Source organism: Solea solea, chromosome 1, assembly GCF_958295425.1.
Source record: "Solea solea chromosome 1, fSolSol10.1, whole genome shotgun sequence".
NCBI classification, from domain to species: Eukaryota; Metazoa; Chordata; class Actinopteri; order Pleuronectiformes; family Soleidae; genus Solea; species Solea solea.
Window position 1 is genome coordinate 7,812,961 of NC_081134.1, and position 72,089 is coordinate 7,885,049.

At 41.0% G+C, this 72,089-nt stretch overlaps 1 protein-coding gene and 1 long non-coding RNA gene across 4 annotated transcripts; both read left to right on the forward strand.

Annotated features, from left to right (window-relative positions):
- Positions 1-793: 793 nt before the first annotated feature.
- LOC131466227 (uncharacterized) lies at positions 794-3,849 on the forward strand. Its single transcript, XR_009241401.1, has 3 exons — positions 794-3,015; positions 3,094-3,274; positions 3,368-3,849. It is a non-coding gene; the product is annotated as an uncharacterized LOC131466227 (long non-coding RNA).
- A 6,726-nt stretch (positions 3,850-10,575) lies between these two features.
- Positions 10,576-48,160, forward strand: ephb3a (eph receptor B3a). 3 transcript variants are annotated; one of them, XM_058627028.1, is made up of 16 exons: positions 10,576-10,746; positions 10,858-11,094; positions 20,320-20,384; positions 22,752-23,424; positions 25,357-25,512; positions 27,849-28,184; positions 29,514-29,638; positions 30,520-30,679; positions 30,896-31,004; positions 31,272-31,324; positions 32,227-32,349; positions 33,063-33,310; positions 38,381-38,596; positions 39,878-40,027; positions 41,949-42,142; positions 46,387-48,160. In XM_058627028.1, the coding sequence occupies exons 2-16, from the start codon at positions 11,031-11,033 to the stop codon at positions 46,496-46,498; spliced, it is 2,784 nt and encodes a 927-aa protein (XP_058483011.1). In that variant the 5' UTR covers positions 10,576-10,746; positions 10,858-11,030; the 3' UTR covers positions 46,499-48,160. The 3 variants fall into 3 exon arrangements, with proteins under 3 accessions (XP_058483011.1, XP_058483021.1, XP_058483030.1); XM_058627038.1 differs by having other exon boundaries at positions 10,862-11,094; XM_058627047.1 differs by having other exon boundaries at positions 10,576-11,094; positions 41,949-42,153; positions 46,387-46,473.
- The last annotated feature ends 23,929 nt before the right edge of the window (positions 48,161-72,089 follow it).

The window sequence follows — 72,089 nt, forward strand, 5'->3', positions numbered from 1 at the left end:
TGTTGCAATGGCCGTCCTCTAACCCTGTATGTGTTTTCATGTTCATATGACTTGTAGTTTTTCTTTAAATCACCTCAAAGCGCAGAGAGTTATGGTCACAGTCTCCATCCACCTCAATGTTAAAATGTCTGCTTTGGAGTTGTGGAAAAATCAACCCGAGGGTGATTTTAAAACTGTGATTTCTCAGTCAATTCAAGCCCGTTTGTCACAAATTTAAATTTGGGAGTTGCTGAAAGCCTCCTGACGCTCACAAACCAAAAATTGTATCTCTATCATCAACCGTTCTTGAAATATGACAACTTTAAAACATGCTGTTTTCTCTGTTGTCAGAGGTTTAGGAGAGATAGGGACAGGTGCGTGTGTGTGCGTGTGCGTGCGTGTGTGTGCGTGAAAGGAGAGGGGACTTAGGGAGGGGCGTGTAAGTCTCTCTGTATTGAATTGCTATTCTTCCACACAAAACTTTGACGTGTAACTCCTCCCACAGTTTTGAGAAAAACCCCCACACATGTTATATCAAAACGTGCGTCTTGACCGGGACTTGTGTGCTATGACTATTTCCAAGTGTTTCAAGTAACCATGGCGACAAAAATCGCAAAAAACTGCGATATAACTTCCACATACAGATGAATGGGAAACTTTATTTTATTATTAAATAAAGGGTGACTCCACCAAAAAGTCCTTCCAAGGTGGATTGGATCCAAATAATGTTTCCCAATGACGACACATGCCGCAAGAACTGCAGGCACCCTCGAAATTTCGGCCACGGAATTGCCACTCTAGTTGATTATGATGAGCTAGACCAGGTCTTCCTTTATTCTCAACTGGTAATTGCTTTGATTAGATAACTGGTTCCTGATTTGATTATGAAGCTAAACTTTTGATTGATATGCAAATGTAGTCACATTAGATTGTAGGTGTTATTCAGACCATGGATAATGTTATGATATACTTTAAATCTGGCATTTGTTGGCACACTTTTGATATCCATTTAAGTCTTAAACTTTACGCACTGCCATCAGCCTTTGTAGTCGCTAACTGAAATCAAATTCAATATTAATGCTGACTTGTCTCACGCTGCCAAGTTTATTTCCCTCTAAAGGAGTTGAACCTTTTTGTGTTCATAGTCTTTTTGCGCGTCATGTTGGGAGGCCTCCCAGCAGGGGATTTTTATCTTCCCCTGCAAAACTATGCGTTAGTCGCCTTAGGGATGCAGGGCTATCCTGCATAGTTTCTTTCATAAATTAGATTGTAGGTTGCAGGATTAGAGCGCGTTTCTTTTCTTTAGGAGGACACAAACCTGGCAGAGAGACAACTCGGATTATTTAAGTGAAAGTTGCGCCAAATGATCGAACTTTTATCTTTCGATACGATGACTTGAAATAAAACTTTTATTCTGTGGGCTGAATTAAGACAGAAATCAGACAGAATTTGGCTTTATGTTAAAGACTGTTGTGCAAGTACCCTCTTATAGCAGGAGTGAGCAGCTGCAGCTTTTTAATGTATTTTTCGTTATTTGATTTGTTTCTTGGATTGACCTGGTGTCTTTGTGGTTAACAGCGATCATGTAAACGTGGTCTTTTGCCTCTTATTTGCGAAGCTGGCAGCTGGTTGAATTGATAGGGCTTTATGGCTTGCCCAAAGTGGGATTTTTGATGGAGCATAGGGTTAACACCTCACCATACACTAGCTATTTCAGCGAACAAGTGTCTGTAGTCTGTTATTACCCATGACTTTCTTTCAAATTTCACAATTTAGGCAGCTTGTAGAGTCATTAGGAAGATGCTTAATCCCAATGTCTTGGTTGGTTGCATGAGAAACTGCTATCTCATAGATGTGTTGGTGAAGTTCCTCCTCTGATTTTTGTAGACTTGCCCTAAAGTTTCTCTCCGCTTTAACTCTTGCTGAGCTATGCATTAAATGATTCCTCCAACTTGTCTCCATATCAATTTTTTTCTCCCTGCAGCCTTCCACCACTCACTGCTGCTGTTGCATCTGCTAAAGGTAGCCGTATCCTGATTCACTGCGTCTTCATGTGTTGGGTAAGAAGTGTCATTAGACTACTAACAATGTAAACACCTTTTAAATGCTTGATCTAATTTACCCAAATGGTTCATCAGTTTAGGACAGAAAATCATTGAATTTGACATTCTTGGGGTCAGTAACCTGACCTCTAAATGTTTGGGAAACCATGCAAAAGATCGCACCTTCTCTGCATGACCCAACAGCATCGATGTTTGAGTTATTTAATTGCTCAATTTTTAAATCAGTCAAGATTTTATGAGCTGGGTCTTCTTCACACAACAGAGAACAAGGTAACTTGAGTCGACTCGTAACATGGTAAGGCATATCGTCTTTCCCCTTCTTCTCTGTGTGTGAGGAAATCTGGCCACGGATCCTGACTGAGTGGCATACCATGGCTGTGCAGTTTCCAAAATCAGATAAGGATCCATCTGATTTTGTGACTCGGCCTGTTGTGATATACATGTATCTTCCTCCGAAACAAAGGATTAGAATGGACAGGTTTGTAGTGTAAATCACATCACATCACTTGTAGATGGTGAAGCATTTGTTTAAATTGGGGTCAAGCATTTTAAGGTGTCTGCTTTGTCAATACTCTGGTGCCACCTCTTGCTAAACACACGAGAAGCTCTGAATTGTGAAACTGCTGCCTCTTGCAGATGTTACAACAGCAATGGTTGTTGAAAGGCTGCAGGGAGAGAAAATGAGATCTGAGGACAGGAAAGTGGAATTGATTTCATGCTTAGCAAAATGAGGGTTTCAGCAGAGGACCTTTTTGTGGCGAGGCTACAGAATCAGAAGGAACGTTTGTCTGGGCAACTGGAAGATTTACAGTTTTTCATGCATCCAACAAGACATTGGGGTTAGCATCATCCCAGATGGTTGGCAAAGATTGCTTGTAACTGTCAGTGTAGGACAGGAAAGGCAGGTATAGGTTAGGGAGGGCATCCATCGGTGAGCTCTGACTGGATGTGAGGACCTGTCACACTTGACCTGGTGAGCTACCTGAAGATTTGTCATTTGTTTACTTTTTTTTTTTTCTTATGACTTATCAAATTCTTCCTTGTTTTAAAGAGATGAAGGCTGCAGCACGTTCCTGGATCAGAGGACTCCATGTTGGACACCACGACCTGGAGAATTCCCGTCCTGGATGGCTGCGGTGAAGACCTAGCCCAAGATGAACCGACCCTTCTACGACGAGGACCTCGCCCAAGATGAACCGACCTTTTCCACCTCTTCCACGGGATGTCTTCAGGTACGTTCTTTCACATGGTACTCAATATGTTTAATCCATATTTACTTAATACTAAAGTGTACTGACTCTTATTTATTTTATATTTTTTGTTAGATGTTGGACCTTGGACACTGCTACTTTCAGCCTGTTTCAGTCTGTTAAAGATGACCCAACAGCATCGATGTTTGAGTTATTTAATTGCTCAATTTTTAAATCAGTCAAGATTTAATGAGCTGGGTCTTCTTCACACACAGAGAACAAGGTAAATTGAGTCGACTCGTAACATGGCAAGGTATTTCTTCCTTCCCCTTCTTCTCTGTGTGTGAGGAAATCTGGCCACAGATCCTGACTGAGTGGCATACCATGGCTGTGCAGTTTCCAAAATCAGACAAGGATCCATCTGATTTTGTGACTCTGCCTGTCATGATATGCATGTATCTTCCTCCGAAACAAAGGATTGGAATGGACAGGTTTTTAGTGTAAATCACATCACTTATAGATGGTGTACAGACACTGCTACTTTCAGCCTGTAATGTTTGACATTGAAAACTTGTAATTATTGCCTTCTTTATATCAAGTAAAACTTTTGTTCTTAACTTTATGGTTGACTTGTATTTTTTCAGTGATTCTGTGATGAGTGTTATTTTGACAAGTTAATGCTTTGAACTTAAAGATGTGGAATTATTTTAAAACGAATTGCACTGATCTATTACTGTAGACTTGGCACCTTTTGACACTGCTCCAAGTGTTCGGTTGATCTTAACCAGAAAACGCAAACTCTATATGGATTTGTACAAGGTTTTAAAGGGAATATAATAAATTGGACTCTAAAGCAGGGAATGCTACAGTGGATGGTGATGCTGTTACTTGCCCCCATCTCACAACTTCCTTACTTCTAGCCACTAACACTAAATATGGCTCATAAACACTAATAAAAATATTTGCTTTAAAATGCCTTCTTTTAACTACAGATGTATTTTTACTATTTTATTTCATCGGACTTTTCATTTTATCTTTAAATTCTGTCTTTACCATTTTACCCTTAAAGGTTTTATTTTTTCTAATATGGAAAGCACTTTGTAGAGTTGTTTTGAAAAGTGCTATTGAAATAGTTATTTGAACAGTGTTGCAGTACCATTAACACCAGCAGCAATATGAGCAGCCACACATGCAATGCTAATATTTCTGAGTTCTTGTCTCAGCCTCAGGTAAGTGATGTGATGAATCACAGCCAGATAACGCTCCACACATTAGTGCAGGAAAATATTCAGCAGTTAAATAAAACACTAAAGTGTGAGGCACAGATGTACAAGATGTTTTCTAAAGAAAATGCTTCGCTTTGGATAAAAGCGTCTGCTTAATGACATGTAATGTAAAGAAAAGATCAGACTTGGAACAACCTGGGGTCTCACATATCAAGTTTCAGGTGGATATAACAATCCCTGTTAGAGCAGCATCTAAAACTGTAAGTGTAATTATGTCTGCCGTCACCAGGGGGCACAGTTTCAATAGGGTTCTACGCGCTCGAACCCTAATATACTCACTCACATTTAGTCACAGGTATCTGCAACTGAAAAATGTACTAGAAATTCATCCTGTGGGCCGGATTGAACCCAGTTTGACACCCCTGCTGTAGATGATTGAGGAAGACTGGACTCACACTAAAATTAGTGGGTATCACTGGGATTTTCTGAACCCGGGTGAACCCACTAGAACATCTGCATCCCGTGCGCATGAATCATGACGTCACAAATGTGCTGTAAACAAGAGTCTACATACAACAACATGGTGGATCTCAGTGATATCGTTACAAGGGTCGCTATTTTAATTGTTTAATCCTTAATACATCATTCAATGAATGAGACTGATAAAAGAGTGCTGACCCACGTTGTGAAAGGGACGTTAATGCGCTTTGCCAGAAATGACGCCACAAGTTTCATCGCTGCCAAAAATCAAGCAGGCGAGGAAGGAATTATCCTGTTCACCCTGGTTTTAATGCCAATCGCGGGCAAAGCCGACAGAAACCTGCATGACCCAGGAGTGAATACTAATTAAACATATTCCCACTGGTCAAAAACCCACTTAAATATGGATTTAAATAGATTTTTGAAGAGTGGGAATGGAGTGTCAGAATTTAAAGATCCAACGCATAACATCTAGGAGCATTTATTGAATATACACTATGGATGTGTGTGGAATTACGTGTGTGTCTTCTCATTCACCAAATAACGTTTTTTCTTTTTCTGGACCCCAGGAAGAATGTGCAGCATGGAGGAGCTAATGGTGGATTTTACAGAACTAAACTAAAGATGTTGTGTTGTAAATGTTTAAAACCAACATGCAGCATGAGCCCAACCACTAGTGCAGACCTGGAACATTCATGTAAAATTAATAGAAAACATTATTTCACATTCCAAATTCTGTTTGCACATGCATGTTTGTCAGACTCCATAACTCTTACACAGGTTGCAGCAGACAGTCTGGCTCTGTGGAGAAATGTTCTGTCATCCCCTCCTGTCAGCTTAACACTGCTGTCCCACTGAGCTATTTCTCATTTCTCATTCCCTCCACCTCATCCTTGACTCTTCATGTCTCCTCTCCATACTCCCAAGAGTCCGGGAACTCTGATTTCTCATCTGCAGCAGGAGTGTAAGACTCTCCAGAGCAGCAATCCCTTATTCTACCTGTCGCAACAACAGCTGAAGCCCAAACAATCCCACAACTCTACTCTGTACGGTCAACATCTGTCAGTCCTGGGATTTGACTGGCTCTTCATCACATGGCACGAGGTGAAAAAGCTGCAGTGGAACAACAACAACAACACCTGAGGGCGCACATGAACTCCATGGAATCACTGCAGGGCATCTTTCAGCTGATTGGCATCCCATCCGTCAAATGTAGATTTTAGAGGAGAGGGTGAAGTCTGAACATGGCAGTTATCTGTGTTTTTGTCAAGGCGTGCAGCTTCAGCTAAAATTTACCGTGCAGCTAAACTCAAAATGTAACAGAATATTCTTGGTATGAAGGTTATGGCCCAAGGAAGAAATAATTCTTCCAGCTTCATATTGTATTTATTTATTTATTTATTTAGACAATTGTTAACCTTGGGAGATGCGCCTGTGTATCGACTCTGCGCACAACTGATTGGCCTTTGCAAAAGATGTGTGGTCTCTGGGAGCTTTTTCTACACCCAAAAATAAAGAAATTAATTCATAAGTTAAAATGTTTTCCACTGTGGATGTGGTTAGTGAGAGAATTCAGTGACTGTTGCAAAGCTGAATTCACTTGTCATTTTTCTCAAACGCTCAGAGTCTCCGAGGAGCTTCTTGGAAACACACAAACAAGTGAGCTGTTAGGGATGTGTTACAAATAAACGCCTCGCAGCAGCAGCAGCAGCAGCAGCAGCAGCAGCAGAGTCCTGTCGCATGTTGTGTTGATAATGACTATACGGTGCCTGTCCCTGTATTTTTGTTTTTTGTTTTTTTTTGGTTGCAGGTAGCAGGAGCTGCCCAACAGTGGTTTCACTAGTGGAGGTTGACCCGAGCCTGCTGGGAACTGAACTGTAGTTAATTAGTGCACAAAAGGCCTGCGGGACAAAAGAAACTTTGAGGGTGGGGGAGTTGCTTGGGGGGTTTGAAGACTTCTGAGAGGAGGGCAGTTTGTGGCACAGTGTGCCTTTTGGGGGGGGAATAATTGTGTGTGTGTTTCTGTCGTGGAGGGGGGTTGGGGGTGAGTAGTGGAGGTAGAGCCACACACACACACACACACACACACACACACACACACACACACACACACACACACAGACTGGTTCTGCATGCTTTGTGTGGACACTCAGGCATAATGCATTCCCTAGCCCCTGATCAACTACTAAATGCCTAACTCTAAAACCAATACTTAATCCTCAAAAAGCCGGTTAAAGTTGTGTGGATCGGCCAAAATGTCCTCACAAAGACAGGTTTGTTTGATAATTGGTGCTGACAGCTTATTTAAGACATGTACACACACACACACACACACACACACACACACACACACATACACACACATACACACACATACACACACACACACACACACACACACACAGAGGCCACATTCAGACCTGGTACTAACATCCAGCTTCATGTCCACATGTGGCATCGTCCATGTGTCTTGGATGCAACATCAAGAAGAAGGAACATGAGAAGCTTGAGAGATACCGAGGGCGGAGACAGAGCAAGGAGCTGGAGAAGATGTGGAGGAGTGAAGGCACCTGTGGTGCCAGCGGTGACAGGAACACCTGGAGCTGTAAACCCCCAAACTGGGAGAGTGGTGCCAACTGATTCAAGGAACATCTGAGATCTCGGTCCATAAAAGTGCAGCGTTCCTAGAGGAACAGCTAAAGACACACGTTCACTCAAGTAGGTGAGTGGGGATTTATAACGACAACAAAAAAGTGAATCTGCTCAGTGTTTACAACAAGGTCCTGTGATGTATGTGTGCAGGTGTGTTCGTATGGACATAGATTATCTCTGATGTGAAACTCTGGTTTCTGTCTTTTATCTATAATGTTTGTTTTTGAATGAAAAAGTTCAGGTTTCCATTCAAACCTTACCTGGATTTTCAAGGATTGGGTAAAATGAACAAACAGTGCATTTACTGTGTTTTTCATCAGCTAATGTCAAGTGAATATCATAACTTAGTTCCACAGAAGAATAACAACTTCATCATGACATATTTGATAAGTGGCAGTAGCTGCTGACGTTGCTGCTTAAATGAAGTATTGTAGTAATATTTGCATCTGTCACTGACACATTCTGCACAAGTGTAGTCACATGATCACTAGACTCCAGCTCTTATTTGCTGAAACAGTTTCCATTGTACTCATTCACACCATGCCAACTTTTCCACCTCTTTTTTTTTTTTGCAATATTTCCAGAAGAATAAGTTTCTGTGTCAATGTGCAACTTGTAAATGCGCATAAAAAAACAGGCTGATGGAAATCACACCTACAGACAGAAGAGTGTGTGAATGAGGCCCTTGTCCTTGAGCTGTGACACACAGGCACACACACACACACACAGTGACACACAGAGAGAGAGAGTGACAGAGAGCATCTGATACAATAAGATTGTGAGACAAGAGACTCCAAACGGTCAAAGCATGATGAACTAATGAGGACAGGCAGTCTGTGGAGACATTGAAGATACAGCTTTGATTAGTAGTAAACTGTATCCTCTCTCTCTCACACACACACACACACACACTCACTGCAGCAGTCATGGTGCCTCACATGTCTGTGTGATATATTATCTCCACCAGGTAACTCCACAATGATAAAGTTGTCTTTTTTAACGACTAACATGGTTTTAATGACGGTGTTATATCTAATGTGGTTGATTTTTTTTTTTTTTTTTTTTTTGCAGCAGCATCTGGGCCCTCCCTCCCTCCTGTCCCTCCCTCCTGTCCCTCCCTAACCCGCAGGGAGGCGCTGTCTCTGGACTCTGGATCACAGCTTCTATTGACGTCCTCCGCCAATGCGACCACAGTCCATTTAATGCCCACATAGATCTGTGTTCAGCGGCCGTGAGAGCCGCGTCCACGCCGCTGCTACCCGCTGCCAGCACGGACACAATGCAGGCTCAGTCTGCTGGACAACCAGCCAACCTACACACACACACATGTTCGACATTCATGACTTGAGGGGACATTGCATTGACTTACATTCATTTCCTGGAGACTTAGTCTAAACTTAACCACAATTACAACTGGCCTACCCTGACCCTACCCTTACCCTAACCTCAACCTAACCGTAAAGCATATCTTCACCTTAAAATGTAGTAATTTACGTTATGGGGACTTGCTATTTGTCCCCACAAGGAAGACAAGTCCCCTAAATGTGACTGTGTAAACAGGTTTAGGACCCCACAACATTAGTAATACCTGGACACACATTACACACACACACACACACACACACACACACAGCTGCGTCGAACAAAACCTCCAGCAGAGAGATGGCGCTTTGGATGATGTGATTTCAAAATAAAAGCATAAATTGCTTTTTATTTTATTTTATCCAAATTCAGTTTTTAAACATGTAAATTGATTAGACCACCTGCCATAAAAACAAGAAAACATAAATATATTTTTTTAGAAATCTTTCAAAAAACGTGTTTAAAACTTTCATTGTTGTTTATTTGGTAAATAACAGACTGAATTCACTTTTTTATACCCAAATTTAGCCGGCTCACTGACCTTCTTCTCTGAGAAGTCGGAAATTAATCAAGCATTACATCAAACTACCACAATTAATTTTTCTGTTCAGGAATTACATTTTAATCCAGAAAGACTCTACTTTTTTTGTAAAACTGTACATTTTAAAATTCATAGATAACAATATAATTATAATTTAGCATTAAAAATATCATTTTGGTTAAAGAACTTCTCCATACTGGTGTATAAATCATTACAGGAACATAACAAAATGATTTTGATAATTACCAATGCTGTTCATTTAGGGCAGCTGTGACATACACTTTACATTAGGTGGTGGTCTAATACTTTTATTATACACTGTATATTTCTCCTGTATAAATAAACACTGAATATTGACACTGGACTGGTAAAGATTTCATCAGACTAACTGGTGATGTCAGAACCAGGAATTTTTACTGGTGACATAAGGATGAGGTCATCACCTCTGACCTGGTGTGACTCACCTCGTTCTTTACCATACATACATCCACACAAAGTCTAGGCTGTAGCAGTTTATGATATATGTGAACGTATGTGATGATGTAGGCCGTATGATTATATGATATCATATTGTGCTGTGAAAAGTGCTTTGTGACTCAATTTAGAGTTGACTTTATTGAGTCCACACGGAGGAAATTCACTGGTTACGCGACACACACAAATAGTAATAATACAATTAAAATAATCCATACATTATTACAAAGTATTAGTGAGGTAAATGTGCTATCTGATATGAAGAAAATGTACATATAATAAATTAAACTATAATTCTAATCTGGCCTAAAATCAAATATTGTCAGTGACACACCACTGCTGAATTAAAATAACGGATTTCATGGATCCAATGTTGGAAAAACAATCTATCGATTGAACGAAATGAAATGAAATAAGGAACAGATACAATAATAGATGGTTGCAGCCTCAGTAAAAATAGCAGCAAAATGACAAAAACATAAGGATTCAAACAAATACTGTGGGCTATTAGTTTGAAAGTCTGTCCCGGAAGCGCGGTGCAGAGTGTGCGTGCGTTGACGCAGCCTCGGCTCTCAGCCCCTCTGTGTGTCTCTGTCCCAGTCTTGCCATTCCGACGCACGTCCCTCGCAGAGGAGCAACAGCCGCGCGGAGTTGTTGAAAGTGGACTCGAGTGATTCTCCTCCGGACTCAGCGCCGGTGTCCTCTGCACCAGCACCCTGTCCCTCCCCCTCCGTGCAGGACGGACATGCTCTCTCTCTCTGCGTGGACACGGGCTCGCTGTGGGTATAAAGTCTGATAGAGAGAGAATGAGAGTGAGAGAAGACGCGGTTTAGCGCGCGCCTGGAGCAGGAATAACGGGACTGTGTGTGTGTGTGTGTGTGTGTGTGAAGGCAGAACCCAGACGCCCTCGGTTTGTGCGGAGGACTGTGGTGGAGGAATGGGGCGGTGAGAGCCTCACTCACTCATCAGTGAAGACATGAGAACTGGCAGAGGAACAATTTGAATCTCCATCCAGCAGACGCGTCCAGTCTCCTCCTTTATTCATGTTGCAAAAGCCTGGTTTATGACAATGGATTACTTGCTGTGGATGTGCAGCCTCATTGTCCCCGTGGTGCTGGCTGTAGAAGGTACGTCGATTTACATTTTTTATTTTTACCACTGTACTTTCTGTGGGTGAACAATGGGGCTGCTGCATGGGATGGAATTTAAACATACTATTGTTTGGATTAAAAAAAGCCAGTGACTCAAGCGTTAACACAAAGAAACCAGTGTGCAGAGAGAGAGACTAAGAGAGAGACTGAGAGAGAGAGAGAGAGTGGGCTACACTACACACTGGCTATTATTTAATGTGATGATTAAAACCCTGCTGGGATCAGCGCGTCACATCATCTCCAGCAGCACAGCAGTGACTGAACCTGTTCTCCATGTAAAAAAAAAAATCTGATTCTTAAATAGGACTCGCGTTCATGTTTGTCTTAATTAAAGCTGGTAATAATAGTAATGATGAGGATGAGGAGGCACCGCTCTGTTAAACAGGCAAATCCACTGAGCATCAAATTGCTCTGTGGATGTAATCTATGTATGTACTAGTGTGTGTGTGTGTGTGTTTGTGTGTGTGCATGTGTGATGACATCCCAGTGCTTCCAATGCGGCTGAAGGACTGCCCTGTTGCTATTGTCCCTGTTGTTGTCACACCCACAAGCTGAGTGAGGATGCCCACTGATCCACTGATCCTCCTCAGAGGTTAGATCCACAGCAGCAGAGCAGAGCAGTGAGGGGCGTCCCCTCGTCCTCCTACTCTTTCACCTCCTCCTCCTCCTCCTCTACTCTCACTGTAAAACACAAATACACTGGCTCGCCCTCGTATCATGCATGTCAAAGCGTTTAAACCTGCTCTTGGGTTCAGCCACACCAGAGCTGTGTGGCTCATACGCACACAGACCAGACCAGACCAGAGTCTGGGATCACTCCCGGCTCCTGAGGCGCCACAGGGACACGCATGTGGAATATATTAAAACGACAAGTGTGAATTAAAGGTCAATGGCTTAACAAGTATGCAGCAGTCCCCAAAGCTCTCTCCATCAATCTGAGGGAGAGAGAGAGCTGCTCCAGGGGAAAAAAGCCCACCCTCATCCACCACTGCTGCTCCCCACCCAGAGGCTCCTCTCTGAGCTGTAGCTACATGTCTGTAGCCGTCCCTCCCTCCTTCTCTCCCTCCCTCCCTGTCCAATCTGCCTCTCCTGGACTGTGGCCAGTCTGATCCCTCATCAATTCTGGTGTCAGCAAGTAAATCAATGCAGCGGCAGCAGCAGCCCTTCAAGTCCCACTGGGCTCTGAAGGCGACATGATCGTGCCCGTTTCCCCCAGGCCTCACGAACTGTTACTCAAATCTCAGGGGTTAACTAATGTTTGTCCTCTGAGGATAAACATGAAGGGCACATCATCAGATGAGTTTAAATGGAAAAGTGCGGCCTTGTTTTTTTTTCACATGTCATTATTTAGCTGCTTACTCAGTGGATTTCAACACATGGCTTGCATCTGAATGTCTTCTCGCGCTGGCAACCGTCAGCGCATGTATGATGCGAGCTGCTGGACTCTGCAGCTGAATTGTGTGCTTATTTACAAAAAGCTACAGTGATGACTTATCTCCAGTTCACACCAACACGCTGCAGTAAAAGCCTCAGCGGGCGGTGACACTTTTATGCTAAATTACTTCCATTTACAGCCAGTGTTTACTGTACTCTTATTTTAAAAGCTCATAAAGTAGACGGATGACCACTCGGATAGCGTTTTATAAAATAATCTACAGGATGTTTCTGCGTGATAGTGGAACAGAGAGCTTCATTTACATTTTGGCCGCTTTCTCCACATCGTGAATATCTACATGAATAATGATTCGTCGCAGCCTGGAGTGAGATGGAATCAGTTCATTGTGAGGCCGTGTCTACACCGTGTCACCTATAGGAATCTGAACTGCCATGTTTGAAGCCTCCAGAATGGTGAGATTCTGTGACCCGAAATTCACAGACGTCACCTGCAGCCAAGATCATCTAATTCTCTCTAAAGTGGAACATATTTTAAAACGTGGACATCATGTTCTTTTGACAAAGTAGCCACTGAGAACATTGTAAATCAAGTGAAAAGTAGGCTCATTTTCCCGTGGACTTCCATTTAAACTTCTTTTTTTACAACTAGCTATTTTGGTTGTTATTTCAACTTTGGCATTGGCATCTTCAGCAGAACCGGAAGACTATGTCCAGGGAGACAAACAACCATCCACTCTCAAACTCACACCTACGGTCAATGTTGAGCCGGCCTATTCAAATGGCGGTCCGTGGGCCACATGCGGCCCATAACTGACTTCTTTGTGGCCCATTCTGGAGAAGAGGGTTTTCTTTTCCACCACAAACATTGAGAGAGTTGACGAGAGAGACACTTTTCACTGTCCCTCAAAGATTCCTACTTAAATTCCTACAGTAGCACTGACCGTGAATGCAACACTCTGATAGCATCTAACAGCCTGTGTTTTTAGATGTTTTTGAGTCGTATATATATATATATATATATATATAGAGAGAGAGCAGAAACAATAATTACTCGATCGTCAACTATTTTGAAAACCAATTAATCAGTTTGAAGCTCTTTTCATGATTAAAACAAGATTTCGGATTGATAGCTTTTTAAATGTGAATATGTTCTGGTTTCTTTGCTCCGTATTACAGAGAAGGTTTATTAACGTTTTCTGGCATTTTATGGACCAAACAATTACTCGATTAATCGTGAAAATAATCAACTGTGAAAATAATCGTTAGTTGCAACTCTAGTCCTATACATGACATACTATGTTAATATTATTTAGAGAAACAAATGCTGTTCCTAACTGTGTGAACCTTTTTTTCATTTGATGCCCTTAGAGTTGCAAATGAGTCAAAAGTGCGACCAAGGTATGACCAAGATATATTTATGACGAGTTCTTTTATTATTTTTTAAATGCACATTTTGATTCACTGTACATGAATTTGCGCTGGTTTTAAATTTGTCATCACAAGCTAAAATGTTTGGTTAGAATAGTCCTGTAGCGTGTCCGATGTGCCGAATCCCCAAATCTTCACGTTTTTGGACTGTGGGAGGAGAAATCCCACGCACACACGGGGAGAACATGCAAACTCCATGCAGAAAGGTCCTTGTTCTGACCGGATCACGAACCCAGGTGCTAACATTTGGCCATACGTATGTCTCCACTAATAAATGTAATGCTATCCCTGCTGGTGTCACCCATGTGCATTATGGGCAGCCCGTGGCCAAGTGGAAAGGGAACTTGACTTGTAACCGGAAGGTCGCTGGTTCAAATCCCCACCCGGCCAAAAAAGGGCTGGGGTACCCCTGAGCAAGGTACCCAACTCCCAATGCTCCCCGGGCGCTACTCATTGCAGCAGCCCACTGCTCCTAATTCTAGGATGGGTCAAATGCAGAGAATATCAGTCAGTCTGAGACTGAGAGTAATTTCCCTAAGGGGATTAATAAAGTATCTAAAATTAAAAAAAAAAAAAAAAAAAAAAAAAAAAAAAAAAAAATGCGTGGCGGCGCTGCACTCAAATCACCTGCATTTTAAAGTTCCGTTCCCTCTTGAACTTCTGGTTGTAGACAGCAGAGTGACGTGAAGCGTACGTTTTCTTCGTAGTACTCCACCACATGTCATGGTGTAATACAGCACTGATAGTCAGTGTAGGAAACCCATGAATCCTGCTCTGGTTACGCCTGTCATCCACCTCACTCCAGCGTTTTCAAGCCCAACTCTGTTTTCATTTGAAAACTCCAGGGTTGTGTTGAGTGTGGAAGAGCAGAAACGGAGATATTTGGAAACAATCGCGCAAATTAAAGGACTCGACTGTGAGCTGTGAAACGAAGCGATTTGTTAACACTTCACAAACAACCACAGAGCAGAGAATCGGCGTCCTGAGTGGAGGTCACATGCTGTGCGGTTTCATCGCAAAACACTACTTTCAAACATAGATGTGCGTGATTCAAACTGAGCGTCACCCTTGACTTTGTTATCACTTTGCTTCTATGAAGAGGAACAGGCATTAAAATATAAATGAACTTTGGCTTCTCACATGAGCTCAGAAGTAAAGTTCTTAGGTTGTTTTATCGTCCTTCGATCACTGATGAGGATGTTTGCCTGTTAATATTTCATGTGTTTGCTTGTTGGCAGAGAGTGTCGGTGTAGTAGAAGGCGAGGCTTTGCTTTCATCGTACAGTCTCTCTCTCTCTCTCGTGCTCACAAAGTGAATAAAACATTAGCATGTGTGAGCTCCCAAAGAGCATTGACGATTCGGAGTTGTGTGGCATTTAGGCTCTGGCGGGTGATCAAAAAAAACCAAAAAAAAAACAGTAAATGCCATGGGTGGTGATGCTCTAAAGTTCTCTCTGCAGCATTGTTTTTTACCCCAGGGGCAAATATCTCCACTGTTGCTGTAGTTTTATGGCAAAGGGTGGGGGGGGGGGGGGGGATTTTTCTGAATTTGAGTTATAGGCGATCTCAAAGGCGTTGTAAATCCACTGTGGAACAAATGGGATCTTTTTTCGTCTTAACTGGTTTCTGGGATTTAGTGAGTTGATGATAAAACACTCTGGTGAAGATAGTCCTCGTCAAACAGCAGCAAAACCCCTTTTTTCTCATTGTGTAACTTTAGTGTCTCAGAGCCTGGATGGTGACATCCCCCCACTGCTGTGCTGGATATTAATGAACACTATAGACTCTTTCACACTGAAATTTAAGCCTGGGTGAACCTACTGAAAAAGGCTTAACACCATTTCCATAACCAGTGGTTATTCTGTTCTGTTGCTTTGTGCTGTGTTGTGTTCCTTTTTTTTTTTATTCTCCTCACTTTTGTGTGCTGTCTGTGTGTGAAGTATGACGTCACGTTATGCAATGGAAACAAAATGAATCGAAGGCAGAAAAAAAACAGCAGCAGCAGCAGCAGCAGCACAGTGGAGCCCAGTGACAATGCAGTCGGTACAACAGTAGTTTGTGTGTTTTACTTTGGTCCCTCATTCTAGGGGAAAAATTAAGTTTGCATTGGAAATGATGCTGGGATTTGAATTTGTCGGTCGCAATCTCGATTAAACTTAAACCCGGGACGTTTTTCACCAGTGGGAATCTTCATAATCTGCACTCTAGGATCACAGGTGTCAAACTCAAGGCCCGCGGGCCACACCCAGCCCGCCATGCAATTGTAGTCAGCCCCGCCAGAGATAATACAGTATGTTATGTCTTTCATGCTTTTTGAAAACACAGAGCCAAACCAGGGGGCGGGCAGACAGGGACGGTAATGTTTGTATTCGGCTCCCTCTCTTTTAGCTTTGTGACTACAGGCCAGTATGTGCTGTTCCACTGAAATACAGCAGAGGAGATCAGATAAACACAGATGGAAATGGACAATGGAAAATCATTTCTTCTGAACTTTTTGTTCATCTGGTCCAGGATTTGGACACAGTTTTATACGCCCCCCCCCCCCTCACTGACATTGAGTTTGACAGCCCTGCTCTAGGTCAAAGGTTCGTGGCGTGTTGCACAAGAAGTCTCGCTCGCTTGAACTTGCAGATACTGGATGGCCACACTGTTGCCACTGCATGTGCATGGTGTGAGGAGCCCGTCTGTTAAAAGGAGCATCAGCGCAAACCTGTGGTTAGTTGTGACTGAGTGATTCTGCCTCTGTTGGCTCGGGGCGTCAGGAGAGGCGAGGGATTAGGAGACCAACTAGATCCGACTCCCACGGGAAGGACAGGCTGGATCCATGGATCACTGGCAGCGAGTAGTCCGGGAGTGTTCACTCAGCTGTGCGCCTCCCAGAGCACAGTGTAGCTGAGCAGAGACAACAGCCGCTGATTTCACTGATTAGTTCCTTCTCTCCGGTTCAAGTCGTGTTAATCAGTGAAACAACCTTGCTCGCAGACGAACATTTGGACTCGACAATAGACGTTATTCACTGCTGTCGCCCGCGTGCCTCTGCGCACAAGTCTAAGACAGAGAACACTACGTGCCAGTAATTGTGCCTGCGTTCATGTTCAAAGGTCTGTCAGTTAATGCACATTTTCTTTCAGAAAATTCTTGCATAAAAGATACTAATTAAATGAAAATGACATTTCCTTTGTCAACAGAGATTGAGGCACCACACACTTCTCCCCATTTAAATTAAAGTGATTTATACTTTGTGCAGCACTATTCATCTGTTTATTCCAACCCACCAACCACTCTTTATTTCTTAAAAGGCTTATTTGTGTATAGAATATTTCTCTTCCACACTATAAAGACCAATGCACAAATTCCTGCTGCTCCTCCTGAAGGAATGATGAAGTGACTATGAGTTAAATATGATTAATTAATGCTTAATGAGTCGTCTCTTAATGACTGTTAATTTAAATACTTCATAAGCTAATATGCTGCCAAATTAGTGAGGATGAAGTTACATGGAAAAGTACTTTGATCGGCTCAAAATCATCCCTCAAAAGCGGTTTTCACTTCGGAAAATCAGTTCCTGACATTTTAAGGAGTATGTTGTCGTGTCTGGTTTATGTCTGCAGCAGGCGGACAATTCTCATATGGACTTAAAATAGGGCCGGGAACTGCTTTTGTGTCTGAAAGTAAATAAATTCAAACATCTACACGTTCAGAAATAGAATCCGTTCAATTGCCAAGTAGATATTAACATACAGGGAATATGCTTTTGTGTTTGGTGTGAACATTGAAAAAAAAAAAGCAGTAACTGCACAAGAATGAACAAAAGCACACAATACAATATAAAATAGAGGCTTTAATATATATATATAGAGAGAGAGTGTATAAGAGAAGAATACAGCATAGTATAACATTTGTGCATCTGTGTATACGATGTTGTTGGTATTTAACTCCGTCCAGTGAGATCAGGTCACTAGTGCCTTGAGATAATGTACGTTGTGATTTGGCGTCATACTAATAAAATTGAGTCCAATTGAAAGTGGCGAGCGTTAAATATGACTCTTTTTAAAAATAAATAAATAAATAAATTTACCGGTGGTATTTTAAATGCGTTGTGAATGTAGAGCTGAACCAAATTTAAAATCAGCAAAAGGCTTCAATTTAATCATTCTGGGTTTTTTGTTGTTGTCAGAGCTGCAACAATTAGTCGATTGTTAATTGGTCAATTAAAGACTAAATTAACTGTCAACTATTTAGACAGTTGATTAAGCTTTTTTTATTAATTAAAAAACTAAATAAATAAAAAAAAGGCAGATTCTTAAATATGAAACGACCATAAGTGCAATTATTTTGACTGAAATTATAAATGAGATGTACTTATTCTCATTTTTACTTGAATAGCATATATTTAAGATGATGACTGTGTGATATCGGTGCAGATCTGTGAGAAACAAAGAGGTTTTCTTCGGTCTGTAGAATAAGACGTGTACAGGTCAGAATAACATTTATTCTGAAATGGTAAAATGCTCATTTTCCCACACATTTTAGTGCGATTTTGATAAAATATCGATTCATTGTTCAGCCCTAATTGATAATGCAAATCACTGTTTGTACATGTTGGAAACAACGGTTATTATTAATTTGATGTTGTCATACAGTGATGGTTCACTTTGTTTGAAATCCATGACTGACGCTTGCCTTAAAAAAAAACCTACGAATTATAATTACTATAGACTGAATCCCTGTCTTCACCAGTGTTCAAATACACGTCATATCTATTCACAAGAACCTGCGCAAATCCCTCAAGACAAATTGTGAACAACCGATCATGTCATGTCAGAGTGACTCCATCATTTCTTGATGATGAGAATCAGGAATTAGTGATACACCCTGCTCTATTTCTTGATTAATAGTCACACAAATCACGCCGCTGCCGCCGTTGCTGCTGTTGTTGTTGTTGTTCATCATGTTTACTTGCTTTCTTGCCAAAAGTTAGATGAGAAAATTGAAACCATGATTCTCAAGTACAAAGCCACAGGCATCAGCTGGTTAGCTGAGTGTAAAAGCTTCAGGGGGGAAAACATCTAGTCTTGTTTTTGCGTGAAAGCATGAAGTAGGAAGAGCCGCTACTTTATTTTGCTTTTAATGAGAACCGTAGTGTGGATGTGACCACATGAAACCGTATCATGATGAGCGCTTAAGTCTAGTATGATCGCTGCCTCTTTGCAGCCTTAAATTTAGATTCTCTCGCCTCTCTGTGGCACACAGTTGAAAACCACAGATGCATTTCATCCTGTGGGATGTACAGATCACACTTCATTATCTGTCATCCTCTCAGAAGAAGAAAAGCCATTGTGGTTTCACTAATGAACACAAAGCACAGATTGTAAACACGGCAGCACAGCTCCAGCTCAGCCGCCACAGATGGACCAGTGATCTCGTCACTCAATCAAACAACTTTTATTATTCACACACTAAAGCCGAGGACGGGCTGTACTGTAACTGCGCTATTTCCCGTCTTTAAAAAAGGGGAAACATCAACTGTTGACATCACGGGACCAGAACAAAGCCACGAGTGCCACTGCTGCTCTTCACAGGACATATTTGTTTTCCCTCTCGCACCCTCCTTTAGCACCGCCATCAACGACTTGTGAGCAAATGGTGCACAGCAGGCGTCGTGTCATTGAGCCTTCGTGAGGAAAGTGTAACTGTTCCAGTAATTATGCGCTAACAACAGTGGAGCAGTGAGAGCCAAACACGCCCACAGGAGGAGTGGCTTTACCCGAGGTGTTATTGAAGCCACTGCCTTGGACAGGCAGCCACTCAGGTGACAGCTGACCGACAGTCTGGCACAACAATGTCCATCGATCCCACTGTTTATTCTGAGGTCCCTCTGATTGTGTGTCTGGCTCGCACCTCCGCGCGAAGTCGTAAACGTGGAGCTGGGTGAAGAAAACACAACGCGTGTCACGTGCGAACTGGTGTCACATTGCTGTCACTTCTCGGTGTTCAAGCTTTCCCCCAGATTTCCATGTGCAAATATGATCTCTGTGAACCAGTTTCCTGCTGATGAAGTATTTCCCACTCTTGGAGGATGCTTTGTTCTTTGTTCCACAAATGAATTTTGAAAGAAGTGCTGTTGAGAGTGCCAGACACACAAGGAGAGAGAGCGAGAGCGCTTTAATTAGGCATCATCACCGATATATGCCGTGATTGTCAGAGCTTTCACCGACTGAATATATGTAGGTGGAGGTTATGAATGATGAGAGCTTTATTTTTTTATCAAGCAGCGAGAGCTTGTGTGTGGTCTTTAACCATTTGCAATCATTTCGTTTTTCTTCCACACACCATTTAATTCGCATTTATTAACCTTCCTCCTGCTTCTCATTTGCAGAAACCCTTATGGACAGTCGGTGGGCAACCACAGAGCTGGCATGGACCACGTTCCCAGAAAGTGGGGTGAGTTCATGTGTATTTGTGCGTCTTATTCGTTTTGTAGTCCTTTTCTTTTTTCTTTTTTTTTTACATTTTGTTCCACTGGGTTGTTAATAGAGCCCAGTCTGCCTTAAACAACACACCTCCTACTGTTTTATATCTTTATTTGTGCAGTGTGTGTGTTAGCTTTCTTGGATACTAAAAAGCAAATGAGAAACACAATGTGTGATATTTTGTAAAAAAGAAAACGCAGTTTGTTTGTTTTTCCACAGTGAAGACAATGACTGAGGTTTAACAAAAGTGTGTACAGCAGAATCTGTGCACATTGTACTTCAGACAAAAGAGCAAAGATGCAGATGCGCGACACAAATCCCTGCAGTGTGTCAGGACTATGAGGTTGGCTCGAGCAAGCATGCCTCCCCAGGAGAGAGCCGGATAATTGAAAGCATGTGTCTGTGTCTTTTATAATATGGGCCCAAGAGTACATTACAGGCAGAAATTAAGGTATTCAGTTGATACCCCCTATAGGAATGGTGAGAAAATAAAACAACATGAATTTGACCCCAGGGCTAACTGCCTGACAGACCTCCCCCACTCCCGGCCAGTGTAATTTGTCTTCGCTACATGAGCGCAAAGTCAGTCAATGGAAATGGTGGGTTTCCATGGAAACGATCTTCGGCAGCAACAGCTCCTTCCTTTCCCCCCAGAATGGCCGGCTTTGAATGTCCCAGCAACCATGAAGTCATATGTCAGGACTGGTGAGGCAGCCCCTCTCAGCCCACACAATTATCATATTTGTCAGGTAGTGCATCAACGTGTTGCCGGTGATTTACGACACCTAATGCTGACTCCTGGGCTCATCGTTTGGGAATAAATTGCACAGGAACTCCGCGACGTGAGATGAGTTATGCATTATTTTCGTCCAGTTGAAATAATCAATTTGTGCAAAGCTCATTTGTTATGGAAATGAAGCATTCAGTCCAGGAGGGAATTAGGATAAAAAAAAAAAAGATTGACTTCTCACAAGGTTATTTCCAAATGGATTAAATGTATTGACCAATGAAGCCATTAATCACAACCTGTAATGTTAGTTAGTTACCACATACAAAGGCCAGTGGAATCAACAGATGAAGTCAAAGGCTGAAATCACGTTTGACTTCGAGTATCTATTTTTAACGTTGCACGATATCAACAGTCGTGGCAACAAATGCAAATCTCCGCTCTCAGGCTATATCCGTCAACACGAGGGAATACGTGTCATATCTATACGGAGGCTGAAGTGGACGGATGAGCTTCCGCAGAGCAATCACCCTGACAGCTGCACATTTAGATTGTCATTTTAATAAGTAACTCACTGTTTGCATTATACATGTATGAGCAATGTTTGCATTAAAAATGTACAGTCTGACATGCTCGCGTTCTCCCGGCAAATATTACAAATTCACATGTTACAGAAGCAGGAACTCTCCTCTGCCTAAGGGCACGTTTGCAGTTTTTGTCTAATTTCTACATGGATGACGTCCGACAACCTCCAACCTGCAAACGCGTGTGTTTTAAAGATGCAATAAGCAACATTCTGCTATCTGCAAACAAATATTACATTAGCATTAACTTCTTAAGCAGAGAGTGAAGGTTTTTCTTTCTTTGTTTTGGTAGCCAGTGCAGCATTTGAGCACTGCAGGTAACGCCAGACACTGTGTACATATGCCGGGTTCAAATTAGAGAGAATAAACAAAAACAAATAGTAGATTTTGGTGACTTTCCGTTTTTTGGGATGTTCATGAGGGAAAAACATTAATACTGTGCCACTAGGGGGACTCAGCATCTCCCTAGTCATTATGTCCCCATTTTCTTATAAATCCCTGCTACTGTCTCTTCCTTTGTAACAGTCCAATTAAAACAGGGCTTTAAAATACAGGTAAACACATTAGACTGACCGAAATTGGACTACAAAGTGGGACTAACACAGACAGATAATGCAGGTTCGAGCCAATTTACTATTGCATGTGTAGGTTCAGTTGGACCCAAACTAGCTCTGTGGATGCTCCACAGTTCCTGTCCCTGGGCTTTGACTCCTGGGACGTAATTGAGCCGAATCTGACACGCAGAAGAAGAAAACTGCAAGGAAAAAACGGACTGGGGCATTTTTGGACAGAAGGAGACAAAATAAATGCTCTGTCTGCTTAAAAAATGTAATATTTTTAGTTTAGTAAAATAGACGCTGACACTTTTAGACAATCGAGTGGACGACACACTTGATGAATCAATTCTCCACTAGTGCTTGTAAACTGGGACAAGAACAGTAGTCCAACCTCAGCTCGATATAATATGTGTGTATAAAAACCGTACCAGAGTGTCCGTAACCAGAGTGTCTCTCTGTTGTTTCCACAGTGGGAGGAGGTCAGTGGCTATGACGACTCCATGAGCCCAATCAGAACCTACCAGGTGTGTAACGTCCGACAGCCCAATCAGAACAACTGGCTGAGGACGGACTTTATCCCCCGGCGGGGCGTGCTGCGCGTCTACGTGGAGCTCAAGTTCTCCGTGCGTGACTGCGCCAGCATTCCCAACATCCCCGGCTCCTGCAAAGAGACCTTCAATCTGTTTTACTATGAGTCCGAGGGCGACACAGCGACAGACACCAGCCCTCTGTGGAGGGAGAACCCCTATGTGAAGGTGGATACTATTGCCCCAGATGAGAGCTTCTCTCTGCTCGAGGCGGGCAGGATCAACACCAAAGTGCGCAGCTTTGGCCCTCTCTCAAAGCAAGGCTTCTACCTGGCCTTCCAGGACCTGGGCGCCTGCATGTCTCTCATCTCTGTCAGGGTTTTCTTTAAGAAGTGCTCCACCACCATTGCCAATTTTGCTGTCTTCCCAGAGACTGCCACTGGGGCAGAAGCCACTTCTTTAGTCATCGCTCCAGGCGCCTGTGTGACGAATGCTATGGAGGTGTCCGTCCCTCTCAAGTTGTACTGCAACGGGGATGGCGAGTGGATGGTTCCTGTGGGCTCCTGCACCTGCGTCGCTGGATTCGAACCCTCGTCAGACGGCACCCAGTGCCAGGGTATGTGTGTGCGGAACAGGCATTTGGAACTTTATTTAACCGAGCCTTCTTTATATGCTCAGTGCAAGTCACCTCAGTCTGTGCCCTCTTCTCTGCATTTATTGTGTGGCTCCTGAGGGGGGTGAAGGAGGGTGGAGGAGAGTATGAATTAATGAGGTGTTGCAGCGAGGAGCAGCATACAAATATTGTGAGAGCAGAAGAAGAGGGAAAGAAAGATAGCAGGAAGCCACTGAACAGAAAGCCAGTAGATGTGCGCGAGGAAAATGCAGATAATAGACGTCCAGAGCAGTGAGATATTAAGAGAGATTGTGTGAGTTAAGAGGTGTGAATAGCCAAAGATGGGAGGGAAATAGCAGCACGACAAGAATTAAAGAGGTGGGGGTGACACTGGGAGTCAGAGACAGACAAGCGAAGCCTCTCCTCACCTCAGTGTGAGCAATAGTGTCTCACGTGAGCTCATTCGTTGTCATTCGGCAGCTCAAGGTTAAAGGTTGTCTGATAAAAACCTCTGTAGGGCTTCAGCCAGTGGTTTCAATGAGGAAGTGCAATTTCCTCCGTGGCCTCCTGTTAGTTAATCTACAGATGGCCATGCTCATTAACACCATTCAGACCAACGTGAGCCAACACTGCTACACCAGCATTAATCACTCAGACATTTCATTTCTTACCTCGGCCGCGCCACACGCTCACTCGCTCGCAGCCAAACGCTGCACGCGTCGGAGAAAAGGGGGAAACATTAGTGGATCAAAAACGGCAAAATCATTGCGGCCTCCAAAGAGGTTAATGGATTGGTGCGAGACAGTGGCTTGATTCAGCGCCCTCGCCAAGAAGAAGCAAGGAAAACAAACAAATAAAAGAAAATCACGATGCACTGTGTAATAGAGAACAAATAAATCAGCTGAGAGAGTGTAGAGCCTAAAGGTCTTTGTGAATTATGAGAAGGGGGGAAAAAAGAAACGCACACTTCCATCTTCTTTGTTGTGTCTTTAGAGCTACAGTGTGGGGCCCGGAGCTCTGCTGATTTTCCTAGAAGTGCCATTGTTGGGAATAAGGGTGTAACTTGAGTTCAAAGCGAAAGACCACTTAGCCTAACTAGTTAATCACACTCTCTCCCTCACTGACTGGCTTTTTACGAGGCCTCACGCTGACGGGACAGATGTTTGCCAGAGACCCCACTTTTACACCACCCGGTAGGAATGTGGGAAACAGTAAAACATGGTCCTCTGGAGGCTGATAGATCCAGACCTTTTGCTGCTAATCCCCTTTATCTGAATCCGTCTTTATGTCGAGGCTTATGTTAGTTTATCCTTAAGACGTGATATCAGCAGATCTTCGGTGCGATGCTGTGGAATGCAAATGGCTCGCTCGGACGCGACGTGGAAGGTTGCGCTAACTTTGTGTATTTGTCTAATTACTCTGTGCTAATTTATGTCTCGTCTGATGCCCGTTCATTTGCATTGATTTATTAACTCATTATGGCGCCGCTCTGCATGCATGCGAAGGGTTTGTTTGTATTCAGCGGTGCGGTTTTGGAGAGCTGAGGACTGGACCGACACTGATGGATGGCTTTTGGGTGTATCCCTCCTCTCAGAAGTTCTCCATCCCTGTTTGCCTGACAACACCAATCTCCTGTCAGCAGTCCATCTTCATCGCGCTCCTCCTTTTCCTACCTCTCCAACATGAAACTTAGCCGTCGTCCAGACTGTTTTTGGGGGGAGATTAATGAAATTCAATTATGAATGAACGAATGCAAACGTACAGATAAAACCCTGACGCTCAAGCGTTCACCATTTGTCAGACGTGCAGTTCCTTATCAGGTGCAGTTATTGTGGTATGACAGAAGGGACTCCCACTTGTCTTTTTCGATAAGTAACACAGAATCCTGTCTTTGTTTTTCTCTACTTATTGTTTCTTTCTCCCTATCTCATCCAGCTTGCTTCCCCGGAACATTCAAATCCAAATTTGGGGAGGGAAACTGTACCCCCTGCCCGGCCAACAGTCGCACCAGTGCTCGAGGAGCCAGCATTTGTCCCTGTCAGAACGGTTTCTACCGCGCTGACAGTGATCCTCCTGACTCTACCTGCACCAGTAAGTCATCGTCTACTGCACAAACAAGACAAAGTAAACCTTGTTTGAGGTTGGAGTGTGTTTGGGTGAGTGTGCAGCTGAAGATTTACCTGTTTCTTCCCCCTTTTTTTTTTTATTCATTTAGACATTACACTTGGCATCTTGGTCATAGCTTCGTTATCAAATCCTCCCACACCGCGGAGTGTCTCTGCGAACCGGACTGCGTTGTCACTCAGTGTTAACGCAGCGCGACACCACTGGTTTCCACTTAAATTGCTCATGCTGCTGCATGCACTCTTACTGCAGGCAGACAGAACTCAGAACACACCTGACACCAGGAGATGTAAAAGAAACTATTGTCGGCTGATCGCTGCTGTTGATACCGAATCATTTAAAATAGCAACAGCCAGTTGGAAAACGGGTGTAACGTTCTCCCTCTGATAGCCGTGGAGATTTTTCAGCTGAATTAGATTCAATTTAAAACACTGTTATCTTTCCCCCAAAGGGCCGGGTCACGACAAGTGTGAGAGAAAATTTATTTAGAACTAGAAAAACTAGGAACAATGAAAATGTAGTATAAATAAAAACATAATGATAAAAAAAAGTGCTCTATGTGTAACATTAGAAAAGCGTACTCAGTATTGGATGAGGTGAAAGTGCAAATGCATTCATAAAGTTGCATGAGCAGTGCCCCTCACATGACATGACCTTAATTATCAGATAAATCTACATATATCTTTGGTATTTATTTATTTTATATATAGCCTTTTCCATGTTGGTAAATAAGTATTTCACAATGCACAGGAGTATTATATGTTATAAAAGATGAAAAACGCTGGTGTTTATCCCCTCAAATGTGAGTCTAAGGCGATTTTTATCCTTGTTTGAAATAAACATAACTGAACTAAGTTGTTCGGTTCATTGTTGCAGCGGCTTTGCCAATATTTTAAATGTAAATTGTGTGTGTTTGGGTGAATGTAGTCTGTAGTCTAATCTCGTGTGGCTGAGTGCAACATCCATGCACATTCTGCATGGACAGGCCTGTGATAGAAGCCCCAGCAGTTGTGCTGATGGAGAGGGACATGTGCTGTCTTGACTGCGTAAAATTACCCCCCCGAGGGCTTTTTTCACCATGCTAAATGACACACACACACACACACACACACACACACACACACACACACACACACGGCCCGCAACTGTCTTCCCGCAGATCCTCGTCACAGGAACACTGTGGACTCTGACATTGACCAGTGCTCAAAGACATGCGGGCAGGGACTCAAGCATCACCTCTGAATAAACATGCAAAAACACTCTCTCACACACACACACACACACACACACACACACATAGAAAAACGCGGGCCTGACAGTTCTGTCCCTGAGGTCTGTCAGAGCTTGTGCCAGGCAGTCTGTGCTTTGTGTAAGAAGTGGTCGTGTTGCTCAAGAGAAGCTCAGCCAGTCAATGGCCAGCAGCTTGGACTCAGCGTGTGTTTTAGGTTGGTATCCAATTAGAAGAGCTTCCACTCTGAATTGTGTCTGCCCAATTAGAACGGACAGGGCGAGTGAAGCGCTGCTCCGGGCAAGTGAACCGGCTGAGAAGCTGAAGTCTCCGGCCGGACCCGGCAGTTTCAGCTGACAGACCTTCCCCTCTTCTCACTCCCCCCTCCTCCTCCTCCTCCTCCTCCTCCTCCTCGCTCCCCCATCCCTGCTTTGAGGGAGAGCCTCTCTCTTCTCTCACTGTAATAGGATGAAATGCTGAACCAGTCTTTGTCGCCTCCCTCTGTGGTTATCTCACTTTATCCAGGCTTCAAATACACTTCAGTCAAAATGCAGCACAGGTCATTGAGACGAGGTGGCCTTGGGTTATACTGATACTATAACGTGAATTTCTATCATGAGTGGATTAGCCGAGCTCCACGAGCGCTGAGTGGAGTTATGTGTAGGAAAGGACATGGGCCACAACTGTAGTGCTGCATAGGACTGAGTGTTATACTAAGGAACATTACATAGTAATGAACAGTTGTCAGGGTTTTTTTTTTTCTCCTGCTACTGCATTTATTCATTTAGAACCAGGAAGGTTTTTTTTTCTCCAAGTTGTTATGTTGTCAACACATTTCCATGTTTTGTTAGGGGCATGAAAAACAAATAACACGTTTATTTGTACATATGGTACAGAAAAAAATAAAAGTAAAAAGAGACTTTGGGGCCTCCAGGCAAAAGGGACCTACAGGGGCAGACCAAACTGAACCAAAAACAAGATGGGGGGGGGGTTCCAACAATGGTGCTTGATGCATTCTTAAATAGATATTTTATGAGGGACGACAATGTAAACATGTTTTTTTGCATCTGTGCAGCCATCCCCTCAGCGCCTCGCAACGTTATATCCAGCGTGAACGAGACCTCACTGTCCCTGGAGTGGGAGGAGCCCGAGGACACGGGTGGGAGGAGCGACCTGGTCTATAACGTGGTGTGCAAGAAGTGCCTGCGAGACCGCAGTCCGTGCACGCGCTGCGACGACAACGTGGACATCGCTCCTCGCCGGCTGGGGCTGAGGCTGAGGAAGGTGGTGGTGAGGAACCTGCAGGCTCACACGCGCTACAGCTTCGAGGTGCAGGGTGTCAACGGTGTTTCTGGGAAAAACCCCACGTCACCCAGCTACTCCACAGTCAACATCACCACCAACCAAGCCGGTAAGCAGAAAAACATCTATCAATGACAGTGAGTGTGTCCACAGACCAAGTTAATTCATAGAGCTGCTCCAATCAATACCTGTTACCATCACAATGAATCAGACTGGTTAGTGGACCCTACGTCCAGTCAATGTCCATGAGTGTAATGAGCTCCCAGTGTCCAGAGCAGTGTTAACACCAATATCATTAAAGTCACAGTCAGTGATGTCATCTTTTGCCTCATGTTTGGCTAACTTCCTGTCTGTATGTTCCCCTTCCTCCTCCATATAGACTAGTTCATAGTCAAATTTTTTTTTTTAAACCCAGGTGAACCTACTTAAATGCTAATGGCATACAACGTGTGGGAACCCTGTGTTTTGCTCATCTTTTACCTTGGTCCCTCTCTCACTTGATTATTCAATTGAGCCAAATGAAATGTAAGAGTTCTAAAAATCAAGGTTTTGTGGCTTACAGCTAGACTAATGGCTATGCTCATGGCTGGAATAAATAAATAAATAAATGGAAATGATGCTGTAATTTGCATCGCTGTCAGAAAAAAAGCAGATTAAGGAGAAATTGGCGTGTTCACTCGGGGTCTTACATTCTCACTAATGCTGGTGGAAGTGGAATGCCGATGAAGCACAAACCCAGTGGTAAAAACACTTTTAAATCCAGGTTTTTAATTGTTTTAACCTTCAAAGGTCTGCAGAACACACACTGAGTGGAGAAGAGATTACTGTCAGGAGTCTTTGTTGACACTGACAACATCATGCCTGAATCACTTGTAAGAACACGTGGGTCAGTTAATGCATTCAGCAGCTTTAATTAACACGGTTAAACAAACTCAGCGAGAGCAACAGATGGAAAGAACACTCTCCTTTTCCCGATCAAGTGTAAGAAAGACAGATGACAAGTGAAGTACACGTGATGTGTTCAATGTCAACCAGGAGTCCAGGAGTCACTGACAATGTCACCTTTCAACGTTCGCCACTTAATATTTGCAGCATCATCATCATCAACCAAACTGCTCTGCCCCTTTCACACACTGTGATTACTCTCCCAGTTAACCTGCATTTAATCCACAGCACTGCACTTTATGGACCCAGGACAATGACTCTCGATTGAGTCACTTTCAGGCCTCACAAATCAATAAAGTGCAGAGCGGTGAAGGTGAACCACGTGCTGCTTTTCTTAAACCACTCTGGTTGGAGCATTTTGAATAATAATGATCTCACGGTGATGGTTTGTCTTTAAAAGAGGGAAAATCCTGGCAAACTCGGGAAGTTGAAGTGATGCTGTATTAACTTGCCGACCTTTCCAACGTAGTCTGTACTCCTTCTCTATCTCCAGCTCCGTCAGCGGTGCCCACTGTCCATCTGATGCGCTCAACCTCAGACACACTCAGCCTGTCCTGGTTACCGCCCGAGAAACCCAACGGAGTCATCCTCGACTACGAGATTAGATACCACGAGAGGGTAAGCGCGTAACTTTTTTTTTTTAGCTGTTGCTTTCATGTAGGTCACTGTAACTTATTGACTGTGCAAATCTATTCGTCCCACATTTTTATGGAAAAAATCAGTATGACAATGTGACATGTGTGTGGGCTGTAGAGTCTCGACAACTCAACTGTTGGAGAGTATGGGCCCGTTAGACTCAGCAACTGGTGATGCGATGTGTCATCTGTGGTTTCAGGCATTTTTGCCATATGACAGTGTAAGCGGAGTGTCAGACTGGACAGCTCGGGGAAAAATGGGGGATGACATGGACCTAATCAGAGCCTGGGCTGCAGGCTGAATGCAACACAGTCTAGCAGGTTTTCATAGACTTTAGGGTCTGTTCAGAAATCCACAGAAGACGCCAGGTGTTTTTAACCAAGGCGCTTAGCAATCGAGAACCTGGGCGCTGCCCAAATGACTGAAGTAATTTACACTTTAAACCAAGAAAACAAATCAAAACAAAGACATTGTATTATCAGCACTGCATTTCCCTGAAGGCGGCTTTGCTGCTCGATGGCTTTTGTGTAATAAGGAAAACACTCGCCATGTCTGTGTGTATCCTCTCCACCAGCTGGTTCAGACGCTTTGTCTGGATGATGGAGGTTCTAAACTTATTTCAGAGTGAACAAAGACCAGGTTGACCTGCTTCTCTGGCCCGAATATTAAAAGACACATTGAAAGCACTCCCAAAAAAATGTGTGTGTGTGATGTGGACGGGTCCAGAAGAACAGATTTGTCCGTCACAAATAATAATGTATTTGATGCAGCAAGTGACCAGCACGTTGTTATTTGGAAATGATCACAAAACATTTGACAACTACTGTTTTAACAGTTTTTTTGTTGTGTTTTTTGGACTTCAGGGCCAGGCCATGTCACACACTGTAACAGCTCAACACAGTTCAGCCAAGGTGGAGGGGCTGAGGGCGGCAACACCTTACGTGGTGCAGGTCAGAGCTCGCACCGTTGCTGGATATGGACGCTACAGCAACCCGATGGACTTCAGCACCACCACCCTACACAGTATGAACGCCGTCGCCCCCCTCCCGCATGCTTCACACTCCCTGTTTGGTGATCTAGGATTGCAGTTGTTTTTTTTTAATTAGTTGTCCAGCATAATAGCTTTTACGGCCATCTTAATTAGCAGCCATTACAGATGCCGAGCAGGCCACCGCTACACCTCTCAAGTGGAGTTGTTGGTGTTATTTACTCATTTGTTGTGCGTGTTATTTGGTGCAGGTGACCCTCAGAAGTCAGTGCAGGACCAGCTGCCGCTCATCGTCGGCTCGGCCTCAGCAGGTCTGGTGGTCATTGTTGCCTTGGTGGTTATCGCTGTTGTCTGCCTTAAGTAAGTGTTTGATTTTTTTTATTACTGACAGCCTGTACTACATGTTGCATTTTGTTAGTCGGGCTCTAAACAAAGAGGCTCATTAAATTTTAACATGCTTTCAGAGTGCATATACTTACTCTTTGGCTTCAGAATGGAGGAGAGAGCTCGGAGTTACTCCGTGTGTGAGGTGGTTCTTTGTGAGACATTAATTTGATGTGCTGTACCTGGAAAGGTTCAAGAGTGATTATGTGAATGTGACTTTGTTTATGTGCTGCTTGTTTACAGGAAGCAGCGCAGCGGCTCAGAGCTGGAGTACACCGAGAAACTACAGCAATACAGTATGTTTGTGTGTTCAGCCTGGGAACTGTTGCCTCTGTGGTCATGCCTGTACAATTAACCAACTGATTCAATCAATTATCTAATCACCTGATGGAGGCAGGAAATAATTTGCGTCTTTGCACAGAGGAAGTCCCGAGCAGGCGGCTGAAAAAAAGCAGACACAAGAAGAAAATGGCTGCTAAGCTTATATTACTGCAGCGTTTTCACCTTAAAACTCTCCTCTCTGCTCTCTGCAGTTTGCACTGAGAATAATCCAATGTAATGTTTGCATTTCAAATTCAACAAATCATTATAATCACTTTAAAAGTGTCACATTTTAAGCTGATTTTGATAATGAAAAACTGTCATTGTGGAACATGGGCTAATTCCTATATCATTTAAACTGTAAACTGTAATTTTAGCTTTGTTTTCTGTAAATATAGATACTTCCATTGTGAAACATAGTAAATCAATTCTGCAAAGAGGCTAATATGATACAAAATGAGATGAAAAGATACGATGCATCTCACCACTCTGCAGTCCCTTTGGGACATTTACCTTGAGCGCAGTGTAGCTGCATCCATCGAGAGGGAATTCAGGTGAAAACACAGAGAACACAATTAACACACACAAAAATGCACAATTAAAAATAAATACTGCACTGAAATAATACAATTAGGACTTAGCAGAATATCCATCCATCTATCTTCTACCGCTTTATCCTCCACATGAGGGTCGCAGGAGGCGCTGTGCCAATCTCAGCTGCCATAGGGCGATAGGCGGAGTCACACCCTGGACAGATCGTTAATAGAATATATAATATTCAAATCCGCTCACACCTCTGTGAGCCTGATGTTATCATTACAGTTAAAAAGGTACATGATTGAAACTAACCTTTTCATTTTTTTTTTCCCCCTCTCAGTTTCTCCGGGTGTCAAAGTTTACATCGACCCGTTCACCTATGAAGACCCCAATGACGCCGTCCACGAGTTTGCTAAAGAGATAGACATCTCCTGTGTGAAAATAGAAGAAGTCATTGGTGCAGGTAAACAGCGCTGTTGTTTTTGTGCAATAGGACCGAGAACAATTCAGGTTAATTAATGATTTATTTGAACTGGCATGTGCCATCAAACCCTGGTGTCTCTTGTATGAGAGAGAGTCCTCTCTGGGAGAAATGAGTTAGGATTCAGAGCGTGCATGTGCACTGCAGGTGGCCAGGATTGAAGTGAAAATCTTTTATGTTGCTCTTTCCCCTCTAGTCTGTTTTTTTTTCTTCTCTCTCTCTCCAGCGGCATGTTGTGTCCTAATTTCACCTCAAATGACGGTCTGCTCCTGCTCGTTCAACCTCTCTCCCTTTCTGTCTCTTATTCTTTTATTCTTTCCCTCTTCCCTTGTAAACATTTGTACTCAGACACCAAATGCAAAACCCCCAAGTTCCTCCTCGCTCCTCTGTCTCCTTCCACCGCTCCCAGGTTGCACACTAGATTGCTGCGAGCCACTCCCTCTCTCCCTAACATCCATGACCCCTAATCTCCCATTGTTTCCTCGTTCTTTTTCTAATCCTCTCCCGCCGTTGAGGCTGACCCGGAACTCCTTCAAATCAGCCACTTCACTCCTGAATCCCGAGTAGTAACATTCCCTTTTCCTGCATTTTTCCCTCCACTCCTCCTCCTCCTCTGTCCTTTCCTCACTCAAACCTACTCCCTAATCACCCTCACCCCCTCCGTCCCCCACCCCCCGTTTTGTCTCTAACTCCAGGTGAATTTGGCGAGGTGTGTCGTGGGCGGCTTAAACAGCCCGGTCGCCGGGAGATGGTGGTGGCGATTAAGACGCTGAAAGCTGGCTACACGGAGCGCCAGAGGCGGGACTTCCTGGGCGAGGCCTCCATCATGGGCCAGTTTGACCATCCCAATGTGATCCGGCTGGAAGGCGTCCTGACACGGAGCTGCCCGGTCCTCATCATCACCGAGTTCATGGAGAACGGAGCGCTCGACTCCTTCCTCAGGGTGAGCTTGACGGGACGCCGCAACACCTCACTGACAGGCAAAATGTCTTTCTGCGTGTATCAGGGACACAGACAGTCATTCGCCACACCTCTGGGTTAGCACAATGTTTTCCTCTCTGTAAAACACCCCGGGGCGCTCACTTGCTAAGTGAGAGAGATTAAATATGTAATATAACGCCCGGAGACAGGCATAGAGTCTCTGCTTGACGTGACTGAGTGATTCTGACAGGCTTTCCAATACACAAACTCCTGATGGAACGCTGTCACACTGCCGACCTTTGGGTGGGTTTGCTACAGCGTATTACAGCATCTTTGTACAACTACAGAATGCATTAGTTATCACAGTTCTGGTTCAGACCGCCACCACCTACACAACACCGGGAACAAAGGCTGGATGAGAAATGAGGTGTCACGCGGTACATTTCCAGCTGCGTGGGGGCTTTTACATGTCCTTTACATTCAGTAAAATGGGTTTTCTCGCATGGCTGCACTGTGACGGAGTTCACTCTCTGTAGCCGTTGTGCGGGAGTCAGTGACACAGTGTTGCTTGTGTATTCACTTAATCTTTCAGGGAGATCTTGATTTGTTGCATTAAAAGATTAGAGTTTTTGGGTTGGGCTTTATTTACATGTCTTGATATTGATCAGCTCGCTTTGAAACCTTGTTGTCATATCCTATAATTATATGTTGATGTCACCTCTAAAACACCTCATGCACTCATTGCCTCCTAACATGAGTTTTTAATGACTTGCTGTGACTGCTGTGGAAAAGCTGAGAATGGAAGTTTTTTAATGGAAGTAAATGGGAAATGAGTCTAATACTCACTTGATTTATGGTGTCAGTAAACATTTTAAGGAGTTAATGGTCTCAATCACTTGTGTCAGGTCTTCTTCAAAAGAACATAGTAGGGATGTTCCTATTATTAGAACTTTTTCACTTCCAATACGATACCGATATTGCAGCCTTGAGTATTGGCCGATACCGATATTGATCCGATACGATATCAGAACGAATCATACATACTTTAATTACATATTTTGTAGTGTGGAATGTTAGAATAGGCTTGATAAAGTAATATTACTTAAACAGTAAGAGTAGGTATGAGAAAAACGGACCCATTTATTATTTACCAATGGGTTACATACATTTTAACCTTTAACCCCATTTTAACCTTTAATCGAAGAATATTCGATTTTTTTGCCATGTTAATTTCATACAGTCTATGGTTAATTTAATCAGGAGGAAAGTACCAAGAGCTAATGGGGGTGTTCTTTTAGATCACCCGTGTTTCACAGGTAACGTGTCTTCAGAGAACACCCCCCTTGTTTTCACTATTTTGGATTAGCCCAACCCACACAGGGTGAGTGACTCGTCCCGCAGGTAAACCCAGAGCCCGAGGGCCGGCCCCGCAGACGTACTTAAGTCGGTGTGTGGAGCTTCAGGACACATTTAAAACACAGAAAGCAATTGACATAGCTGGTTTTTGGGGTGTAAATAACAAACGGAGGCTGTTGAAAGTCGACAGGTGGCGCTGGTTTATGAAATTATGTTGTTTTAGCAGCTCGTCTCAGGATGAGCTAGCGTGGTGCTAATGGCTAGCTCGCGCTCGCTGTGCGGCTAAGTAGCCTCTGATTTCAGAGGTTAAAGAAAAATGTTTAAACCTCTGAAATAGCAGTAGCACACACACATACACACACACACACACTGTTGTTGTGATCATGTTGGCTCGACATGCTAACAACACGCAGAGCCCACGTGATCAAAACGGGCGCTGCTCCCATTTAGAGGGTAAAAAAGATGATAAAACATGGCACATAATATAAGTGGACACTACTGCGATTGACTGTGAATTTTTAGTTTCAGAAACTGACGTGGTCGCGGTCAAATTGTGACTCTTGACGCTTGAAGATGGGAGTTTGTTTTGCAAACCAAAGACTACATTTGTTTTAAATAAAATAAAGTCTATGGATAACCGGCCGGCGCTTGTGTTACAGCATAAGAAAATGCAAAGCAACAGAATATCAACGTGTAACACTTCCTCACTACAAGTCAGCAAACTGTGTCTCAGACGAATCGTCCGCTAACATGTGAGTGCAATGTTAGTAATTCTGTTTTGTGGTATTTGTTGCATTTTATACCCGTTATTGCACGCACTAAGCCAAAAAGCTAATATAATTAAAGGGACAAAACAATCTAGTGAACGTTAGAAAACATGTATATCTGATGAACTAAAATATCTGTTTTGTTGAATATCTTTGGGTTTTGGCCTTTGTGATTTGCAAAAAACTAACAAGAAATTGGAGTTTATCCTTGTGGTATCTGTAAATGATATTGATTATCAATTAAATGTCCAAAAAATAACCGATTTATCAGCAGAATTTTGATCATGGATTATTTGCAGATCTTTTTTATGCAACTTTAAAAAGATTTCTCTATTTTCTGACATCATTTACACAACAATGAAAAGATCAGTCTGGACTATCATCAAATACATGACTTTAATGAATGCATCCAACAGTATATGTTTTTGTTTGATCAATTTAAATTGAGGAAATGCTGTCATGTTTTTATTCACAGAACTCAAAATGAAGTGTAACCTCTTGAATATTTAACATCGCTTCCATAAATAGCCTCAACAGACTGTACAGTTCTTACATCAAATGCGGCGTAAGATTCAACAGAAACCTGAATTAATTTTGAGTGTGTGCTTTTACGAAGAATGAGTGAGAGAGCGAGAGATTACACAGAATCTACACTTCATCTTAATGAAGCATTCTCACTGCACTCTACTGTGTTTTTGTGCTACAGCCTCATTTCAGTCTGTAAATTATTGAAATCCCAAATGTTTTGTCCTTAAAAATTGACAACAATCTCTTTTTTTTTGTGCAATTTGTTTAGAGTCAGTATTGCATTTGCTGCTTCCAAAATGCTGAAATGTGTTAATTTGCTTGTTTGCTTGTTTTCCACTAAGTGTCTCTCACCAATTATATTCTCAATTATTCAACTAACAAGTGTAGATGTCACCAAAAAAATATCAAGCTGAAACTAGTAAATATGTTTCTTTTTGAGAAACTCCAAGTGACTTGGGTGGGTGAATTAGTCGTCAGAAAACTGGCAATGAATTCACTTTTTATTCTGCAGTAGACAGCATTTAATGACGAGACATTTAAAAACAAAGAGAAATCCGATGAATTAGTGCTTAAAACAATTAGTTGTCCATCTGACAGAGCAGTCTGAGCTTCTTCCCTCCATCTCACCTACTCCTCTCAGTCAGCTGTCCCACAGATAACACAAAAACTCACCCAGCCTGTGCTGTCCTCACCCCCGACTCCCCCGCCAGTGTCACTCTGCCTGTGACTCAGAGGAACTCTGAGTTCTGCTCTAACAAAGACACGATAGAGTTAACTCGGTCACACAGGCACAAACTGTCCCAGTGTCACACACACACACACACACACATACGGCCGCTCCCTGCAGACATGGACACACGGCATATGCACACGCAGAAACATTACACATATACAGTAATCATGCACACACACACACACTTAAATATGCACACCACCGCAGCTTTGAAGGCCTTCTATGAATCATGACTGTTTATACATCCATCCATCCCAGCTTGTTTTCCCGTCAGATCTCACTGGAGTGTGCAGACTACAAAGCAGTATGTTTATGGGTTTGTCATGACACATCTTGCGCTCCTCGCTTTCTTGTTGTGGAGTCAAAGAAGAGATTGATTGTGTCGAAAATTGCTTTTCCGCCAAATTCTACTTTGTATTTAATATTCTAGTCATGAGAGCAGACCTCATTGCAGTTGCAGCTTTTGTCGCCGATTTGCTGAGTTATTATTTATCAGTATTTACTGTGCGTCGACATTCCATTGATTACTTTTCATCGGGTCGGAGCGCTGATTTATAACGATCAGGGCCGCGTCCCACTGCGGCTCCCTTCATAAATGCGGAGGATTTATCTCTGAAAGTCTAATTTCACGTTTGTTTCATGGTCTTCAGATGTTAACCCTAAGTGGTCCCATGGTACGGATCTGTGCTGCAGGTGCACCCATGGCTAATTGCCGTGGGAATAATACACAACTCCTTACATGGACATCAGGGGGTTTGTGTTTATAGGTCACATATTCAGGCTTTAGAAAATTTCATTTTTTTTTTCATTTGCTTATGTGTTGTTGAGTCAAAGTTATAATTCATTATATATCGCATCTTTAGTAGTGATATAAAGCAGCGATAATTGTGCAGAAGTCACAGAAATTGACTGTTTTTCTTTTCTTTTTTATTCATAAAAATGAGCCAAGTGAACTTTGAACCGTTTCCAAATTTCACAAATTTCAATCCGATTTGCAACATTTTGAGTACTTTTTGCTCAGGTGTGTTTTCAAGTTTGGGGATCAGATTGCCTAGGTTGTGCTGGAAAAAAAGGATATAAGACGCTCTATATTGCACATTCTTATAGTCTCTGTGTAAACTGTACTTTTTAACATAGTGATGGAAAAAAGTAGCCGAAATGCTCGGTGTTCAAAAAGTGCAAATCATGGAGGAAATAGGCTTCGAGTAAAACACTATTCTAAGTCTCAGGCTGGGCTTTAAATTTAATAAGCAAAAAAAAAAGATGCAAACAAAAGATGAAAATAACAGCCTGTACCTACAACGAGTCTGTTGGAGAATGAAAAAATACCTGCCCTGGTCTGGTTCTCATTTTTAATGTTGCTGCTCCGTGTGTGTGTGTGTGTGTGTGTGTGTGTGTGTATGTGTGTATGTGTTGATATTGAGCCATAATGGCTTTAGTATGATAGTAAAAAGTATAATTAATCAGCTAATTGAACAGCATGTGTGAAAAGGTCAGCTGTCAGTGACTGTCAGTAGCAGCCGTGAAGCATGATGACAGATGTCATGTTTATGTTGCCTCAGTGACTGATTGGCTCTCTGGCACAGTCCCCTTGTCTTTATCTCCCACACTCTGTCCTGTCGTCTATTCCTCCATATTTCAACACACATCAGGTTTTTTTCCCCCCCTTCTCTGTCACTGATATTCTTCCCTCTGACTGTTTCTGTAGCTAAATGACGGGCGCTTCACGATGACACAGCTGGTGGGGATGTTGCGTGGCATCGCCGCGGGGATGAAGTACCTGTCTGACATGAACTACGTTCACCGAGACCTCGCTGCCCGGAACATCCTGGTCAACAGCAACTTGGTCTGCAAGGTCTCCGACTTTGGCCTGTCACGCTTTCTAGATGATACTTCAGCTGATCCTACTTACACAAGCTCCCTGGTCAGTATTCTGTGTGTGTTCTTGTGTTTGCGGCTTTGTGAGGAACAAAAAGTATATTAAGGATACAGAGTGGGGACATTTTGGCTGCTTCTCACATCTTTAAAGGGCCTTTTTGGGAGTTAAGACCTGGTTTTAGGGTCAAGCTCAGATTTGTGTTTGGGTAAGGGTAAGGGTAAGGGTTAGGGTTAGGCACTTAGTTGTGATGGTTAAGGTTAGGTTAAGGGGCTGCATTATCTCTGAGTGTCCTCACTGTGAATGAAGCACAAACATGTGTGTGTTTCTCTGTCTCTATATATATATTTGTAAGGACATAAATATAATTTTGAGGACATTTTGGTCGGTCCATGCAAATTTACAGGGCTTTTTGAGTGTTAAAGCTATGTTATAAACTTAGGGCAATTAGGTAACATGGTTAAAGTTATGGGTAAGGACACTTAAGCACAGTGACAACATGGTCATTTTATTTTATGGAGGTAATATCGTGGTAATACTATCTCGTTCCTTATGCAGTTTCCTGCTTAGTAATGACACTGGTGATAAGGAGATAAAACAGTAACCACATGTCATTGTCAAAGTAATGTCCAGGTCCTAGGTTGATAATGAGGATTTATTTTAATGTAAAGCTGTACTGTAGTAAAAAGGTGGTATTACCATAGTATTACACTATTACTGTTTTTCTGTGCTGTGATGTAAATGTTTGTGTTTCTCTAACCTTTTTTTGTTTTGTCTTTAAAAAGACAGAAATAAACTTCAGGACTAGTAGTCACCATGGCAACCAAAGATTGGTCTTAATGAGTTACTGATTAAGGTTAGAGGTTAGATGTGAATTGCGGTTCGATTAAGGTTAGATAGTTAAAGTTAGGGATAAGGTTTAGGTTTGGCTGTCCACATTATAAAATCCAATGCAGTGTCCTACTTACAATAGTGTGTGTGTGTGTGTTTGTGTGTGTGTGTGTGTGTGTGTGTGTGTGTGTGCGTGTGCGTGCGCGTGCGTGTGTGAGTGTGGGTGCTGCTCTCCTGTGGTTACTGTGTGTGTGTTTAATTGTGCTTGCTAATGTGATCCCCATCACTTGATCACACATATGCGTATGGTCGTGCCGTACAGTATGTGTGACTGCTCGTGTGTGCCAACATTTGCATAAACATGATGCGGGACTGAGTGTGAATTTTGCATTAGCCTGTGTTCTCTCTGTCTCCGTGTGTTGTTGTTAACTGATTGCAGTGTCTCCTGTGGTGCCTCTCTCTCTCTCTCTCTCTGTCTCTCGCTGTCTCTGTGAGCAGGGAGGGAAGATTCCCATTCGGTGGACGGCACCGGAGGCCATCGCCTTCAGGAAGTTCACCTCTGCCAGTGACGTGTGGAGTTACGGCATCGTCATGTGGGAGGTGGTGTCCTACGGTGAAAGGCCATACTGGGACATGAGCAACCAGGATGTGAGTTTGTGTTGCTGTACCATGTTGCGAATGCATATCAATGGGAAAAAAAAAAATGCACATGGAGTTGTGTGTTTAAGTTTCTCTGAGCTGTTGTGGATTTGATTTCCAGCGTGACATGCTGGACCTGGGCCTGCTCTGCGGTCTTTATCTCCTCATTGCAGATGCTGGTGCAGCCGTGTGTCCGTGTTCTAGTTTTTTTACCACTTTATTTGCAGGCCCGGCTTGCCCACCCTCAACAAATCCATACTGCAAATCCTCCCCACTCACAGACACACAAAGGCATATTCAGAAAGAGGCTCTTTTTCGTGGGTGTTGTTACCTGTAGTCTATCTGCACGGCACAGACATTCTAACTACAGCAGCGAGAGCAAGAAAGAAAAAAGAAATCTTTTGGTTCCTCCTTTCTGAACAAAAACGTGTGCACCTCCGCTTTATTCTCTGAGGAATATCTGCTCTGTATTGTGCTTCAGAAAGAGAGTTGTAACGCTGATAGCAATAAAGCATAAAGGAGTCGAAATGAAAAATGCCAGTAATGTATGTATAACTTTCATAACAAAAGCCACATGCAGTAATGAAAGCATCAAAGTAGAAACCCTCTATTGTTCCCAACAGCCTTTGTGCCACAGTCATCGCTCAATAAGCAACAGAGTCAACAAATGTGAGGTATAAACAGTGGTACTTGTTCGACATGAAAATCAAAGGACAAGCAGCAGGAGGAGAAAGAAGAGCGCTGCAGAAATGTTCCCAAATGGCATTTTTTTATTGTTGTGGGGAGTTAAAAACCCATACAGTTTTAATAGAGGAAAATGCAGTTGCTAGGCAAAATCAAATCAATGAGCGAATGTTTTCATCCCCCACTTATTGTCTGGGCCATCAATCACGCCAGTGTTGAAGTGACAACTGTGAGAATACTGTTTTTGTACGTTTTTGTAAAGGAAGACATAATATGCTAAGTGGGGATTATTCCTCCGCTGCATTAACAAAGGCTAAACAGAGTGAGTAATAATACAAATCACCAGGCAGAGCTTCGGTGCTGAGTTGAAGAAGCGCCACATGAAATTTGATTACATTTCTCTGTGCAATATATTCGCGGTCAATATAAATGCGAAAGGAAATGTGGAAATTTAATCTTCATTTTATTCACATTTCTGGCCACGCAGTGTTGTTTTTCCACGCACTGAAACATTATTGAAATTAATGACATAGATTGGTTTAAGGTTGTATGGACATTCTTGGTGAAGCGAGGATGAATTTTCATGACGACTGTGACCTTAAGAACATAATACACAGGGCTAATGACAGTATCATTAGCTACTTAGATTTAACTGTTAACATTGTCCTTGTAAGCATGTTAGCACTTGGAGACTTAATGTCAAGTTATATGGGAGTTATTTGGAGTAATAGATTTATTTTGCATCGTAAATACATTTTTTTATTGTGTTTTATTATATATATGTATTTATTAACAGTTTTATTTAACTGTTATATCGTTCCATATGACCACAGGCACTTTTATTTTGAAATTCTGTGAAATAGTTTAATTGCAATGATGCCATTTTAAGCTCATATTGCTCACCCCTACTGAAAAGTTGACCAGGCGTGATGTCGGAATAATCAGAAAAAAACAATCTATCATTGGAAACAAATAACTAATACACAGTGTCATGTACACATTTCTTAAAGTTTAGACCTGACCTTCTTGAATTGTAAATGTGCAATTTTCATGTAATTATAAGCTAACATATAATGTTTAATATTAGAGTTGTAATGATTAGTTACTGTTTTTCATTTATTCGCTGTAACCCTGGTTACAAGTCAAGTAAAGCAACAATTTATTTGTCACATTTTCCCCCACTCTGACTCCTGACCCTCTGCAGTTCAGCGCGGCCTCACGTGACTTGTGATTTCCTGTCTCTCAGGTGATGACAGCAGTAGAGCAGGACTACCGCCTGCCTCCGCCCATGGACTGTCCCATGGTGTTGCATCAGCTGATGCTGGAGTGCTGGATGAAGGAGAGAAACCTGAGGCCTAAATTCTCCCGTATCGTCAGCACCCTGGACAAGCTGCTGCGCAACGCCGCCAGCCTCAAGGTGGTGACCAGCAACACCTCAGGGTGAGTCCACGGTGCGCGACCAGTTCGTACATGTTTGGCCATTCAGTCCCACTTTTGCACTCTGGCTGTACAATGTCCTCATTTTTCTCAGTTTCATGTTGAATATTTGTGACTCTTATGTGGTTTTATGAGGATGGTCGATCAGTGAATGGTCCGCGTTGGTTCCTTGTTATTTATCCTGTGAAGCTCTTTTAGTTGCATTGAGTTGTATGAAAGCTGCTATTTAAATGAAGTCTGATGGATCGATTGAACTAATACACCCAGTCTATTCAAATGGCGGCCCGTTATAACTAGAGAGAAACTTTTCACTGTCACTCAAAGATAAAAAGAAAGACATAAATTCCTGCAGTAGCACTGACCATGAACGCAACACTCTAGCCTGATAGGTTTGATAGAATTGAAAGTTTGACATGACATTTGTTCATATTATTATTTTGGACCTTTTTTGATTTTATGCACTAACACTTTGAGGTGTGCGAAGGACAGATTTGACCAAAATATTGACTATATCACTAGTTATTTTTTTATTTTTATAAATTGAATTTGAATTTGTCATCGCCTCCTGCTACTGGCGGCGGAAAACGTCTGGCCCCGCTTAATATTTTGGTTTGAAAATGTATTTGTTTGTAATTGTAACTGTAATACACCATTCGTACAGGTCAAAAGATTAAATGGCTTTGTGACTGGTGGCTTTAATCTGCATTCACTCTCTGGTGCACGTGGGTTTTTATCGGCGTCAATCAGAACTATTGGAAACCAAGACCCTGGTGAACACAACTTGTTTGTGATGACGTGACTTTTCACACCCCAATGTGGCTCAACTCTTGGTTATGTGAATGGCGTTAATTGCCTTTTTGTTCACCCAGGTTTGAAATTTGTAGGTTCCGCATATTTGAGTGTGTAAGTCAGTTTCAAACTCAGCTGCCTCTTCTCTCTCTCGCTCTCTCGCTCCTCTCTGTGGGCGAGCTTGCTGAGTTGTTGGGAAAGTTAGAGGAATTGATTGAAGCACCCCCTCCTTCCTGAATTCCAACATTGGAAAGATGTGGGTGGAGGGGGAGGCTGCTCAACCAACTGACAAGCACCTTGTTTGAAGCGCACCGACACCCTAATCCCTCACTTAGAGGCAGCAGTAGTTGTTACTTTCCTTAAATAAAGAAAGATTCAAGTCATGGATGATCCTTCAGCTTTGTTCTCAAACTGCCTTTCATAGCTAGAGGTGAATGGAGAGAAGCAGATGGAAATAATATGTTTTTTTGAAAACGTCTTATACTTCACTTCTTTTTAGAGCAAAGCACTTTCTTTTGCCACCATTGCATTTTCTTTTATTGCAAAATGTATCATCTTTTTCAGGTGAAGTTTTCTTCTGAATTTATTTACAGTTTACTCTGAGTAGCTGCAGCAAACTAAATCCCGAGGCTACGTAGAGAAGGTCGACCCTAACGTAACTGTGCACCTGCAGTTTAGCGCGGCGTCTCACCCCACTGGGGTTTCTCAGTTTGCAGCAGCAGCCAGAAGCCACGGTGAAAAGTAGAAATGTGGCAGTATTTGGAAACACGTTTTCAGGTAGTAAATGATTAAATCTGCAATGTTACAGCTTTTTATTCTGTCAATCTCTGAACTCATCTGCACGACAGAGGATTAGGGAAAAAATGTAATCTTTCGGGTACAAGTCATAATTTTGCAAGAATAAAGTTTATTTTTTATCATTGTCTAATGTATTATTATTAAATAGCATTAGCACACAGACGTAACCAGCGTTATCCATGAACACTACCAGCCATTCCTCCAAAAGAGATGAATACCTCCAAGTCTGTGTGATTCTTTCTTCCAAACAAACTCAGTTTCTTTCCCAATCTTTTCTAAGTTCTGATGCTAAAGATAATGTGGTGCTGATGTGACAAAAATATGAAGTATTTCAAGTAAAAGTATTTGTAAATCCCAAATCAAAATGAAATGCTCCATGTTCCTCATCTTGACGCAGGTCGCTTATTAATTATATTAATATGACAACTTTATTCTCCAAAGATTACAACTTTATTCACACATTACAACTATATTCTCAAAAGATTACAACTTTATTCTAACAATATTACAACTTTATTCTCAAAAGATTACGACTTTATTCTCAAAAGATTACGCCTTTATTCTCAAAAGATTACGACTTTATTCTCATAATATTATGACTTTATTCTCGAAAGATTAAAAAAAATTATCTTAAATTTGGCCCTAATACTCCGTCGTTCATCTGCTATATTTTCCGGCAACAAATTAGGTTCTGGTGCAACAGATATTATGTTGGGGTTTCCAGTGTGGACAAGTCTTCTGTTTTCCATTTGCCATATAATTTTTACAGTCCAATGAATGAAGTGAGAATGGAGTTCCGGCCATGTGTGTATGTGACTGCAAAACGGATCAATTTCTGTCAATGTGTTTTCCGCCTCTTTTCCTTTCAGTATGGGCAATTTATCTGTGGCCAACCAAAACCTGCTCAAATGTGATTAATCAAACTATAAATAATGTTCCTGGCACCATATCTTGTCCAAGTCTCTACATATTCACATGGAGAATTTGTTTAGAGAGATTATGGTTGTGTTGAATTAAAAACGTTGAGGTCCTGCATTTGCCATATAGGCACAATTTGCTGTTGAGGTGTTTCTACAATGACAGCAAGCAGAAAGCAGAAATAGTGGGAAAAAAATGGGGTTGGGTGATGCAATTCCTTCTCGTATACCCTGTGTAAAATTGCCTGCTGCATTGTATGTGACGGCTGTGAAGCTGATGATGACGACTCCTCCTGGTGCAGAGTGGACCGGAGGCTTGCCTCTGGGTTGTTGAAATAAGATGTCATGGTAAAAGAAATAGTGGTCGGCCTAAAGAGACCCACAACAATGTTCATGCTTATTGTGCCTGGTTTGTTTCATGCTTTGGGTTGATTTAAGAAGGTACTTGAGCTGAATGTTTTTGTCCCTGCGTTTGTTTTTGCTGACACTTCCCTGGGAACCGTACAAGTTGACTTATTCATACGTGGCCCGTCTCACTATGACAAATCTTTCTTTCAGCTATTTTACTCATCGCCTGCAATTAACAGTATGATTAGTGCCTCTTTGGATGCAGCATCCTCAGTGCTGTTGTGATTCATAATCGATCAAGCACACAACCTCACCTCATTGGCCCTCACTGTGCGGTAACTTCCCGTTTCCGCCAAAAAAAAAGCACAATTCGTGCACACACAGTATCCAGGTCTCATGCCAGCTCCTTGGCTCACAGTTTCACTCTAACACTGGGCCCCGAGGGTGATTTCTATGCCAGATTTTGGGCTCAGTGAAGCTAATTGTGTGTGGAAATGTAATGGCTGACCTCGGTTTAATCCCCCTATACTTGGCTAGATTCTGGGAATATAGGTGATAGAATAGACAGCAGCCAGAGCTGCTGATGTGGAAAAGCAGGAAGTGATGAAGTGTGAGTAATAGGGGAGATTGAGGAGAAGCTAAAAGAGAGCAATGTGTTTAATTAGGTTGCTAATGAGCTTTTTAATGCATCAGGGGAGGGCATGCCCGATGCTGTGATGGGCGAATAGGAGAGGTATGTGTGTGTGTGTGTTGTGTGTTATGCCACGCGTCACTGTGTGCAGATGACATGTCAATGATTAATTTATAGCCTCATCTGTATGCAACAACAAGAGCGAGAGGCAGAGAAGGAGCAGGAGGAAGAGGTGGGAAAAAAAGAAAGGATCATTTTGTCAGAGCATGATTTAGAGAGCGTCTCCCTTTGTTGTCATGTGCGTCTCAGGCGACGTGCTCTCACTTCGGCTCACCTGCCATTGGCTGTGCAGTGATGCTGGGCCAGATAATGGAGGGAGGGGAAGGATATGAGATGCGCTGCTATCTGTAGACTATCTTCAGCCACAAGGGCTTTAAAAACAAGGACACTGGCCGAGGAACAAAGGACGCACTGAGGCTACAGCACTATCCCCAAGATACAGTAGCTGAGGAATTATTTTGAACTTTTATTAAAACTGGAAATGTGATGAATGAGCTGAACTGAAGCTCCCTTTTTCTATCCTATTCTCATGGTGCTAGTTCTTTTATGATTGTTTATAGCCATGGGGTCTAAAGCTTATTATCTACGCAGTGACACACGATTTATTAGACCGTTATCCACCAAATGAGATCACTTAATGTTTAGTTACTATCTTTAAAGTGGCCGTGAACCCGCTGCTGACATGTGTGGCTTTGCATTGACAGGGACCTGCTGAGGCTCGGAGGAACGCTGCCGGGACACAACAGGAAGAGTCCGGACAGCAGTCAGGAAATCGTACGGCAACAGATGAGCCAAACTCTCCCCATCAGAGTGTGAGCCGCTGGATGCAGAGGATGCAGAATGAATAAATAACTACCTACAAACTCTGGTGCAAAGAGCCTCATGTAAAATAAAAAGAAGACAAGGAAGAGACGGAAGCTCCGCCTACAGAGGACGAGGACTGTTACAGAGATTTCTTCCCTACTGGAGATATAGTGTCCGTCTAAAGAGAACTTTCCATTGCAGTATGTGTGTTCATTACTTAACACTTGTGGATTTGTGACTATTGACATAAGGCCAAACTTCCTGTTGCCCCCTCTCAGGTTGTGTTTGCATGTCTGCATGTGTTTTTTGCTGGTTGGGAATCAGTTGCTTCCGCTCTTCACTCTCAGATTGAGGTTGGGAAAGTTAACACAGTTGATAGGATTCAGTGTCTAGATGATACAACAGTGCCAAGATGAAGCAAATATTTGCTTTGAAACAACTCTTAAGAGAAGCTTCACATCTATAGACTTTCAATCCAATCAATTTTTTTTTTTTAACCCAACCATCGTTTCTCTTTTATCTTTTGTTTTGCTTTTTTCTTTTTCTTTTGGGAAACAAAAAAAAAAAAAAAAACCCACACACTTTTCATCGCTTCCTCTTAAATACTGTCTTCCACATGTACTGGGAGATTTACTTGTTACAAATCTGTACAAAGCATCTGAGTCTTCACACCGTCTCTGCCTGCCTGTCTTATCTGTCAGAGGAGAGACAAAAGTGACACTGTGCGGGACACGTCATGTGCATGCCAAAGTGGAAGCTTCTTCATGAGAAAAGTACAAATTTCCACATTAACTGTTGCTTTGGTGGCATTTCGCTGTATGGACTTTAACGTCCATGTTTTCCTAATCTTATTTGATTCATATAGGCATTGTTTTGAATGCTAAGTTATTATCTATTATTGCAAAAAGAGGTGTTCCTTGTGGTTTTTTTTTTACGAGTACTGGAGCTTTGACTTTTTTATTACAATGTTGCTTGTTTTTTTCACACATTAAACCAGACAGACATGAATGAGGGACGTGAGGAGCAGTCGTTCTGTTCTGACAGATTTTACCTTTTAAAAATGTGGAGGAGACTTCGATTGATTTGAAATGGAAAGTGCCCGTGGTCGTGCCGTGTTGTATATTTTCCTTTGGCAATCATGTTGCAGATCAGCGAGAATTAAAAAAGGTCACTCTCCAGATCATAGCTTTGTGACCTTAATATTAACCTGACCTACAAACACTGATATTAAACAAATCACTCACTGGTTCATTTTTCCCGACATGTGTTTTCTTCAGCACGCCAGCTGTCAGCGCAGTCCTCTATTTAAAACAACTGCCTGTATATAATACTATATTTCTATAAGACCAGTCTGCTCAGCATTTACAGCCATCTGACCTGACTTTGGCCTCTCTATGACCCTCGTTTATATGCTTGTTTGTTAATTGTGGAGGAGCAAACAAAATGGAGAACTTGCATTTTAATGGTCATTAGATATCTCTAAACTACATGTCACAAAGAAAGAAGAAAATGAAACATGTGTCTGTTCGGGCAGACTTTTGTCCTGTGCAATTAAAGGTGTATTAGATTGTAAAAAAAAAAAGAAAAAAAAAGTGGCAGAAAAGTAGAACAAAAATAAGCATTTCTCTTTCAGTATTTTTACGATAATCATATGCAAATAAATTATTAAACAGATCTCTGGTATTCTCTTTGATTTCTCAACGGGTTCACTAGGCTGATGTTCGAGGTCTCCTATCATCTGACCGAGCAATGAAAGCAGGGAATAGTGAGTGTGTTTTACCATCTCAGACGGAATATCTCAGCAGCTTTGGACGGACTCATTAAGATTTAAGATAAATCAAAGGCCGGTCCACACAGCTCACCAATTAGCGAGACCACAGGACTTTTCTGGGGATTTCACTCTCTGTTGCTGCTGGACAGGCTTCAAGGAAGCAAAGTTAATCTGGCTTCACACCAAATGTCAGTGTTGTTTGGCTTTAATCTGTCAACCAGGACACAAACTAGGCCTCTCTCCTGTAGTGGTGCAGATGAGTGAAGCTGTCACTTTCTGGATTTTATTGACCGAGAGGAAGTTTGTTTATCGCCGGGCAGGGTGGAGGCTTTCTTTGAGGGAATATACTTAACCGTTTCTGACTGGCTTCACAGACAGCAGCTGCATTATCATCCACCGAAGAAAGGACTGGTGCTTTTGTGTTCCCTACATGTTCTTTAATGATGTGCGCTGTACACACACACACACAGACACACACAGAGTCAACACAACGCAGACAGAAGCACACGGACCCAAATCCACTATAAATGCAGACACCAAGCCACTGGGTGTAATTCCACTCGGCGACCTTAGAAGCGTAACATTTATCATGTGTGTCAAAGCTTTGCAGGCAGATAGCAGATAAATGCTTTGTGGGGCTGAAACTGCTCATTCTGTTGATGCAAGAAATAAGATGTGTAGAAATACTTGACCTTGAAGGGAAACATTATGCATACAAACCAGCCGAGGAGAAATGTTTCCAGTGAAAACATGCATTTTTAGAACTGACTTTGCAGCGCGCTGCGCTTTAAATCAAGCACCGAAACACAACAGTAGTAAATGTGTTTGCTCTGTATTTGCTATTCCATCTGAGATCTGCCACAATGTCAAAGTGAGCATTTGCATCCTGTTTACCATTAAACATTTCAAGCGTTTCCAGCTTCACTGGCAACTGTGCAGCCCAGCCAGCATTCACTGCCCGCCATCTCGGCACAACTGAAAAATAAAAAAAGAAAGGAAGCAAAGCAATATTTTTCACTGCTGCGGCTTAAAGACGATGCAGAATGTCAGCAAACCTAAAGGAAAATATCTCATTATCATATTATAAGTGATGAGAAATCAGCAGCGACAGTTTCTCATATAGCGATTTTAATGAGCATGCTTGGTGAAGTGAAAACGGAGGAAGTGATGGCAGGTTGACGAGCAGTTTTTATTTCATGGCTGCCGGTTGCTCGTCAATGACCAGACAGTCTGGAGTTCACCATCAAATCCCCACATCACCATGAGTGATCTTGATGATTAATGTGGGATTACCATCTCTACCCGATGTACATAATCACAGACAAACACAAGCCCAAACAGGACACGGAGAAAAAAAAAGACCCACATATTGCAAACCGTCTCTGTAGATGGGTGTGCTCTCACAAACAGATCTGCTGGATTGGCAGTGATTTGTTAGGTTTAGCTGCATCTACTTGTGTACACCCTCTGAATGCACCACTCAGTTCTCTTCCAAGCTCAAAGCACTCATTTGCCATCCTGTCCAAAGCAAGTTTAATGCCTCCAATTACAGGGGGTCTGCAAGCAGGCAGATTTGGAGCGTGGAGGCTTGGCAGGAGAGTTTGCTACGCATCAGGGCCTTTTAACAGAGAAGTGATTTGCTGGTGCTGGTGCTAAAGCTGCCTGTACCGGCTCATCAATGGAAAACTACCCTCTTTATTGGGAGGCGCATGCTGCACTAAGCTGAAACTGTGAGGAGAGACACAAAAAATATCAGGGTTTTCTTCACGACTCTGCGCCGACTCTTCCTCAAACTTTGTGGAGGGATTTCTGCAGCTCGGCGCTGCACAAGCACAAATGAAAATTAAAGCCTTTCATGTGAGACAAGCTCTGTTTTAATTAAATGTTCCGAGCGTCATGACGTGAATGCAGCAAACGAGGGAAACGGATAATATAAATAAGATTGATAGCTGCACTAAGGATGAAACACAACATGTAATACTGTTAACAGTCAAGGGAAGATTTTTGCTCAAAACAAGCCCTGGTTAGACATGAATAATGATGTGTTTTTTTCAGCTATATTCTTGTGATTAAATAGATCATTATATACACCAACATACGAGATATACTGATTTAAGATTATTTTCACCTCTCCTCATGGCACAAAAATAAAGTAGTTTAATATGCAATTTATTACTCAATTGTTCTTAAGATACTAATTTAATTTCCCCTTTGGACAGAATTGTTAATTAACCAATAGCAACCTTAAGCAAATAGTATAGAATCCCCTCTTTGCCCATTAATCTACAATTTGGAATAAAGTTCAGACACATTCTTCCTTTAAAATCCAAACGTTTAGCATTTCATGCAACCCGATTTCTCTAATCTTGTTAAAGATAATGCCTTGCCCTCTAACCCCAGTCTTCAAGTATTATGAGTGAACATTACAGCGTAACTAAAGGCACTAAATGCAACTTTATCTCTGCTGCAGCATCACCTCTAATGAAAAACATCTCATTACTGGAATACTCAATTTTACCCTCAAATGATTTTTTTACACATTTCATAAAAAAAAAAAAAGAAGCAATGCCAAAACACAAACACACATATACACACACACACACACACACACACACACTGGTGGCAAATGATGCTTCCCCTCGCAGCACTGTGCTCGTAAAAGCCCGAGCATGACAGTGCACTTTGTGCTCAGAGAGGCTTCCCCTCCTGTGCTTGATCTTTGCAGTGTGTGATGCATTAAATGGCCTCTGATTCACAGGTGTTAGTTCCCATGTTGGGTTTGAAAGACATTAACCCCCGTCTATCCACCTCCCACCTCTGACTCACTGGGCCACAGACACTCACAAGTTTGTGGACAATCTGCTGGGACGGAGCTGCAAATGAAGTCAGGAGGAAGACAGAAGCAAACGTGGAGGAGGAGGAGGAGGAGGACGTGCAGATAAATCACCGTTGCCTTGCATGTTTGAGGTTGCATGAATCTTGTGTGTGTTTGTAGCGAGCTCGCTGTGCTACAGACTATTTCTTAGCTGGAAGCAGTAACATCTCCACTGGTTATCTCACGCCTGGTCCCAGGCCAAGAGACAGAGATGTCGTCCTTTGATATTCTGTTCCCAAAATATCAAAGTATTGTGAATAAAGCCAGTGTCTGTAGCCTTTTGCAATAAACATGACCAATGATTTCAGTGGGACCACATGGCTAACTGTGCACACTCTGCTCACAGCGCATGATGATTGGCATTTTCATAATGAGCCTGAGAGGCAAACACCACTGATGCAGAGATAATACCCAGACATTAGCGAGCAACTCATGGAAAAAGGCAGAGGAAGTGCCCGCCAAAATCCACCAAATCCACTACAGATGACAAGTGGGAGCGTTCTGAGGGTGGAGCTTTGACGGGAGGACATCACATTGCATATCGATTGCGTTTTGTACTCATACAGAAAACATGTTTAAAACATACTTATAGCTACAGAACGTAACCTTTGATGAAGTTTGTAGTCACTGACGCTTCTATTCCGCACCTGTTTGTTCTTTATGTGCACAGAAATAATGTAACAACATTTGTCCGCTGCATCCAGACAGGCTGTGTCAAGCAATACTATCAGATTTGACTGAGGGTGCGTTTGTGTGTATACAGTGGCAGCGCAGGAGCACGTGGAGGCACAAACATTTGTGGGCACTTGTCTGTTTACATCGGTGTACTGTAGCCTCCATTTGTCCTGGTGTAAAACAAACCACTTCCTGTGTGCAGCGTGGGAATGTCACCAGTTGACAGTTGGCTCCTTTGAGAAACACACAGAGTCATGTGAAGCTGACTTGACAATAGTTTGAATGCGACGCACATTAAATACAGCATCATATAAAAGTTACATGCTACACTTTTGAAACACTATTGTAGATGTCACTGTGTCAGTGATGCGAGTGACTGTGCTACAGCCCTGAAAACTTTTTAATGGGAGCTGTAGTTTTTGTCTGCGCTCACACAGAAGTCCTTGTTAAAATCACAGGTTTCAGTTTCTCACAGTAAGTGTTGTTGTGGACGCAAGAAATTAAAGTAACACTTCCATCTGACATTTTTGGGGTTTTTTTTAGGCCTACAGACAACACAGTTTACTGTACGGATCAACTATCATCAGTGAACTCTAAAACAACTAGGGGATGGATGTTGTTACCGTTTAAAAGATGCTTTCTCCGGCCACATCTAATACAACACGACAGTGGTCTCAATCCGCTAATGTGACTCTCAGCAAGACAACAAAACACGCTTATATCCTAAAAGTTTCCAGCTCATCTTTAATTGGTTGTTGTTGTGACAGGGTGAGGATTTTCTCAGCTGAGTTGAACGTGTGCATTCGACCAGCAGGCCGTGACTGGGCTGTCATGTTGCCACGAGGTGAAAGAAAATCATCAAACTCTCCGACACTGTTTATTGTACGATGTAAAAAAAAAAAGAAAATATAACAAAATCTGGGCTGATCCAGCATAAAGGACACATCAGCCTGCCAGGATGTGTTTCGAAGCACCAAAGCAAAAGGATCTCAGTGAATAGAGGGACCAACACTGATCATTAGCATGCATGTGAATGGAATGGAAAGAAAGACCAGATTATGCATTTGTATGTTTGCTGATGAGATAGAGGGGTTTAAGACCCTCAGCCCAGTTTAAATCACAAATCCCCACCAGGGGAGGGGAAAGAGAGGGAAGAGGCAGACTTTAGGCTTTTGAGTAAACGTGGTGGGGGTGTGTGATGGTGTGGTTTCAGAGCAGATGTCCCAAATTGGCAAAGAAAGGAAAAGAGGACCAAAGGGGATCGGTGGATCCTGAGTTGAACTTCTATCTCCCTAAATCTGCAAAGAATCTTTGAGGAGCAGTGGGGCGATTCGCACCACCAGGCTGCCAGTCAAAGTTTTTTGAGAGCTTGTTTTCAGAGGCCCTTTGTTGTAGCCTGTGGGGCGTGTTAGCAACAAGACCGTGAGTGATAAGGCTGGCTGGCCGGCTTCTGGGACACTCCTCTGCATGTAGAGGGCTTTACAGTTCACTGGAAAGATGAGGGAAGACAAAGAGCCAAAACACTTCCTCGCCATGCAAGCTGAGAACAGCAGCGAGCCAGTATGTCGCACCGACTCGTCCCGTTTTCAGGGTCAACGCTGGAGACGCCGACGGTGACACGTGTCAGCGCAGGTTTCTAATTCAATGTGAAGGGGTTCGTTAATTGAAATGCAGCGTGATCTCATTTTGCTTCATACAAATAGACACAAATAAACACACGTGCACACGGGCAGATTCTTATTGCCTGAAACTACCTGTATATGTGTAATAAATGGCCTGCCAAGCATTTGATGGGTTGGCTAGAAATCCCAAATGCTTATAGTGCCGTGGTTGCTTTCAAATAATCATCCCCATGGTAACACCTGACACCAGCTATTCATCATGCAGCCTGTATAAACTCCAGCATATTCACAACAAGTCACACAGTCAACTTTTTATTCCTGCTGCTGATAAATGGTCACACAAAACATGTCAGCGCATGATGATCCATTCAGAATCAACTTCCCACATTAAAGCTTAACTGCGAGTCTCCAGTGTGTATGTGTGTGTGTGTGTGTGTGTGTTCCACACTGCATCATGCTCTTGCCTGAACATTAATTGTCAGTCATTAGCTGTAAAGTGACAGGTGAACATGAATTTGTTAAGATGGCACTGACTCTAATGTGCCGCACTTCATATCAGCCAGTCGAGTGCGCTGCAGCTTCGGCGGCTGAATATTCAGGAATCAGAGGCTCATTTAACATTAATGCGAGCAAAAAAAAAATGTAAATTCTTTGGCTGCAAATGAGGATACAGACATAGCACACATACAGTATTCAGCTACTGTATGCAGCTGTTTTCCCCCCCTCACGGTGTTTTCAACCATCTGTCAGTGATATTGATGTTTCTCACTGAGGGCCACAGGGTGCAGGGTGGAGGAGAGGAGTGAGAATGAGGAAATATTCAGGGTATGTAGTCATGCACATCCTCTCATCACTCTTTCACACCGAGTCTTGGGACAGTGTAGAGGTGTGAGGTTTTATCTTGATGCTGGACTGTTATCAGCTTAGGTTGCCGGGGAAGTACATTATAAATAAAAGTATCAACACAACTGTGCTCAAGTTCAACGATGCTCAATTACAAGAGACAATTGTTGAGTATTTTTTAAATTAGGCCTAAATGTATCTTCTTAGTTCTTGCTCCAACATTCCAACACTTACCTCTAATCTTCATGAGTACCGTACAGTGTTCTTCTCGTCCTCTCGGACACGCCCACTCCAGATAATCCCATTAATTAATGAAATATCTATATTAATTTGTAACGAGGTGGCAAATGTCAAAGCAACGGAGTGAAAGTATATTTTTTTAAGTATTAAATGTAGAAAAAAAAACTTAAAATACAGACCCTCAGAAAAGTACATCTACTTCATCACTATCCACCTCTAGTACAAACTATAACACGCCTGATTTATTATAATGTTAAGGTAAACAGTGTGTGCCAATGTAAACAGGAAGTAAATTACCATTGTCTGCAGTTGTTTATTTATTTTCGAACAGTATTGATGAGAAACAGCGATGGTGAAAAGTAGGAACGAGGATTAAAAGTGCACCATCCTATTCAAAGATTTGCAGCAGGTGTATCCAGAGAGGAATAATGCATTTTTAAACAGAAACGGAGTAGTGTGGGTGTAGACTAAGTGAGATGGAGGTAGCTACACTGAGGAGGACAGGCTTTTTCTGGCCAGGCTGCAAAAATAAAAGTATCTTCTGTCTTCAGCTTATATGTGTTGTTACCCCATTAAAAATCAAGTGTTTCTTGTCGTCCAAAATGTGACATATCACATTTTGTCACATTTTGGACGACATACTATACTCTGACTTTTTTTCACTCATTTTGGACGACATACTAACCTATGACTGTTTTGTCACATTTTGAACAACATACTAAAGTATGACTTTTTTCCACCGATTTTGGACGACATACTATACTATGACTTTTTTGAGCGATTTTGGACGACATACTATACTATGACTTTTTTGAGCGATTTTGGACGACATACTATACTATGACTTTTTTGAGCGATTTTGGACGACATACTATACTATGACTTTTTTGAGTGATTTTGGACGACATACTATACTATGACTTTTTTGAGCGATTTTGGACGACATACTATACTATGACTTTTTTGAGCGATTTTGGACGACATACTAACCTATGACTGTTTTGTCACATTTTGAACAACATACTAAAGTATGACTTTTTTCCACCGATTTTGGACGACATACTATACTATGACTTTTTTGAGGGATTTTGGACGACATACTTTACTATGACTTTTTTGAGCGATTTTGGACGACATACTATACTATGACTTTTTTGAGTGATTTTGGACGACATACTATACTATGACTTTTTTGAGTGATTTTGGACGACATACTATACTATGACTTTTTTGAGCGATTTTGGACGACATACTAAAGTATGACTTTTTTCCACCGATTTTAGACGACATACTATACTATGACTTTTTTTTCACATTTTGAACGACATACTAAAGTATGACTTTTTTTCACATTTTGAACGACATACTAAAGTATGACTTTTTGTCACATTTTGGACAACATACTATACTGAGACTTTTTTGAGCGATTTTCAACGACATACTATTTTATGACTTTTTTGAGTGATTTTCAACAACATACTATACTATGACTATTTTGATTGATTTTCAACAACATACTATACTACGACTTTTTTGTGACATTTTGGACAACATATTAACCTTTGACTTTTTTGTCAAATTTTGGACGACATTGTAACCTATGACTTTTTTCACCGATTTTGAAAGACATACTATACTATGACTTTTTTTCACATTTTGGACGACATACTAACCTATGACTTTTTTGTCACATTTTGGACAACATACTACACTATAACTTTTTTTTATAGATTTTGGGCGACATACTATACAATAGCTTTTTTGAGTGATTTTGGACGACATACTTTACTATGACTGTTTTGTCACATTTTGGACAACATACTAAAGTATGACTTTTTTCCACCGATTTTAGACGACCTACGATACTATGACTTTTTTCACCGATTTTGGATGACATACTATACTATGACTTTCTTGATTGATTTTCAACAACATGCTATACTATGACTTTCTTGATTGATTTTCAACAACATGCTATACTACGACTTTTTTGTCACATTTTGGACAACATATTAACCTTTGACTTTTTTGTCAAATTTTGGACGACATACCTACCTATGACTTTTTTGTCACATTTTGGACGACATACTATACTATGACTTTTTTGAGAGATTTTGGACGACATACTATACTATGACTTTTTTGAGCGATTTTCGACAACATACTATACTATGACTTTTTTGACTGATTTTCAACAACATACTAACCTATGACTTTTTTCACCGATTTTGGACGACATACTAACCTATGACTTTTTTGTCACATTTTGGATGACATACTATACTATAGCTTTTTTGAGTGATTTTGGACGAAATACTATACTATGACTTTTTTGAGCGATTTTGGACGACATACTATACTATGACTTTTTTCAGCGATTTTGGACGACATACTATACTATGACTTTTTTGACACATTTTGGACGACATACTATACTATGACTTTTTTGTCACATTTTGGACGACATACTAAAGTATGACTTTTTTGAGAGATTTTGGACGACATACTATACTATGACTTTTTTGAGCGATTTTCGACAACATACTATACTATGACTTTTTTGACTGATTTTCAACAACATACTAACCTATGACTTTTTTCACCGATTTTGGACGACATACTAACCTATGACTTTTTTGTCACATTTTGGATGACATACTATACTATAGCTTTTTTGAGTGATTTTGGACGAAATACTATACTATGACTTTTTTGAGCGATTTTGGACGACATACTATACTATGACTTTTTTCAGCGATTTTGGACGACATACTATACTATGACTTTTTTGACACATTTTGGACGACATACTATACTATGACTTTTTTGTCACATTTTGGACGACATACTAAAGTATGACTTTTTTGTAACATTTTGGACAACATACTACACTATGAGTTTTTTGAGCGATTTTCGACGACATACTAACCTATGACTTTTTTGTCACATTTTGGACGACATACTAAAGTATGACTTTTTTTTATAGATTTTGGATGACATACTATACTATGACTTTTTTGTCACATTTTTGACAACATACTATACTATGATTTTTTTGAGCGATTTTCGCCAACATACTATACTATGACTTTTTTGAGCGATTTTGGACAACATAATAACCTTTTTTGAGCGATTTTGGACAACATAATAACCTTTGTCACATTTTGGACGACCTGACAAAATGTGACTTTTTTGTCACATTTTGGATGACATACTTTTTTTATAGATTTTGGACAACATACTATAACATTTTTGTCACATTTTGGATGACATACTAACCTATGATTTTTTTGTGAAATAATAGACATTTCAACAAACCATGTCACAGTAGGGATTCGATCCCATAATCCTAGGATTGTTAGGCTAGTGCATTAACCATTAGGCCACCAGGCCAACATGTGCCACTTTGGCGACATACCAACCAATGGCTTTTTCTGTCACATTTTGAACGACATACTAAAGTCTGACTTTTTTGTCACATTTTGGACGACATACCACCCTATAACTTTTTTCACCGATTTTGGACGACATACTAAACTAAGACTTTTTTGAGTGATTTTGGACCACATACTTTACTATGAGTTTTTTGAGCGATTTTTGACGACGTACTATACTACGACTTTTTTGTCACATTTTGGACGACATACTAACCTATGACTTTTTTCACCAATTTTGGACAACATACTATACTATGACTTTCATATCTGTATTTGGACGACATACTATGCTATGACTTTTTTGAATGATTTTGGACAACATACTAAGCTATGACTTTTTGTCACATTTTCGACGACTTACTAAAGTATGACTTTTTGTCACATTTTGGACGACATACTAAAGTATGATTTTTTTTATAGATTTTGGATGACATACTAACCTAAGACTTTTTTGACTGATTTTGGACGACATAGTAACCTAAGACTTTTTTGACTGATTTTGGACCACATACTAACCTATGACTTTTTTGACACATTTTGGACGACATACTATACTATGACTTTTTGGACTGATTTTGGACGACATACTAACCTAAGACTTTTTTGACTTATTTTGGACGACATACTAACCTATGACTTTTTTGACTGATTTTGAACGACATACTAACCTATGACTTTTTTGACTGATTTTGGACCACATACTAACCTATGACTTTTTTGACACATTTTGGACGACATACTATACTATGACTTTTTTGACTTATTTGGACGACATACTAACCTATGACTTTTTTGACTGATTTTGGACGACATACTAACCTATGACTGTTTTGACTGATTTTGGACCACATACTAACCTATGACTTTTTTGACTGATTTTGGACCACATACTAACCTATGACTTTTTTGACTTATTTTGGACCACATACTAACATATGACTTTTTTGACTGATTTTGGACCACATACTAACCTATTACTTTTTTGACTGATTTTGGACCACATACTAACCTATGACTTTTTTGACTGATTTTGGACCACATACTAACCTATGACTGTTTTGACTGATTTTGGACCATATACTAACCTATGAATTTTTTGACTGATTTTGGACCACATACTAACCTATGACTTTTTTTACACATTTTGGACGACATACTATACTATGACTTTTTGGACTGATTTTGGACCACATACTAACCTAAGACTTTTTTGACTTATTTTGGACGACATACTAACCTATGACTTTTTTGACTGATTTTGGACGACATACTATACTATGACTTTTTTGACTGATTTTGGACGACATACTAACCTTTGACCGTTTTGACTGATTTTGGACCACATACTAACCTATGACTTTTTTGACACATTTTGGACGACATACTATACTATGGCTTTTTGGACAACATACTAACCTACGACTTTTTTGTAACATTTTGGACGACATACTAACCTATGACTTTTTTTGTCACATTTAGGATGACATACTTAAGTATGACTTTTTGTCACATTTTGAACGACATACTATACCATGACTTTTTGGACAAATTTTGGACAACATACTTACATACGACTGTTTTGTCACATTTTGGACGACATACTAACCTATAACTTTTTTGTGAAATAATAGACATTTCAACGGACCATGTCACAGTCGGGATTCAAACCCATAATGCTAGGATTGTTAGGCTAGTGCATTAACCATTAGGCCATAAGGCCAACATGTATCACTTTGGCGACATACCAACCTATGACTGTTTTCACCGATTTTGGACGACATACTATACTATGACTTTTTTGAGTGATTTTGGACGACATACAATACTATGACTTTTTTGAGTGATTTTGGACGACATACTAACCTATGACTTTTTTGAAAATTTTGGACGACATACTATACTATGACTTTTTGACACATTTTGGACGACATACTAACCTAAGACTTTTTTGACTGATTTTGGACGACATACTATACTATGACTTTTTGACACATTTTGGACGACATACTAAAGTATGACTTTTTTGTAACATTTTGGACAACATACTATACTATGAGTTTTTTGAGCGATTTTCGACGACATACTAACCTATGACTTTTTTGTCACATTTTGGACGACATACTAAAGTATGACTTTTTTGTCACATTTTGGACAACATACTATACTATGACTTTTTTGAGTCATTTTGGACGACATACTAACCTATGACTTTTTTGACTGATTTTGGACCACATACTAACCTATGACTTTTTTGACTGATTTTGGACCACATACTAACCTATGACTTTTTTGACACATTTTGGATGACATACTAACCTACGACTTTTTTGTAACATTTTGGACGACATACTAACCTATGACTTTTTTGAGTGATTTTGGACCACATACTAAACTATGACTTTTTTGACTGATTTTGGACCACATACTAACCTATGACTTTTTTGACGACATACTAACCTATGACTTTTTTGAGTGATTTTGGACCACATACTAACCTATGACTTTTTTGACTGATTTTGGACCACATACTGACCTATGACTTTTTTGACACATTTTGGACGACATACTTACCTACGACTTTTTTGTAACATTTTGGACGACATACTATACTATGACTTTTTTGTGAAATAATAGACATTTCAACGAACTATGTCACAGTCGGGATTCGAACCCATAATGCTAGGATTGTTAAGCTAGCGCATTAACCATTAGGCCACAAGGCCAACATGTATCACTTTGGTGACATACCAACCTATGACTGTTTTCACCGATTTTGGACGACATACTATACTATGACTTTTTTGAGTGATTTTGGACGACATACAATACTATGACTTTTTTGAGTGATTTTGGACGACATACTAACCTATGACTTTTTTCACCAATTTTGGACAACATACTATACTATGACTTTCATATCTGTATTTGGACGACATACTATACTATGACTTTTTGACTAATTTTAGACGACATACTAACCTATGACTTTTTTGACACATTTTGGATGACATACTATACTATGACTTTTTGGACACATTTGGGACAACATAGTATACTATGACTTTTTTGAGTGATTTTGGACGACATACTAACCTATGCCTTTTTTGACTGATTTTGGACGACATACTATACTATGACTTTTTGACACATTTTGGACGACATACTAAAGTATGACTTTTTTATAGATTTTGGATGACATACTATACTATGACTTTTTGGACACATTTTGGACAACATACTATACTATGACTTTTTTGAGTGATTTTGGACGAAATACTAACCTATGACTTTTTTGACACATATTGGACGACATACTATACTATGACTTTTTAGACACATTTTGGACAACATACTATACTATGACTTTTTGAGTCATTTTGGACGACATACTAAAGTATGACTTTTTTGTAACATTTTGGACAACATACTATACTATGAGTTTTTTGAGCGATTTTCGACGACATACTAACCTATGACTTTTTTGTCACATATTGGACGACATACTAAAGTATGACTTTTTTTTATAGATTTTGGATGACATACTATACTATGACTTTTTTGTCACATTTTGGACAACATACTATACTATGACTTTTTTGAGTCATTTTGGACGACATACTAACCTATGACTTTTTTGACAAATTTTGGACGACATACTATACTATGACTTTTTGACACATTTTGGACGACATACTAACCTAAGACTTTTTTGACTGATTTTGGACGACATACTATACTATGACTTTTTTGACTGATTTTGGACCACATACTAACCTATGACTTTTTTGACTGATTTTGGACCACATACTAACCTATGACTTTTTTGACACATTTTGGATGACATACTAACCTATGACTTTTTTGAGTGATTTTGGACCACATACTAACCTACGACTTTTTTGTAACATTTTGGACGACATACTAACCTATGACTTTTTTGAGTGATTTTGGACCACATACTAACCTATGACTTTTTTGAGTGATTTTGGACCACATACTAACCTATGACTTTTTTGACACATTTTGGACGACATACTATACTATGACTTTTTGACACATTTTGGACGACATACTAAAGTATGACTTTTTTATAGATTTTGGATGACATACTAACCTAAGACTTTTTTGACACATTTTGGACGACATACTATACTATGACTTTTTGGACACATTTTGGACAACATACTATACTATGACTTTTTTGAGTGATTTTGGACGAAATACTAACCTATGACTTTTTTGACACATATTGGACGACATACTATACTATGACTTTTTAGACACATTTTGGACAACATACTATACTATGACTTTTTTGAGTCATTTTGGACGACATACTAAAGTATGACTTTTTTGTAACATTTTGGACAACATACTATACTATGAGTTTTTTGAGCGATTTTCGACGACATACTAACCTATGACTTTTTTGTCACATATTGGACGACATACTAAAGTATGACTTTTTTTTATAGATTTTGGATGACATACTATACTATGACTTTTTTGTCACATTTTGGACAACATACTATACTATGACTTTTTTGAGTCATTTTGGACGACATACTAACCTATGACTTTTTTGACAAATTTTGGACGACATACTATACTATGACTTTTTGACACATTTTGGACGACATACTAACCTAAGACTTTTTTGACTGATTTTGGACGACATACTATACTATGACTTTTTTGACTGATTTTGGACCACATACTAACCTATGACTTTTTTGACTGATTTTGGACCACATACTAACCTATGACTTTTTTGACACATTTTGGATGACATACTAACCTATGACTTTTTTGAGTGATTTTGGACCACATACTAACCTACGACTTTTTTGTAACATTTTGGACGACATACTAACCTATGACTTTTTTGAGTGATTTTGGACCACATACTAACCTATGACTTTTTTGACTGATTTTGGACCACATACTAACCTATGACTTTTTTGACACATTTTGGACGACATACTATACTATGACTTTTTTGTGAAATAATAGACATTTCAATGAACTATGTCACAGTCGGGATTCGAACCCATAATGCTAGGATTGTTAGGCTAGTGCATTAACCATTAGGCCACAAGGCCAACATGTATCACTTTGGCGACATACCAACCTATGCCTCTTTTGTCACATTTTGGACGCCATACCAACCTATGACTGTTTTCACCGATTTTGGACGACATACTATACTATGACTTTTTTGAGTGATTTTGGACGACATACTAACCTATGACTTTTTTGACACATTTTGGACGACATACTAACCTATGACTTTTTTGACACATTTTGGACGACATACTATACTATGACTTTTTGGACTCATTTTGGACGACATACTATACTACGACTTTTTGACACATTTTGGACGACATACTAACCTAAGACTTTTTGGACTCATTTTGGACAACATACTATACTATGACTTTTTTGAGTGATTTTGGACGACATACTAACCTATGACTTTTTTGACAAATTTTGGACGACATACTATACTACGACTTTTTGACACATTTTGGACGACATACTAACCTAAGACTTTTTTGAGTGATTTTGGACGACATACTAACCTATGACTTTTTTGAGTGATTTTGGACCACATACTATACTATGAGTTTTTTGACTGATTTTGGACGACATACTAACCTATGACTTTTTTGACACATTTTGGACGACATACTATACTATGGCTTTTTGGACACATTTTGGACAACATACTAACCTACGACATTTTTGTAACATTTTGGACGACATACTAACGTATGACTTTTTTCACCTTTTTTGGACGACATACTAACCTATGACTTTTTTGACTGATTTTGGACCACATACTAACCTATGACTGTTTTGACTTATTTTGGACCACATACTATACTATGACTTTTTGGACAAATTTTGGACAACATACTTACCTACGACTTTTTTGTAACATTTTGGACGACATACTAACCTATAACTTTTTTGTGAAATAATAGACATTTCAACGAACCATGTCACAGTCGGGAATCGAACCCATGACGCTAGGATTGTTAGGCTAGTGCATTAACCATTAGGCCACAAGGTCAACATGTATCACTTTGGCGACATACCGACCTATGCCTTTTTTGTCACATTTTGGAGGACATACCAACCTATGACTGTTTTCACCGATTTTGGACGACATACTAACCTAAGACTTTTTTCACCAATTTTGGACAACATACTATACTATGACTTTTTTGAGTGATTTTGGACGACATACTAACCTATGACTTTTTTGACACATTTTGGACGACATACTATACTATGACTTTTTGGACACATTTTGGACGACATACTAACCTATGACTTTTTTGACTGATTATGGACCACATACTAACCTATGACTTTTTTGACACATTTTGGACGACATACTATACTATGACTTTTTTGACTGATTTTGGACAACATACTAAACTATGAATTTTTTGACACATTTTGGACGACATACTAACCTATGACTTTTTTGACACATTTTGGACGACATACTAAACTATGAATTTTTTGACACATTTTGGACGACATACTAAACTATGACTTTTTTGACTGATTTTGGACCACATACTAACCTATGACTTTTTTGACTGATTTTGGACGACATACTAACCTATGACTGTTTTGACTGATTTTGGACCACATACTATACTATGGCTTTTTGGACACATTTTGGACAACATACTAACCTACGACTTTTTTGTAACATTTTGGATGACATACTAACCTATGACTTTTTTGACTGATTTTGGACGATAAAACATACTAATCTATGACTTATTTTTCACATTTTGGACGATATACTTCCGTATGACTTTTTCACATTAATTATTATTATATTGGATTATTTAACAGCCAATTCAAGTGCAAATGTTATCCTGCTAAATGTTTCTTGTCAGTGTAACCTTTCATTTAAGTCATGGAATTAAGTAAGATCTTACTTATACAGTACAGTCTCATTAGTTTTTTTTTAATTATTGCTGACCACAACTATTTATTTAGCCTCTGTGGAGTAGTGCATGTCTACTTTTCCAAAATGTCCACTCTGTATCCTTTGAGACCCAAAATAATTACTGTGCACTAGATAAAGAACACAAACATTCAAATAAATGGTAAAGGAAGGACATCATTTAGTAGTGATTTAGGACAAAACCTGCTCAACATGAGAGAGAGAGTGAGCATTGTCCGTATGTACTTTCAGCTCTGAGCCATTATAAGTTAAATCTAAATGTCTGGCTTTCTCTTTTTTTTTTTTTGAAAAGTCTACAAAGTGTTTTAAAGCCATAATTTGGCAGGAAAGAGTGCTGCCCGTGTTGCTGAACTGGAAATTTTGCTGAGTTTTTGTGCAGTAGAAGAAAGCCTTGCTCCCGGCTGTGAGAGGTTCCCTGTCTGTGGACTGCAGATAATGAGGTGATAACTGTTAGCTGGAAGAGAGCAGCACAGTCGGACCACAGGATCAGTTTCGGAGAGAATCGACGTCTCAGCCAGTCAAATAGTAGCGTACGGTTTTATGAGGTACATCCTGAATTCCTCCAGGTTTAATGTCTCCATCAGAGGGACATCAAAAGGAAGGGATTAGAGCAACACAACAGAGGTAAGTGTGGAGAGGAGTCTTCGCTAAACTCCACAGCGCTTTTGATAGTGCTCATCCCTGCCAAAATGTAGCCATGGCAACAGAGGAGAGGGAAGTGTGCAGCATTGATAAGAGTGCGACAGGGGATGAAGGGGTTGACAGATCATTTTGGAGAAGTCTGACCCTTCTGCAGAAGGATCGTCGTCTTGTCTGGGAAATTAATACCATACGCAGATGGTGTGTAGAGATTGACAGTCCCAATTCTCTCTGTGGAAGCAATTTAACACAAATCATACTACAAAGTGTTAACTTCAGACACCAGTGAGGGTATTTTCACACTGTAAATGCCTGTGACTGTGGGTCTCTTCTTCAAGTCCTTTAGGATTTATCTGCTGTGCCAAGCTTGCTCTGCTTCACATTGTTTGGAGAGTGTGCACAAAACTGCACTTCCGTGCCTTTAGCTGGGCTTTAGCATTCTGCTACGTGCAGAAGTAGACATCCAACATCAAGGGCACCAGTTTGAAAGCAACAAGATCAAATAAGCAGGCAAATTAAATATCAACTCGCCTGCTGTTTCTGAACTCGTTCCTAAAAACCATATTTATTGCAGAGCAGGATTTAGAGTAAACAAGATTGGCAGAAACACCAGCTTTTGAAAACTTCTGGGAATACTTGATTTCCTCTCTTCATTTGTGAACACATGATGAGGAAGAGGAAGAGGAAGAGGAAGAGCACTGTACAGTAGAAGGGCCTCCAGCCAGCCTCAAGGGCCGCAAGCCGGATACAGCATACGATTTGACAATGCTAGTTTTTGCACCACTGATTCAGGCAGAGTCTACTTAATTAGTAAAAATGGACACTAATTGAGCCCCAGCTGTATGTAGGGAAAAAAACAACATGCGGATCCCTGAGCACACACACCAACCCAAGAGCTGCAAGTCTCTGTGATCCTCCTCTTCCCCCCTGAGCTCCGTCTGTTCACTCAGTGAGTGTAGCGGCTTGTTAGCACACTGGGAGATTTGTAAGGATGATGAAAAGTTGTGAGGGTGGGAGATTCAGAATGAAGGAGAGGACAACGTCAGGACAACGTGTCCTACAAATGTGATGCAGAGGCACTACAAATAGCATCCAAGATTTTCATTAAGAAATGATTTCATTTATCTCAGTGGCAACTCGTCAGTAGTGGACGCTAGGGCGCCACCCAGGCCAGTCTCACATACTGAAGAATCACAGACTTTCACTGATTATAAATATTACACACTGAGTAAAATGTGGTAATAAAAATTGTCTAAAGTCGGTGAAAAATGACGTATTTCCTGTCAGGGGTGCACAAATATTAAGTACTGTAAGTCTGAAGCATTTCTGTAATTTACGAAATGTTATCTTCACTTAAGAAGTGGGTCCTGATATTAAAAGTATGGGAAAACACTGTCATAACATGAGTCGTATATGAGTATCATATGTGATACTTAATGAAGTGTTTAACCCTTTAACAGCGCACTTTTATCGTAATTATGTGACGGTTTGTGCAATCGGAAAAATTCCAAATGTTTCTGAAAGCTGAGAAGTTGCACGTCAAAACCAATATGTGGTAATTATGGTAATCAGCGTCTTTGTCACCAGAGAGGATTGAGTGGGAAAAACGCCTGGACATAGTTTCCATGTTTGGCCTGTTTTTGGACATTGAGATAAAACTCAAATGTTATTTTAAATATTTATAACACGCAAAATCTGGTGTTCGTGTACAACTACAGTGTTTTTTCTAAATAAAACTTTTTCTTTTTTTCATTTGAAATTGTTTATACACCATTTTAACATGCAGTAAATTCGAAATAATTGCAATGTATTGAAAGTTATTCTGGAAAATTGGGCAATGTCCAGGCGGACATTTTGAGGGTTAGGTGTCAAAGTGTTAAGTTTCATTTAAATGTGGAAGTTATATACTTTTTAATGGAAAATCAATATCAGACAAACTCTGAGAAGTATGTTAATCTAAGTGTTCTCCACATGTGTGCATGGGTTTCCTTCCACTGTCTAAAAACATGCAGATTTGTGGATTAGGCAAACTGGACACTCTAAATTGAGTGTGAATGTGTGAGTGGATGATGGTTTGTCTCTGTGATGGACTGGCGACCGGTCCAGGGTGTGATCCCGCCTTTTGCCCTATTGGCAGCTGAGATTGGCACAGCTCCCCCTGCAACCCTCATGTGGAGGATAAAGAGGTAGAAGATGGATGGATGAATACAGTGGTGGGATGCACCTGTAGGCTGCTTTGGTGGTTTGATGGTTACAGTGCGCAGGTAAATGTATTACTACACCCCCAGCTGCCTCTGGTGCGTTCTTCTGTCTTTAAATAAAGCTATAGAACGGCACTGTGCGTTTCTGCAGCATCATTTGCCAGTTTTGTCCATATGTCGTACAATAAACATGATTCCTGGATCTGAGCCAGACCGCAGCTATATAAATGAACACATTAAACTGGAAAGCTGACTTTGCCAAAACATGTAAATTAGATTTTCTGCTATGTAAATGAAAATATAATTCCTACCCCCACCCCCCACCCGTCACCAACCACCACCCCCAAGAGTAAACTATATAGCCAGAAGGCAAAGTAAACGCAGTGCAGTGCAAAGGCTTCCTGTTCAATGAACATAAATTTGTGAAAATGTTTTAAATCAGCCCCGTGCGCTTTGTTTCAGCATGTGTTCTGCCCAGATTTCATTTGTTTCCTTCATTGTGTCACAGATGTTGTACTGACATATGTTTTCACGATTCTCTCGTATGACAAATGCCGATCATGATCATCATCATCATCGTCATGGCATTTTTGCCACAGTTTATTATTTTTACGGCGTCTTTTGTGGCAGCGTCGTATTCCCCTCGGTGATTTGGCACTCGAACCAGACTTAAATGACACACGATGAATTAAATTTGGCACGCAGCGCGTTGTGTCAGGGATAAGGCAGAATTTTGCCTCAGGTTGATTTCTGAACTCTAAACAATCATTCCTTTAGTATTCATTATTTCGTGCACGCACCCGTCATGCAGCTGTTGACATCTTAAGTGAGGTCAGATGGTTATTAATCTAATCGACCACCGAAAAAAAAACTGCACTGCATTATTCACAAAACACAATAATGCACGACAATCTATTCCACCGTAATAAGACTAATTCCAATTTGCAACATGTCAGGAAACATTTGAATCCGCATTTATGGGCATAATTAAACAGTTTGAATTATTTACAGTGCGTATACTACTCATGTTACGGCGACAGATGTTTCTCTTTGGAAATGTTCTTTCTTTCACTTGAACCGATTTTTAAGAAAATGGTTTTCATCACGTCATCAAAGCGCTGGCAGGAGTTCAGATTTTGTCATCCAATTTTAGGAGGACTGGTTTTGGCATAAACAATCAGGCAGAGGAACAGACTGAAAGAGAGCAATAAAGACCTCGACTGTGTTTGTGTGTGAGAGTGTGTGTGTGCGTGGGTGTGCGCGTGTGTGTGCATAAAGTTGTGTGTTAGAGTTAAGTGGAAGAAAACAGACAGAAAAGCTGTTTTTAAACAGTAAATACTCATAGAAAACACTGCGACTCTTATAGTCACGTGTATTTATTTAATAATAAAGTCATGTTATATTGATTCTTCCGTCAGCTTGGATTAATGGCAATCCAATCCACTATGTAATGTTGTTATACAGACGTACAATACTGTTCCTCTGAGGGACCATTCCTGTGTTGTTTGTTTTTAAATTATGCCGGAGGAAAATGGTCAAGGCTGAGGAAATAAGCCCACGATGTCATAGTGATGTCATCTGGGACCTATCAGGTTGGACTTGGTGGTGTGGAGAGATGGAACCGTGAATGCTTTTGGGAGGGTCCCACTAAATATATGTATAAACTCAACCCATGTGAGGAGCTACAAGTCCGCTTGTTTGCCTTCCGTTCTCCCTACAGTTTCGATCCATCCATTTTCTACCCAGTCCATCACAGGGACACATATAGAGACAAAACACCATTCACTCTCACACTCAGGGTCAATTTAGAGTGTCCAATTTGTCTAATCCCCATAGTGCATGATTTTAGACTGTGGGAGAACCCAGGGAAAACCCACGCACACACGGGGAGAACATGCAAACTCCATGTTCCGACCAGGGCTCGAACCCTGGTCTGCAAAAAATTATTATTTAAGGGAAACTGCAGGGGGACTGAATAATTATATAATAACAATAATAAAATTTGCAACATGATTAAACCACTGGATCTATGAGTAGAATGTGGTAAAATACACAGATAACCACCCCATGATGTTTTCTTCACACATATACAGTCAATTATTATTATAATCAATTATCAATGTCACTGTTTTGCCTTTGCTGTTTGTCACTTGAGGTGTTTTGTGATAAATTGAAGTACAGTACATACAATTCATAGTCAATAGTCAATGTTAGTAACTATTGTGTAATATTATAACGCTTGTAATGGTAAACATATACCTGGAATGAAACATAACCCAGTGTAATGCTTTCCATCCCTGCAGAGTGAGTTTGACATGTTTCTAAACCTCTCCTTTAGCTGCACTCGCCAGTTATATGACAAAACAAAAACCATAAATTGGCCTTCAAAACAAAACGCACACCTTAACGTGCATGATTTCCTTTTCAGAATGCCAGTGACTGCAACAAGGATCAGATTTAAATCTAATTCCGCAAATTTAAATTCGCATTACGTTTCAAAGCGTCCTGTCCAGGTCACCAGCAGCCGCCGCGCGATCAGAACCAGATACGGGGAGTTTAGGGAAGTGAAATGCACACTTGATTTAATTACCCAGGAGGTCTCTCCCAGTGCTGGATCACAGACGTCATGTTTTCCACCGCTGTGCCTTCCCATTATTTTCTAACATACAGTAATGGAAGTGTGTGCTGATTGCAACCACACTGTTGAATCCTCTGCTCACACATTAACATAGTTTGTAACAACAAGATGAGCTCTTGATGAAAGGGATTTGATTAGAAACTGGTGGATGTTTATGAAATGAAGGCTTTCATATCTCAGTTACATCGACTTGGAAGGGTTTAATACCACAGTGGTTGATTGCACTGTTACACTGATGTCAGTGTTTATCGCCTGTTAAACATTAGTAAATGTTGTGTATTTATTTACAGTATTAGCATTTGTGCAAACCTACAAAATGAGTTTGTTTATACAGAAATTGTACATTAATGCACACCAGCATATCAACAGGCTGTTAATTTGGGTGCTCATTATTCCAGAAGTTTCCCAAGTATCACATCAACTAATGGCATGTTAATATTGTGGCAGTGACAGAAGTATGGTGGGAATAAAAACCCAAAAAACTTTGAACCAGTGGAGCCATATTCATTCCTGCGTTGGAACGAAGAACACTGAACCCAAACAGACCGTGACCTTTGACCTCCCTGTGGAGGCAGGGGAAGAGAAAATGGAGATATTTTCACATTATTTCCCCTGAGTGGGTTTCAATGTCAAAAAACTTAACCATGAACTGAGGAGTGAAAGAAGTATCTCCTTCCAAATGAAACTCATTTGCTGGTGAGGTTTTAATGTAGCCAGTGAAATCAATAATTCAAACATCAATGTAGCAGATTCATATGGAATGATTACTTTAATTCTGAGCATCGTGGTTTGAATACTTGAAAAGGTTTAATGCAATCCCATTTCTAAACATTGTAAAGTGTGGTTGCCAATGTTTCTAAAAACACAGACTACAGACTACACTGTGGCCTCGTTTACTCTTTTACACCTGGCATTAAAATGTGTTTTCTGTGATCAGATTGCAATCGGATAAGTCTAAGTGTAATCTATGTGATACACAGGTATATGGCATACTGTATACAAGGCAAGATTACCGTATAACCACTTAAAAATGTGCATTAATACGTATCAACACCTCATTCGTGCAAACCTAATTGTTTTTTTCACAAGAAGCTGCCCAGTATGAGCAGCAGGTGAGACAGCGTGCGATCCTCACTTCCTCTCTTTGGTCCATTTGCATTTTCCCACAGTAAGCGACCCACACCAGGGTTCACCAAAACTGTTCTCATGCACATTGTAACCGTGCAACATGCTCCGATAACAAACCGTGTGCACAGGTTCTTTTCAGGCGTCACTTGTCCATCCGTGTTGTTACAAGAAGTTGAGCAGTTTCCAAAGTGATATTAGTGAAGCTAAAGGAAACAGTGCTTGGTGCTTTTAGTAAGGATTATTTTTAGAGGTGGACTTACAAACATTTGGTGCCCTAGTGAGTTCTTACTGGAGCAGGCACGATGGTGTACGTGGGAATGACTCAAATCAAACAGTGCCCATGTTGATTGGGATGATGAATCACGACGCTCAGTGTAACAGTGTTGCTCACTGATGTGGTTTTAATAGCTTAATATGTCTATAGAGGAATTAAGTATACTGCGCCAGGCTTTAGAAAACTGTTAACATGATCAATTCCATCATTTGTTGACAATAACAAAGCTACTGTATATGCTCACTAAACTCTAATCACATCGC

Bases quoted from the DNA above. Each gene is read 5' to 3' on its own strand.
- ephb3a (XM_058627028.1), top strand. From the start codon at position 11,031: ATGACAATGGATTACTTGCTGTGGATGTGCAGCCTCATTGTCCCCGTG. The intron at 20,385-22,751 runs GTGAGTTCATGT...TTGTTTCCACAG, and splicing joins CCACGTTCCCAGAAAGTGGG to TGGGAGGAGGTCAGTGGCTA. The intron at 23,425-25,356 runs GTATGTGTGTGC...TATCTCATCCAG, and splicing joins AGACGGCACCCAGTGCCAGG to CTTGCTTCCCCGGAACATTC.